The sequence below is a fragment of the Protopterus annectens genome, chromosome 3.part1 (genome assembly GCF_019279795.1).
Source record: "Protopterus annectens isolate FY-2018-M chromosome 3.part1, PAN1.0, whole genome shotgun sequence".
Classification (NCBI taxonomy): Eukaryota; Metazoa; Chordata; order Ceratodontiformes; family Protopteridae; genus Protopterus; species Protopterus annectens.
In genome coordinates, this window is record NC_056732.1 from 1217560298 (window position 1) to 1217632386 (window position 72089).

Below are 72089 nucleotides of genomic sequence, written 5' to 3' on the forward strand. Positions count from 1 at the left end.
CCTGCATGCACGTATGCATCAAAGCACCACCCGGTGAGCAGGGTAGGGCCTACATTAACCGCAGGGGCACACCCTCCAACAGCTAGGTCATATGTGATGGCCAGGGCATTATACTGAATGTGTGTGCTGGCTGCCCTGGAAGCTATGACAATTCCAATATATGGCATCTGACGCAGCTGTACCACACCTTTGCCAATATGGACATCCCCTACAGTCACCTAGTGGGGGATGCTGGATAACCACTGGAGTCGTGGCTGATGACACCCATCAGCAATGCACACACACCTGAACAACTAAACCATAATGAGGCACATGCACAGGCAAGACATATAATTGAGTGTGTGTTTGGGATGCTCAGGTCACGGTTCTGTTGTCTGGACACATCCGGTGGAGCCTTGCAGTATTCACCAGCTACATGCACCCAAATTGTTATGTTATGTGCTATGCTACACAATATGATCCTGCAGAAACAATTGCAGCGGGAACAGCATGGGGCAGGGCCATACAGCCCCCCCCCACCAATGCCAAGGCCTGTACAGGCACACTGTGACTTGAAGGAGGAACTACCTGAGCTGGACCCAGTAGGCGAAAGGAGGCATGCACAGTATGACCTGCTCTTGGCAAAGAGGCAACGCATGGCATATGCACCGACACAGTAGGTACCCAGGGAATTTTACCCTCTCTGACTCGCACAGACAGTACAAGGGATGCCAAACATGACACTACCTGTGCTCAGCCATGTATAGGAAGTGCACTGTGTGCATCCGACATAAGCAGCCCTCCAGCACCATCCTCAGGTCTGACACACCCCCAAGGTAAATCAATCAACCTACCAATTGGCAGTTGTATTAGAATGTGTTTTTACCTGTAGCTATGGTATGGATGTGAGCATACAAGGGAATTTGGTGGCCGACTGTTAGGGCAGCAGACAGTACACGTCCATAGTGGCACCATGACATCTGTAGCACATACCGGGGTCACAATAGTAGCCAGTAGTACACAGGGTGTCCTAACCCACTGCAGGTTATGGGCTGAACATTATGTGCATCCATACAGCCCACACAAGTCTCATACAGCTGGACAGGTGTAAACCAATACAGACAAATGCTATACAATGGCCTCTGGATATGCCCAATGGATGACCCCAACCCCCACAGACACACACACAGACTACAGCAGACCAGGCAGTTGGATGTAGGTTGTGAAGGCTAGGATGTCTGAAACCACTATACTGGTAATTAAAACTAGGATCTGAAGTACACTGGTATGCCTTTAGCCAGCAAATTAGGTAGGTCCACACACTGAAATGGAGTACCTGGCATACCAGTACAGTTGTAGCAAAAGTGTACAACTGTCAGCTGTGCCCCCCTTCCAACGTACACATGTGAAAGTCATGTGCGCCACCCCTGGTGCTGTGTAGGAATGTGGATACAGTTGGATGTCCCCTCACGCTGTGCAGACATGTAGCAACAGTCAATGCCACATGACCGTTGGCTACCCTGCAGACACAGCATGCCACCTGTCAGTGTACAACGCAGGGGTCGGCACCACAGTACTGACTACCTGGACATGTGACACATGCAATCCAGTTGACCATACTGGGCATGCTCAAACACATGAAGTTATGACAATAATGTCAGTCGACAACATGTATAACGGTCATACTGGGCATGCTCACACACTTAAACACAAGATGGCCAGGTCTGCAAACACCAGTGGTCCGGACATATCTGCCAGTACATTGCTATACTGTTGGATGACTGTGCTGTATGGTATGTGTATGGTACTGTCTATTGTCTGTATATATGCCATGGTGTATTGGTAATTCAAATCAGCTGGGTGCGCAGGATGTTGCTACCAACACTTGCAAAGGACGGTTCTTTGTTTGCTGCCAGAACAAGGCCTTTGGATACGGAGTGGGTAAGGCACATTCCAGCAGGTAGGAGTGGTTGTGCATGGGTTTGCACGGTGTTAAGCACTGCTGACCTCTGGTTACAGCTCCTTATACTTTTTTAGACTCCACATTTCTTTAACAGTGCAATACTCGTATACTGGTAGACAAACATGCTTACACCCGCTCTCTCCCTCACTTGCACGTGCACCGACATTGGTGCTTGCATTTGTCACTCACGCTGGGTGGGCGCAATCCCTTGTGATGCCTATTACATCGGACTACATGATTACAGTATCGGGTATTGCTGACCATTATGCGACGGCAGGCATTCGACTGTACGGAATCGGTGGCCTGTCCAGTGACATAATCATATTATATGCGTGTTCCTCATACAATCTGCTCCTATCTGGCTGATACATGGGAACCGATACTCTGCAATGCAGACATGAAAATGTGTTTTGGGAAATGCATCTTTCTGCAGGGTCATGCTACCGCATACCTATCGTAGGTTTTCCACCTTTGAAATTGGCCGAAGTGAGACTTTAGGAGTAACACCTTTCCCATTTTTCATAGGACAGTCATTCATTAGGCATATGTGTCATGCGAGAATAATTTAGCCATAGCAAATGTCCTGATTAGAGGACAATATTATATTCTACGTTTCTCTAATAGTTGCATGTAATGGTTATTGTATAAATGACACTTCAATATGTTATGTGAAGTAGCATAAGCAACTTGACTGCTGCTAGACTAAGCTTTGATTTGTGCTAATATGTATATTCTGTACTATGCATGGCTGTAGGTATGTTCTGACCTGGTACATCTGACATTTCTACAGAGCAGGTCCCACTTTGACCATTTGGAAAGGTGGCAGCCCTATAGGACCTATATGTAGAGATGTCAGATTTGGCAAGGCAACACATACCCACAGCCATTAGAAAATTGACTACTTCACCGGTTTGCATAAGTTAAGGTTATTCTTGTAGCATTATAGTTGCTAATACTGTTTCCTATAACATCTAAGTGTTTCAGATACAACAAAATCATTTTATGCAACCACTAGAAACAATATATGCACTCTTTTCCTGAAATCACAGGCCATGTGCCATAACATTCATTTTTCAGGACACAACTGCCCAGAGTGGAGTGTCCCTCACAAAGGCGAACAGGTGGTAACCCCAAACTATTATGCTATCATCTACCTAAGGTGGTCGGCGGAATATGCGCTTTCTGTCACTAGCAGACCTCACATACGAATGGGGGAGATTGAACACTGTATCAGGGACACTGCATAACACCCTGAGGGACACATTTAGATGATTGGATCTATTAACCTGACACATTGACAGTCACGTGGCATATGTATTCATTTACATTTGTCGAGGTACATGCTGTTTATGACTCATACATGTCATTAGTCATTACGTGTATTCCGCCACCTGTCCACCTAATATCGCTAGATCTGGAAGTGTTTAGTTAGGACTGTGTTTCATTCTGATTCGTAATCATGGATGTCCATGATAATCGGGTACAAGGCACTGGTATAATCCCTATGTGTTCCCCCAATGGTTTATGGACTATCCAGTAGATGTGCTCTTCAGGTTTGGGAGGTATAGGCATCTGCTATGCCCAGATAGGAATATTAATTACTTCCACAGGGCTGGCCTAATACATCTCTGCCAACCAACACCTGCACACTTAGGCCCATTATTGCATACCCATGTTTCCCCTAACTGACACTCCTTTACAGCACTCATGACTCATACTTACTGTGAGTGCAGCTGGGGTATGAACACATCCCTACACACTGCCCACTCTCCCCATCTCGGGACACATCGTAGGTTTTGTCAACCCATGTGTTATTACACTTGCACAACCTACTGTTCCATGTACAGCTACATCCTGCTCGTGTCACTCACTATAGGGTTGTCTGTATAGTGAATTTTTGGTGTCCCGCAACATACCCCGTTATCCATGTTTAAAGTGTAGACCTTGCAGATCTCTCCCACTGGTACTTTCCTGCTGGTGGTTTGGAAACCAGTGTTGTATTTACCTTTATTGCCTGTCTGTATGTCTGACCAGCCTAGCTGGGCAGAGTGGAAGGTAAGCGTTTGTTTATTGGACCTCCCAGTAACATATGCCTGGTCTGAACATATGTTACCCATAATTGCTGTAATGTAACCTAGTTATGTACATGTGTATATCTACAATGACATATATATATATATATATATATATATATATATATATATATATATATTATTTATTTATTTATTTTATGTCAGTGGATATATATCTATACACACATACATATACATACATACATATATATATATATATATATATATATATATATATATATATATATATATATGTGTGTGTGTGTGTGTGTGTGTGTGTGTGTGTGTGTCTCTATGTATATATATATATATATATATATATATATATATATATATCTATATATATCTATATATATATATATATATATATATATATATATGTATATATATATATATATATATATATATATATATATATATATATATATATATATATATATATATATATATAAGTTACATCTGTACATAACAACATACATTTGCTATGCTGGGAGCTGCTTACACCTGCACAGGCGCACTTGCATATCCTTATTGTGAGTTACACATGTTTGCTGCCAATTCTTTGTGCTTATGTGTGCTTTATTCATTATGACAGTACCACTTTGATTGAAGAAATCCGGTTAATGGCCCCATGCAAAACACACATTCACTTTTACATGTTTAAATGTTGGCTTTACAGCACAGAGGCATTCATTACACAAGAAAATGATATGTGCTATAGTTGTACTTGAACCGGGAATGACTTTATGTTAGACAGATGCTCTAACCACTACACTATTGGTCTTCTGCTTCATTTATATGTATACCCATGGTTCATAGCTACCCTAACATATGTCTCACCGCTTCACTTACACAGTAGGCATCCATTCTCCTGCTGGGAAAACTGCAGTACTACACATTCGACATTCCCTATTCCCTACTGCTCTGGACCCGTGCTGCATGTTTACTCACTCCAAGGATATTCAGAACTCCAAAACTAATAGTCCTGGCACATATGTGTGTTTGATTGTCAGGGTGTTCATGTGGTGATCGGGTTTAGGCTTGTCCGACTGGTGATTGGAACTGCCCTGTACCTGTTCAAATGTCAGATGTAGAACATGGACAGAGTTGGTCCCAATTTTAATGTTCTACCTGTGTTTACAGACGCAGGGATTTGGGCACCTCTGATCAGATTATTATCTTGGTACTACATAATACAGGTTGGGGGGTGGTTCCACTACATAAAAGTGGGGGGTGTTTCCACTGGTGTTTCCCCTTCACATTCGTTACGAATGCTTTATTGTAACCATTTCATATATATATATATATATATATATATATATATATATATATATATATATATATATATCTATTTGTACATACACTCAGGGACTAATTTCAACAGTGACAGGGACAAGGCGTACTATTAACTTGAAACGTGTTGACAGATTCAGAGCCATATGTATTAATACTTATTTTCTGCAGTTAAAAATGTCTATTCCTCTTAATTATTGTCATTAGTCATTCAAGTGTCATTCAACACCTTTCCTCCAAAGGTCACTGGTTTTATGAGTGATTAAGAGGCTGGTCAGTTATTGTGCGAATGCTCTGACCATTGGTAGGGTTGCCACATTTTCATATGTCCAGGACTGGATATATTCTGGACACACCAGATTGTTTAGGCCAACACATACCCATGGTAAGTACAGGGTTTAGAACATTCATTATTTTCCTAGATGAGAGCCTATTCCTGTAGCACTTTAGTTGCTTATTCTGTTTCTTGTATGATTTACGTATTTTACATCCAGAAATAACTGTTTTAGGCAACTGTTACATTAAATATGGTACATAGTTATTTCCTGCAATCACAGGACATTTGCCATTGTATCATTCTTGGTCAGGACACACCTACCCAAACAGGGACTGTCCCTCACAAAGTGGGACAGGAGGTACCCTGCTTACATCAGCGCCTTAATCACCCTATTTCCAAGTGCCACTATGCGACTGTGTACAGTATATTCTCTCGATAATTCATGTGGGGAGATGTGCATCATGGGCAGGTGTTTGATCCAGGGTAGTAGGTTCTGCATGACGGCCAGGAGGCTGAGCAGTCTCGTGAACCACTACTGCACATACAACTTGTGTCCAGATGTCTACAGGACTGGACATCGTGTCGTGATACCAAGTCTGATGTTTACTCAGGATAACTATCCCATGAGGGATATCCAAAAATTGAATAAGCAAACGACCGTCGATTTTTTTGGACTTACGAAAATGTGATGGGGTTTTACATGCAAGGGATACACAGTTTGCAATCCTGACACTGCCTAGGGTGACACTGTCTACTACATATGAGTAGTGGTCACTATGTGTAGATATGGCTGCACCAAGCTAGTAGCCCGAGTATGGCTGTATTTGGTGGACGTTCAGGAATGGGGGTGGGTTGTGTGCTGTAGAGGGGATGATGGGTATTCAATTATGCATCCAGGTGCGCTGCAGTTGGTTGGCCTAGTTCTGTCCAGACCATTCTGTGGGTATGTGCCGGTGACGTTTCTGTACATGTGTATCGCACAATTTAATATTCATATGTTTGTGTGATTGTGTTCTACAGTATGGCTTGTCAGGTTGTATTGCGGATGTGTATGTTTGTTCTTTGTGTTTCTTTCTGATTCATCAGCTGCTCCCTCATACACCTCCAGTTCACCTATTGTGCATCCAACACAGTCTCGCCTTTGTGGATTATAACATTACCCATCCCCCCCACACACATATTCCAAATACTCCATCCATCCCTTCTTTGGTTGATGGCCCATGGCATGGTCAAAGGAACACATTGCATACACTACATATGTCAGGTACCTGTATGGTTGTGAGGACAACCCTGGCATTTTTCACCTTCTACATGCTGTACATCACGCACATAGGTACATGCAAATACTTATCTTTCATGACATGGTAAGCACACCCGGGTAATACCCATTCAACTTTGACACATCCTAACAAGAACGGCTTGGACTGCATATGGGCGGATTTTGGCCGAATGCTCTGACCATTGGTAGTGTTGCCACCTTTTCATATGGCCAGGATGGGATATATTCCAGACACAAATCAGATTCTACAGGACAACACATACCCACGGTCAGTACACCGGATAATTCTTTTGTTTTATGCCTACATGCTAGCTTATTGTTGTTGCAGTTTATATGCTCCTTCTGTTTTGTTTACTTGCTTATTCTATTTCTTGTAACATGTGGTATGTTACATACCAAAATAACTATTGTATGTGACTATTACATGCAATTTGGGACATAATTATGTCATACTGTCGCAGGATATTTTACATTTATAATGGTTTTGGTATGGACACAACTGCCCAGCTGTGTACTATCCCTCACAATGTGGGACAAGTGGTAACCCTGACCATTGGGCTAGACTTAGCTATTGGCGGTGTGCTAACATGATGCGTTTCACTTCCACTTGGTATAACTATCAATACTGCATTAGAATACGGGCACATGGTTTTAAATGTAATTTGTTCGAGGGATGGAGACTCGATATTTGCTAACGTGCATTTGTGTTTGCTTCTTAATTTTGTGTTTACAAGAACTGTCTTGCATGTTTTGCATATGTTTCAGTATCCACGGACACTGACAGGTGTGATTACTATTGCAGGCCGACTGTAATATTCAGCATTTTAGGTTGCACGTCAACAGCCGACATTTCCACGCCTCCGTGTGGCACTTCCACATGCCCCATGCACCCACGCTTGTTTCCTATGCACGTGGCTGTGGTGGCAGCACACCTTCATTAATATGCATATGGCGCTACTGCGTCATCTGTACGCCACAAGGTCGGCGCAAGCCTAACGCCGGCCTTGCACTGAGTTTCATGAATCCCGGGGCTTGTTTTTCATCTCGTCTGCTAATTAAGTCTCTGACTCACCCACCCACTGTGAGTGACAGTTTTTCATGCAAAACTACACCACAATGTAAAAAATGTTTCTGAATCCAAGGGTATGTTCACTTGAGAAAAGATAAGTAACATTCAGTAAGAATTCAAACCGTTCAGCCTAAAATTTATTGGGAACATAAATCCACATAAATAGAAATTTCTTCAGTCTAGAAAAGTATAAAAGTTTTACCCCTAGATTTAATAAAATCCATGTAGGCATAGTGTAGAATCTACACAGAATGTTGCCGTGTCCGTGTACACGGTTCTCTCTCAGCAGCGTGCCATGCATATTAATCATGACATATTGCAGAGGAAGAGCAGTGGGACACAGTTATTGAATCAGTGTAGGGAGTGTGGTGCTGTGTCTGCAGATGAGTAACACACCCCCTGCATTGTCCATTTGTATTATAGCAATGTCATTTAATTTAGTTTTTTTTAAAAGCATGTTTGCACAGCGTGGAGCGCAGCAGTGCTACGTGGTGCTGAGACATCTGTCAGACATCTAAAAATAGAAGCTGGATATATTTAATTAGTTCTGTATAGGTCAAGTTTAAGTGTAGTTGAGAGGGTTTGTGTGGCATGGCGCAGTGCTCAACACTGCTTAAAAGTAGCTCAGAGGTATATGTAAAGGTATAGAAAATTCCACATAGCTAAATGGGTAGACTTACAATCTCATGTGCAATAGGTGCAGGGTTTGAATACATGGAGCAGCAAGTTAACATTTTTGTTCTAAATACAAATTATGCAAATTATTTTGAAATACTGGCCTGCTGCACTCAGTTAAGCTCTGCTAAGACCTGCTAAGCACTGCATAAACAAATAATGGTGACTAATGTTTATGTACTGCTTGGCACTGCTTGGCTGGTTTGCACAATGCTAAACACTGCTGCGAATATGGGTTTTAGCACTGCTCAGCTGTGCTGGTTTTTGCACTGCTAAGCAATGTGCCACATTTTTAAATATTTCCCTATGGCATGTAAGGGCAGGAAAACAAGACATATTAAACACAATAGGCAGGAATACAGCATAATCCATTGGAGTTGTGTCTCTGAAGGATACAATAGCAGGCATTGGGGAGGGTTCATGCTTTTGGGTGCAGTGGTGGGGCATTCAGGAGACTGGGGTCATGGTTGGACTCCTTGTCAAAAACCATGAGGGCTGGCTGATGCAGGGAGCTTACTGAGGCTCACAGTGCAATGCGGAGGCCTGGGAACAGCTGGCAAGGGACCTCACCAGTGCAACTGGTATTCCCCACACTGGTGAGCAGTGTTGTCACTACCATGATGACGTGAAAAGACAGAAGGGGGCTCTCTTGGACACCTGGGTCCAAGAATTCTTCTCTGGGAATGTCTTACATGTATCTAAGTACCATTACCTGTGTTTCATCAATATCTAATATTGAATGTCTGCTAAACTGGTATGCAAAATAGTGTGCTTCTCTCCCAACAGCTATAGAGGAGAGGGCTCACAACATTAAGGTGCATGCCAGGCACTTGGCCAGGTTGTACAGTGAGTGTAGTGACTACAGATGTATTTTGCTATCTATAGTCAAATAAGAAAGAAAGAGTAAAGCATTAACTGTGATTAGGTATATACAGTAAAGATTGTATTGCAATGAATGTGGACATATACCTGTACTGCAAGTAGTGTATACTACCAACTGTAGTGCCATAAGCAAGGAAGACTAAAGCATTAACCGTAATAAAGTATATGCAATAAAGTTTGTAGTGCAGTAACTGTGGAACTACAGCTGTATTGCGACACCTGCATAATGACAATGGTTGCGCAATCAAAACATGAAATCATACCAGTAACTGATTGAAGGTAACCCTAATAAAGTCTGTTGTGCAATGACTGTGGAAGTTGGGCCGTTTTACAAGAAATCAATTATTACAACTGTTCTGCAATAACAACACAAAATAATATCAGTAACTGCATGAAGGTATATCTAATAAAGTCTGTTGTGAATAGGGCTGTTTTGCAAGAAATCAGTTATTCCAACTGTTCTGCAACAAAAACACAAAATAATATCAATACCTGCATGAAGGTATATCTAACAAAGTCTGTTGTGCAATAAAGTGTAGGTTGAGAGTTATTTTCTAAGAAATCACTTATGACACCTGGTCTGCAGTGACACCTGGACCAATAGTAATAACACCAAGGTAAATCATGTACATCAGGATTGTATGGTTTTCACCATTGCATGTCAGCTACAAGCATTCAGGCTGTGAGGTATGGTGCTGCAGTCAGGTATAACAGTGTACTAGTTGAAGACTGCTAGTTGTAGACTGCAAATAATAACCCATCATCGCGTATTGGTTGTTGAATTCACAGATATTTCAACACATTAACAATGTATTGTGTACACCTCCATTCTGTGTTATAATGTATACTTTACATAAAATCTCTGTCATGCTTGAATGTCATGCTTGTGTGTTCAACTGTCACTGCAGTAAAGTATAAAACTGTACCACCAAGGAAACCATGATAGTTGTTTACTGTCTGTACTGTACACATACATGTCTCTCAAGTGTCACTCTGTCATGGAATGTAATTAATGTTGCGTAATCCCTCTGTCATAGAGGTATCATCAACATAATTACGTAAATAGCAAAGTAACACTACATCAGCCCACAATACACCTTGGTAGTTATACAGGTACACCTGATATGCAAGTGTTCTGTGTAGCTGTGTACCTGCAGTTGTTACTGCTTGGCCCATACTGTACCATGTGGATAGTTTCAGAGGTATGTATGTGCTGCAGCAGCTATAGGGCACTTTTACACATAAATAAATGAGAGACCTGTAGAGTAGATAGCAATACTGTTGTCAACTATATAGCCTATAATGGTATTAATGGACTGCATTTCTCTCTCTCTCTCTCCCCACTCCTTATCTTCAAATATTTATTATTGTTATGCATTGTTTATGGTTTACTATTAATATATGTTGTTCCATAAACTTTATTTTGGTGCATGTGTTTTATTACTGTTATGGATTACAATGGTTGCATATTAACATATCTTGTTAAATTACCTAATCTGTTGGCCTTGTGCCATAACTGTTACTGGCATGCTGTTAATATACTGCCTGTTTTGTTATTTATTGTTTTGTTTCATATAATATGCATTGAAATGCAATGGGGTTATTTCCAATGTTCTGGCATGCTGTATTACTAACAATAGTTTTGTTCATAACTAACCTATGTGTATTGCTTTACCTTTATAACCACAACACATCAGGGTAGGCCAGTTCCTGTTGAACCACCTACCCTACCTCAGCTGTCCATGGCACTAGGTCCCAGCCAGTCTAGGACTCAAGCCAGTGGCACCCCCACACCCTCCACCACCTTTGGTGGATCCACCTCAGGGGACAGGGCCTGTTCTCCCCTGGGAGCGGTGGCAGAGGCATACCTCTCAACCATACCAAATTCCTCAGTATTTACTGGTTTTGATAGCAAAATAATGGGGTGCCATGAAGTCCTGAGTAGCCCCTTTTAATTCCCGATTTTTTCCCTGATTATTTAGTTTTTTTTTTTTTTTTTTTTTTTTTTTTTTATTATAGCTTGAACTCTATGGCTGATGTCACCACACACAAGCCTATAGGGGGCATTCAAGAATGACATCAGCTTCATTGGACTGTTATTTTTAACTGTTTTGGAGGGAATATAGCAGCAGCAGTGCAACAATTTAAAAGCTTTCAGCACCAAACTACATGCTGCAGGTCAGGATGAGAAATGGGCTCAGCAAGTCAGAAAAAAAAAGAATTGTATGTATGCTAGCTGATTCACTCATTACAGCCCAGCTTAAAATAGAACTGTGTATTCCGCTAACAGCAGAAATTAAGCAGAGAGAGAGAGAGAGACCAGGGAGTCCCAGGGGAGTGTTTTTTACAGAAATTTGTTGTAAGCAGGAATGCTGCCACTGCTCATTTACAGAAGTGTGTGTGTGTGTGTGTGTGTGTGTGTGTGTGTGTGTGTGTGTGTGTGTGTGTGTGTGTGTGTGTGTGTGTATATAGAGCTCTGTTTACAGATTACAGAAGTGTGTGTAGAGCTCCGTTCACAGAATTGTAAGGCTTGCAGATGTTAGAAGTTCTGATGCCATTTGTTGTATTACAGAAACAGAAGTGAGCACTAAGCAGAAGTGTCATATTGCAGACGTAAGTGTGTGTGTGTGTGTGTGTGTGTGTGTGTGTGTGTGTGTGTGTGTGTGTGTGTGTGTGTGTAAAATTTGTGTATAGAAGTGCTGCCAGTCAGAGCTCTGTTTAGGAGGTGCTGCCAGTCAGTCAGAGCTCCTTTCACAGAACTGTAGCACTAATAAGCACAGAAGCATTGTAAAGGGGTGTGTATAGCTCTGTTTAAGAAGTGCTGCCAGTCCAGTCAGGCATCCATTTACAGAAGCACAGAATTGTATGTTAGAAGTTCCATAGTGGTAGCACAGCAGAAGAGAGTGAGTCGGTTCACAGAAGTGTAGCATTAAGCACAGCAGAATTGTAAGGGAGTGCGTAAAGCTCTGTTTAACAGCAAAAGAGACATTCTGCAGTAAAGGGGTGTGTAAAACTCAGTTTAATGTTTAAGAGGTGCTGCCAGTCCAGTGAATTGTAACACTAAGCACAGGAGAATTGGAATGGGATGTGAAAAGCTCTGTTTAACAGCAGAAGAGACATTCCACGGTAAGGGTGTGTGTAAAGCTCCATTTAATGTTTAAGAAGTGCTGCAAGTCCAGTCAATGTGCAAAGCTTAAGAAGTGCTGCCATCGCAGTATCACAAAATTGTATGCTAGAAGTTAGAGAGTGAGTCCGTAATTTTGTGTGTGTGTGTGTGTGTGTGTGTGTGTGTGTGTGTGTGTGTGTGTGTGTGTGTGTGTGTGTGTGTGTGAGTGTGTGAATTACCTACCCATACCACCAATTGTGATTCAATCTCTGGCCACTTGTGATTCAATGTCTGGAATGTTTGTAACTTTTTGTCTGTTTCTCTTAAAATTTGTGGATTTCTTTCTTTTTTTTTTTAAACAATTTTATTTATTTTGATTATAACAAACATATAAGCAAGCACATAGAAGTGTATAAGATAATATAAATTACAAATTTAAGAATTAATAACATACATTTATCACATTTAAATATGAATATAAATTTAACAAAATCATATAAACTAAAGTATATGCAAAGACATCCAGTATTTATACTTTAGAATACACTGCAATCCTCAGTTTGTAGCTTTTTCCACAGATGAAAAGAGGAAAATCAATTATATTTATGAAGGAGGTTCATTCTTTTCCAACAAATTTTGCATGTTAACCCACAAATGATGTTCATATGTCTTTCTAGTTCTAGAAATTGTGTTTTTTATCTGTAGATGACATATATCTTTTAATGTATTAGTAAACTCAGAAAATGTAGGAGGATATTTTGAGATCAAATTTTTCGTTATGGTCTTTCTAGCCACGGCCAATATAGTCCATAGTAATGAATATTTTATTTTCCTAACACATTGTGGAATAAGCGTATTAAAGATAACCAAAGATTTATTCAATATGAAATTATCTGAAAAGAGTACTTGTAAAAATTCATTTATATTATTCCAAAAGGTGTTTAAAGTAGGACAATCAAAAAACATATGAGCTCAGTTAATATCTATACTAGAGTTCATAGGTTAGTACTCGGCTAACTGCCCTTGCAAGCCATTTTAAGCCTAGCCAATTATTCCTTGTGAGATTCAAATCCTGCACCTTGTGTTTGTAAGGCAAATACCTTAACCATTAGGCCACCCTCCCATTCCATCTATTGCAATCTATTAATGGTGGTGTGTAAAAAGATCTGCTCATAAATCTCCAAGTATATATTTTCCATTTCAAAGAAAAATATGTTTTCCCTGCTAATTGTAGTATATTAGCCTTGTCTTGCACACTTGGGAGATTATTGTAAATTGAGCTATAGTACTTCCAGTAGTTATGTGGACAGTAAAATGTTTTTGATCTCAGAATCTGTAAATAAAGGAGAGATTACCTGAATAAGTATGTTTATGTAATAGAATTGACTGAAAAAATTGTAATAAGATCTTAGTGTCATGTTTACTAGTTGATGAAATTCATTCTAATTTATTGTCAAGATATACTATGAGTGTTTGTATATCTAGCCATATAGATTTATCAAGTCCATATTCCTGTATAATATGATCAAATTATTTGGTCTTGTATTCACATGTTAATTGGAACCAACAATTGAGTTAATTATTTTTTAATAAGGTAATCTTATTAAAATCTGAGGTTAAAAAAGTTTTTTGTGTGAATGCTATGGGGAAAATTTTGTGGTTTTCTAACAGATCACTGAGAACTAAATTCACTAATTAATGATAGCCATTTAAGCCTTTGTCTAACTACCTTGTCTCACTGTGGTCCCATGGTAGCAGAAAACATCTTATTCTAGCAACTTTCCAAGATTATACAAGCAATGTTTAAAATGTGTCCCTGTTTTTGGGGCCTTTGCCTACCCCCCAATACATTTTGGCTTTTTCAAGATTTCTTCTGCTGTTTAATTCTTCAGGGGAGAGAATTTTAGTGCTGCTTATACCAAGTATGTTTGTTGTTAGTTGCACAACAGGTAAAATACTTGCATTTGATGCAGAAGGATGTGGATTCTACTCCCACAGTATGTAGATGGAATGCTGATGCTGTACTGTGTTGTACTTTTAAAGGAGATGGATGCTGCTGTCCTGAGAATGTCCTCTTTGGCAGAGATACCTAGTAAATATGAACCTGTTAGCAGTTTCCCATCCTTTCTGTATTGCAATATTACTAGCTTATCATTTTTTAATGTAATATAGGCAATTTATTCCTCAAGGGTAACAGGTACTTTATTTGTAGATGAAACAATGAAATACAAAGTTGCTTGCTAGTAGCAACCTCTTAATTAGTTACAGATCTCTTTAATGTGGAATTATAGATGAATTTTACTTCTGCAGATATTGTGCATATTTACTGATACTGGTGGATTGTAGAAGTTTGAGTAGACTTTTATGATGGAAATCTTCTGAACTGGACAGTTTTGTCATTATTGGTTAATGCATTTTGTTTCATTGCTTACTGGAAAAATGTTCAAAACAATACATTTAAAATGTGCTCTAACAAGTGTGCTGTATTATACAAGGAATATAATTTAATACAATCAGGAAGGTGTATCCAAAAACACATGTATGTTTCATGTTCAAGAGGCCTATGATTTGAAAACAGCCTAAAGGTAATCTTTATCCACCACTGGCTAGATGCATTTTCTTTGAATGTGGGTTTCAATGCTGTTTCAATGAATGTGAGTTTCAAGGGTAAAGAAATTTTAATGCTACGTCTATTTTCATTGTGAGACTGTATTGCTTTGTTTAGCAGATATCTATTAGTGTTTGTGCTATAAAATGTAAAATAAAAGTTTTAAATGAAATCCAATTAGTCATTGTAGAAGTAAAGGAGTATGCACATTAGTGCTTATGGTAAATGGGGCAAACTAGCCAAGTAATGGGACATTGAAATGGATGTGGGGGGGCTGTGTATGGGGGCCCCCATTTAACCATGATTTTGTGAGGGGAAGGGCGGCAAACTTAAAGACAGCACCAGGTGGCACAAACTCAAGCAACGCCAGTAATGCCACTGATCAATAGGCCATGGAGAATGACTTTTGGAGGTCCTAGCACACTATAATATTCTTTTGCTAAGATTAGAATATTGTCTACCATTAAATGCCCTACTTTTACCACAAAATCCACAAACTGCAAGTCACCAAAAACAAAATCCTAAGGTCCATCATCTTCTCCCTTCCCAGTGAACATCATTGCTACAAATTTCAAAAAAATGGTTACCATTTACTACAAGGTCTGGAGACATATTTTGGTTGCCTGTTCTTCAGTTTGCATTTGAAAGTTGGCATCCCACAATTCCATTGGAGTGGATGGGGTTGCATAATTGTGTATGCAAATTTTAAGTTAATCAGCATACAGATTAGGACATATTTTTCATGGGCCTTTGTCCAGATTTTTGATGTTTCTAGTTTGAGAGATACAGGCGGAGAGGCAGTAGTCTCTCAGGATCGACTACCAGCCATGGTGTACAGGATTGTTCACAAGAGCTATGAATATCACCTGTGCTAGAATGAGGGCAACTTTGTGGGGCCAGCTAGCCCTGGTGCCCAGCCTCCAGCACAGCCACCTTTGGGGCAGTGAAGGAGCAGTGTCAACTGCCCATGGGTGGGGCCTCAGTCATGCTGCTGCAATCTGGAGGCACATGCATTTTGGATACCACAACACCCTCCCCATCTAAGGAGTTTACCACCTCATGTGTCACGCACTGCCCCTGTCTGCTGTCTTGTCTGTCTGCAATTGCATCCTGTCCTACCCAACTTCCCTCCCCACATGTACCTATATCCCTTCCCCCAAACTCCACTTTGTCTTTATTACAAAAATGGGCACCTGCCTCAAAAAAAAAAAAAAATCACCCCATACATATCTCTCCATTTCTCACACATGTCCACTGGATACAAATAATCTGGTCCAATTGACTGGATGAGACATTTTTGTTGTCCTCACCCATCTCTATGGGGTTTGAGAGTCCAAATTCCTCCACAAAATCTGTCAAGCTGCACAGCTTTTGCTGTACAAGAAATGGAAAGCTACGGTTCTTACCTACACCCATCTGGCACATCCCTACCTGCCTTTTACTATGTTTTTCCCCCTGCTTGCCTCGCCCCCTTTTTCTTTTCTTTTTAATTGTTTAGCACAGGTTTGCACAGGTCTAAGCAGAGTGCCATGATATGGCACATTTTGCAGCACTGCACAAACCTGCTTAAATGAGCTTTATGTACCTTTATGATCCTATGTGTTTCTCACAGTGTAAGCCACATGTACAAAATAATCACCCCTGCCATGTTTCAAACCCAGGCCCCTGTCAGTTTTAGCCTATTGCACTAACCCAATAGGCCACACAGACCTTAATTAAAGCAGATGTTTCCAGCAATGCATACTGATTGCCACTGATAGACTGAAATCAAACCTAATGTAGCAAATGGGAGTGTACCTGGGACTCTGATGCAAACATACACCAGTAGACAGTCAAATAAATAATAATGGCAGTACATGAGGCCTGGGATAGTAGGTAAATGTTCCCTTTTACCTGCAACATCTTTAAACACACCTGCTAAGACATCAGTGGCACAGTACATATGCTCAAATGGGACTCTGCTGCAGAACTGCCTTTGAAAGCCATGCGCATACTGATGGATCCAGACAATGTGTGTCATAGCCTGTATGTAAGCACATATATCTGGCAAATACATCTACATTCCCACTGCCTCGGTAGCTCAGTCTGTTAAGTGCCTTGCATATAGAATATTTTGCCCCACACAGTCTTGGGTTTGATTCCAGTGTGTTGCACTTCAATTAGATTGTTGTGAACACAGCAAGTAATGACTGAGTCATACGATTTTAATCCCCATAGGTTACTGCTACTGAGTTATCAGCTACCCAGTTTTGCAAGTCTCAGGCCTGCAGGTAGGGGCACACTTCACATATTCATATAGCCTAACTATATGTTGCCTACTACTCTGCTATTGGCACAATTGCATAACAGATGTACCTTAAGGACATGCCTCAATTGGACTGTAAGTGGTACCTTTACCCTGGCTATGCTGTAATGACAGGGCTGCCACAGCTGCCACAGTTACATGTACAGCTTGCTGGCCTCCAAAGTGTTCACACTCCCCATATGTGTCCTAGAAGCATACATGAATGTATGTTAAGGTAGCTGCTACAGACCAACGGTACCTCCCAATCCCCTATAACAAGGGGTCCAGACACAACCATATATAAAGGGGGGGGGCAAAGGCCCAGAGATAGGTATATGTTTCACAGTTTTTCCCTACAAAAATAGTAAGTTTATTGAATAGCAGCTACTGCATTAGCGTGAATATTTTGAAGGGTATAAAGTGTAACTCTCACATGTCTCTCTCCCCTTTCTAACCTGAACCCAGAATGTTTGCCAGTGAACTGCCAGATGACCACACTCTCATGGGACACTGACCAAAGATATGAGGCAGAACTGTGGACATACTCTTACATCTCTACAGTGGACAGTATTTGTACTTACCATTTGCAATGCTGTAGTCTCCATGGTTCCCTATTAGATAAATAAACACTTAAAATGTTGAGTGCGACATGCTTGACAGCTTTTAAGTGAAAGTTCATCTAAGCAAAACCTCAGAATGTTGAAACAAGGAGTTTTAAAAAGTTATAGTTGGCCAGTGGTCAGGAAGCCAACAGCTGACATCAGAACATTCACCTTGTCTAGCCATTCTTACAGTCCTCCACTGTGGTGCGGTTTCGTTGTTCACCCTGTGTAATGTTATGACAGTCCTCTACTGTGATGCAATCTTGCAGTTGGCATATTTAAGTAGGGGGATGTGGGGGGCATAGCCCCCTACGTTGGGGGTGGGGTGGGGGAGCTGAAGCCCCCCACTTTATTTTGTTTGTTGATTTGTTTTTGGGTATTTTTGTTTTTTTTTGGGGGGGGAGGTTTTAATGGTGTGCAGTATATTTTAGCCATTGGCTTCCTGACTCCTGGCCAACTATAACTTTTCAAAACTCCTTGTTTTGACATTATGGGGTTTTGCTTAGATAAACTTTCACTTAAAAGCTGTCGAGCATGTCGTACTTGACATTTTAAGCATTCATTCATCTAATATAGACCCAGTCTCCACATCTCAGTAATATCCTTCTCAAAAACTAAAAAAGGGGCCAAGGCCTACTTAAAGGCCTTATATATTGCACTATGGTGCCATGTCATTGGCTAATGATAGTGAAATTCAGCTGTTTTGGATGCAATTAGCAATTCTGAGCCACATATTGGTGAAGAGGCAATTCTGTTAATGAGCATTACCTACAAAAGGCAAGCAACCACTTATGGGGAACAGGTCTGTATGTGGTTTTACTCACACAGACAGTGTATGTGCAAAGAATTTGAGGGGAATGCTTCAAAAAAAGGAATACATCACTCTACTAGGTATGTACTACATTTACCCATAAAATGGGATGCAGATGGGAGGATAGAGGTATTGGGAATAGGGAGTAAAAGAGTAGGCTTGTAATAGATCTAAGATAATGACAAGTCAGTGATACTCTGCTGTCCAACACCTACATGCATGCCTCTCAGTTGTCCCTGCTTTCAGTCACATCTCTGCTCTGTCCCTGTCCATCCATCCTACAATGGCCAGCTGTAATAGAAGCAGTGGATTACATGTAAAACATAGTGACACTAAGTAAGGGTGTACACTCTAGTAACATCAAACAATGCACTGTAATTCATCTTCTCTCAGTCTGTCAATGTCACACATAAATAGTACTAACATTGTAAAAGTGTCCCTGAATGTCCCTGATGTACTATGGCCAAGTCCCTGTTTCATGAACATTTGTCCCTGTCTAGTTGAGAGCTATGTCTAAACTACCTCTCAACCTCCTACAGTAAGAAATCAGGACAAAGCCATATTTAATGCGGGGAGAAAGACCCAAACTCAGTGACAGAGTATACATATTGGCCATACAAAGTAAGAATGTGAATAGACTAACAGATATTACTGTAGCATAAGTGTTGTCTGAGGGGTTTGACTTGTGAAAGATTCTGTGTCAATTTTCTGACAGCAAGCATCAATCAGTGGACAACCATTTGTCAGACATCCACAAGTTTGTGCAAGAAGGACTACATCTACAAAGCAAACATTGTGAAAATCTGCAAACATCTGCATAGTTGAGAGGTATAATGCCTACAGAGAACATATACTACAGCAGGTTTGCATTGCTGCCTGTTATTGTGGCACACTGGTGTTGCTGGACTGTCCCCATATAGTTGTTGGAATAACACACTGTTATTTGACGGACAGTGGCCATAAGACAATTTAGTGGAGATTTGCCCATAAGGGACACACCACAGTACACTGCAGTGATGACTGTAGAAACATACAGCAGAATCTGTCACAGAGCACTGGGGCATTACCCAGTATTGGTACTATCTTGGTGATAGCCACACATGTAATGTTTTGCCAAACTGTGCGGTATGACGTGTGAGGGAGCAGTGGATAGTGCAGGCCATTATGGGTGTGTAGGGTCTGTACATAGTGGACATCCACTTATCTGGTCATGTAATGTGTTCCCCTCTTGTTGTCTTGCAAGAATGATGTACCGACAGAGACATCCTCCATTTTCATCTGCAGAAACTGATGCTATACTGGATGCCCTCAGACTCAAACATCACATCCTGCTTTCAAGGGTCACCACAATCATGAACAGTGGGCAGCATTGTGGGCTGGCCTTGTGAGGGCTGTTAATTATATTGGCCAACAGGACAGGACCTACAAGCAGGTCCAACACTAGGCCATAGATATGGTCAATGCGCACATAAACGGGTAGCTGCTGTTGCCAGGTATTCTGCTGCCACCAGTGGAAGTCTTGCAACAGAACAACCACTCTCGGCCACAGAGGAGTTCCTGGCAAATCTAGGATAAACCAACAGCTCCCAGCCAACCATCACACCATACATCCTGGACGTGGGTGCCACAGCATCCACATCAGAGGAGTATCCAGGTAAGTTTACTATTTTCACCAGTATAATACATTAGCAAGCATTGTGGCAGGCTCAACAGACCAGTATGTGGGTGTCAGATCTATCTGCACTGGGGGAGTTTAGCTTTTACCCACAGTTGTGCACACATACAGCCAGTATCACATTAGCTACTGTACATGTGGACATATACACATATTACCTTGTAACACTGCAGCATTTCATGTTGCTGACAATACCTCTCCCTCACATTTTCATAGGTCCATCAGGTGTGGCCAGATTTCATGGTCCTGTACCTGGTAAGTGCGATACTGTTGTTTTACAGATCATATATACCCTATGAATGTTAAGGGCTGCCATTTTTCCTTATGCACAACTGTTGTGCTTAGCCAGAGTAAAATAGTTGTATGTTCCATTTTGGAGCAGTTGAATACAGTGCATAGCCTAGGGAATGACAGGTGTGTATTTGTAGAAATATTAACAAGTGTTCACATATAGTTATGAACAACTATGCATCCTGCTATACATGAAGCAGTTACTCCAAGATGCCCATTCAAACACAATAGGGAGAAGGTACATACCTGAGGCAGTGTTACTACAACTGCCATATCATGGTTAAGATAGCTGTACTGGGTTTTATGTGTAGTTTTAGCATATACACTGTCATATTCCATACCTCACAGGTGTATTGTACTGCCAACATTACCCAGATGTAGGTGATGTGCATGTAATACAGGGCCTGGGTTGTCTGTGTATGCTGTTGTGAGTTTTCATGTTGTGCATGGGATCAGAGATTAGAAAATGTGGGACATATAATGCAGTTGTGGATCCTTATCTGTATGAGTCTGTGTGGATTACCATGCATAATAGTGCAGGTGGTAATATACTACCTTTGTCTTGCTTCTCACAGGTGAACTGGAGGGGGGGGTTGGAGTCTGTCTGCCTCACAACCTGATGTCAATGTCTCATCAGACTCTTATGATGATGGTGGCCATAGTGAGTCACAAGTGGGGTTGTCGGTGGCTCAATCTGTCCCAGAGGTTGACATCCCTCTTCTGCCCCCATTGTCCCCACACACAGTCAGTATGCCCAAACATACCCAGTCAACATAGGCAACAGATATTGGACACTCAGATGGTGGTGACATAGTACTGGACAGTGTGAGAACATTGGCGTCAGTGAGTGTAGGCAATAGCTATAGCCAAAGAGCTGGAAAGGTCCCATACAGGCAGATTAATAGGGGTGCTCAAAGGAGGACTGGTGCCCATCCACCTCCTGTTGCATGTGTCACATCGCAGGTCACTCGCCACATTTTTTGGCAGTCATGGAGGCACAGACATGATCTGAACAAAACACCAGACAGATGCTTAGGGTTATGGACACAGCACAGTCTGACATCCATGACTGCCTCCACCGCATTGGTGACACCATGGAACTTTTTACTAATGTAGTGAACAGACGGTGGGCTGAGACAATGTCTGTCTTTGATTGCATATTGTCTGTGTTGGAACATGTGTTTGGAGCTGGGCGTTAGGCACATGGACATAGGCCAGCATTACCATCTGATGGGAGTCCACATGGCCATGCACACTCAAGTTCCTGTAGTGGCAGTACCTCCAGCGCTACAGAGCAAAGTGTGCTGTCCACACCACAACATGGCAGGCCATGGACATGTGGCCCTGGGTGGTCCCGTGTGGGACAGAGGCCCAGCAGACAGCAGTCACAATCAGGTACTAGCACCACATCTGACCTTGGGCATGGTGCTGCCATGCTACTTCTGATGAAGCCAGTTCCCATGTTTGTGGCCAGAGATCGTGAACTGTCCACTCAACCACATACAGCCCACAGCTGTCCACCATACACATGTCTAGGGCTAGCACTGGGCTTGACTGTATACACACACACACCCTCCAACACCACTGTCACATGCAGCTCACCTACAGACACACATGGCACCTCTCCATGGCCCATGTAACCAGCACCCCTTCCTGACTCACACACATGTTGTCAACTGTTTGGCACAGCCTAGGCCTTTGGCACCCCACCACCACACCCTGTTAATGTGATGATACCTGTGCCACATCCTTGCCATCCATGACATCGATGAGGGGACCTGCATATATGTGTCTGATGAACAGGGTGACTATTTAACTTTACATGTGTTTGTGTAGTACAGTAGTGTTATGCTTTGGCAGTTGCTGTGGGCCACAAGAGGTACTGTATGTTGGCATGTGTGAGGACTACACAACAAACGTTGTGTATCTTTGTTGCCTGATGGTACACTAGTGGTAGTGTTACATAATGAAAGGAGTGTTATAGACCTGTTTATGTTTTTGTCTCAGAAATCTGAGTGGTTCAACTATGGACTCATGGCAGCAATACAGTGGTACAGGATGGAAAGGCAGCACAGCAGAGATATGAAGTCAGCAAGGTATGCCAGTATACATGCATGGTGTGCTAGGAGCATATGTGTATAACTATGTGCCAGAGAAAATGGGGACAGTCAGCGCCATCATGCTTTCATACCCTGTGAAACACTCTACTACCCTTGATGCATGTCACCTAGGTATTTTGCATGTACAACTCTAGATGGTGGTGGACATCTATTATGCTTATGTAGAGGAGGGCAGTTTAGGGCCAGTGGCTAGTGACAGGGGCATAAAATGCATAACCAATGCACAGGGGTAGGCCACATGGTCATGTCTCTAGTGCTATAATGGGACATATTTACACACACAGAAACATACACAAGTTGGATGCTGTGAAATTAGAACTCCTCTCTATCTATTATTACTACAGTATAGCTCTCCATACTTATCATGTGTGCCACATTATTTATCTGATATCAGACTGTCAGCCAGTGCTCTTAAGGTGGATGACATCAGCAGGCCTTGTAACAGAGAACAATGTTGAGGCCAGCAGCTAGTCAGTGGGCACAACATGCATAATCATTGCATAGAGATAGCCCACAAGGGCTTGTCTGACATGCTGGATGCAGATATATTCACACACACACACACACACACACACACACACACACACACACACACACACACACACACACACACACGCACATACACAAGTTAGATGCTGGTAATATCCCTGCTATATGTGTATACTTACCAGTCTGGCCATATGTGGCAGTTTGTAGTTTGTTAGGCAGACATGTGGCCAGGGAAAATGTGGCCTGTCCAAAGAATGCATTGCAACCATTGCACATTACACCACCTTTGTACCTATGCCTGTCTGCAGGTTGACAGCCTGCAGGCTCAGGGGTCTGTGGGTGAGTGGATTATGTACTGTTGCAGCCTTGGTCTGGTGCCATCAGACAGCTGTTGTGATGTCTATGTGCAGATAACCCCAGCATTCAGAGGTATGTGAGAACATTCGTACATCCCCACCCATATCTATATCAGTGTGTATAACAGGGTTGTCTCCTTAAATGTAGTTGTGTGTGTAAGTAATGTAAATGTATTATGTAGAAGTGTGTGGGGAGTCTATGTATCATTGTACTTTATATAGCTATATATGCATCTTGTTATTTTATATATATATATATACATATATATATATATATATGTATATATATATATATATATATATATATATATATATATATATATATATATATATATATATATATATATATATATATATATATATACATATATATATATATATATATATATATACATATATATATATATATATACATATATATATATATATATATATATATATATATATGCCACATACTGATAGAGAGACTAATCAAGCATGAGGGGGATAGGGAGAGACAGATATGTATAGGCAGCTGTATGTATGTACAGACATTTTTCCACATAGCAGGTCTTTGGGCATAGAGGCAAAATACTTGGGCTGTAGTTAGCTAAGTTAGCTAAGTGTAGAAGCATGCCCAGTGTGATTGTCAGTACTTACAAGGTGACTTCAGGCCAGAGCTACCTGTATTCCATCTGGGATTATGTGTGCTGCAAGCCATTGGCTGCTGCACCTGTTACCACAGTACTGCAGTTCCCTGATATTGTCCAAGGCATTCCCCGGCTGTTTGCTGACCTTAATATGTGATGCATACCTGACAACTGTGCAGAGCTTCACAGACTGTCCAGAAGTTTGCCTCATATTTTTGGTCCATTTCACATAACATTGTGGTTTTCTTGCACATTAGTGGCAAAACAGTGAAGACTGAAGTCAATAAATAATGTAAATAATGACAGACATTTGAGTATACACACACACACACACATATATATATATATATATATATATATATATATATATATATATATATATATATATATATATATATTATCATATTATATATATATACCGTACATACCTATACACCGACACCATATACACCGAAGACTATATACCCGACGACCACAACGAAAGAATACAAAGACACAACATTCCAAAATAATGAATACAGTACACAACATACAAACACACAACACACACAACACACACAAACCACAACACCCCATATTTGCCAGGGATATATAACCCCCTGTGCCCTCAGACCCTGCACCCTCCCCTACCCCCTACCCCCTACTTCTTCTAAACCCCCTCTAACTCTGAGATATTACAACTCACACACACACCAAACTCACACCCACACATTACAGTCCCTCACACACACACAACAACACACCAACACACAAACACACCCCTCCACACACACCTTACACACCATACTGAACAGAAACGACAACCTTAACTCAAAATTTCCAAACATCTGGATTATGAAATTGCGCTTCTGGATCTTTCTGAATCATTCTAGTCTTCTGTTCTCTGGGTGGATTCGGCGGCCGGTAATATGGGCATTCGGTCTTACATAGTGAACCCATATATATATATATATATACACACACACACACACACATATATGTATATATATATATATATATATATATATTTATATATATATTCCTCATACATTTACATTTTTGTTTGTGGTACTATTTGTCAACAGTGGTCCACTGACTTGTTCTAATTACTGCCCACATTCTTAACTCTGTCTGATGTATGCAGTCCACAGCCAATATATGGTGAGGTAGAACCATAACTTCAACAGCCCAATGCAGTGTGTGTGTGTGTGTGTGTGTGGATATTCAAACAACTACACCTACTTTAATACATTTACCAACACCCTCGCTCTCTTACAAATCCACTCCCACAAAAACTTCTCCCCAATACAATTCTCAGAAGCCCTAAAATCCTGTGACTGGGCTCCTATAAAAACCCTTCCCCTGGATATTGCAGTAGAATACTTTAATGCCAAATTCCTAGGGATTTTAAACCAACTAGCCCCACTGAAAACAATAAGATTGCGAAGTAACCCTGCTCCCTGGTTAAACAAAGCCACTAAAATCTTACTCAAGACTAGAGACAAAGCTTGGTTAACTTGGCAAAAATACAAAACTCCTGAAACTAGACAAAGCTTTGCTGAGCTCAGAAATAAAACAAAAAACAGGTCAAGTTGGATGAGTTAAACCACTATATTTCCCTACAAAGGAAACATAACAACAACCCACAGAAATTCTGGGCTGCAGTGAACAACATCCTCCAGCCTGGAAAAGTCACCACACCACCCCCAGATATCAAAGGTATTGATTCACATATAGCATCTAGTTTCAATAACTACCTTACCTCTTCAGTACTGAACCTGGTAAGTGCAATATCACTCACAACCCAACCTCAACCCTTAAACTACCAGACTAATTCCACCCCTTCACACTCACCCCAGTACCAACATCTACCATTCAAAATCTCTTAGCTAAACTCAAACCTACCACCCTAGCTGCAGACAGTCTTCCAGCTAAATATCTACAAATTGCATCCAAGGCCATTGCCTACCCTGTCTCCCTACTTATTAACAGATCTATCGCCCTGCATACTATTCCTTCATTATGGAAAACCTCATATATCATCCCCCTCCACAAGGGAGGTCCATCTACTGACCTCTCCAACTACTGTGCCATTGCAATCCTATCACCTCTCTCACAAATTCTAGAAAAATGTATCCACCACGAACTTCTTACTCACCTGCTAACCAACAACCTTCTAATTAAAACCCAACATGGATTCAGACCTTTCCATAGCACCAACACTGCCCTAATTAACTTTTCCAATATCATAAACTCACACAGGAACTAAGGAAAGCTGATCTCTGCAACCTTCTTAGACCTTTCCAAGGCATTTGATACAATTTCCCATAACAAACTCTCACCTGTCTAGCAGAACTCAACCTTGATGACCCCACTCTACAATGGTTTAACAGTTACCTAAACAACCGGTCACAATCTGTCAAATGGGGCAACTCCCTATCCCCCCCACTCCCTGTCACATGTGGTGTCCCACAAGGTTCAGTCCTTGGCCCCCTTCTCTTCAACATATTTACAAATAATCGCCACCTAGCTACCACTAAAGCCAACATTGTCCAGTATGCGGATGACACTACCCTAATCTGCTCAGCAACAAACATTACTTCAAAGTAAAGCCCAAGAATCCTTCACTGAGGTAGAGAACTGGCTAAACAACTACCAACTAATACTAAACCCCCAAAAAACACAGCTAATACTATTCCACCCAACCAAACACTGCAACGCCACCTTTACCATAATGTCTCCCAATGGCACCCTCATCACTCCAGTAACTGAGACTACTCTCTTAGCCATCACTATTGATCACCAACTTAAATACAACAAGCCCATATTCCAAACTATCTCTAAAGTCCATAAAAAACTAGGTTGCCTATATCGTTGCAAACTATTCCTAACCCCTGAGACCAGAACAACAATAGCCAGAACTCATCTCTTATCAACACTACTTTACACCTCTCCAGTTCTCACCAATATTAACAAATCCAACCTGAACAAACTCTCTAAATGCTACAATAAAATAGCTAGGTTTGTTGCCAATAATAGATCACATTCCCACCATTGCCTATCCCTAACTAAACTGCACTGGTTAGAATTTCCAAACCTCTTACGCTACCACTATCAAATTCTCTTCCATCTGGGGAAGTGCTCTGCCCTTGCCAACATGCTAAACTTTCACAACCTTAAAAGGGAGCTACGTTCATGTATCAAAAACCTGATTGAAGTTAATCCATGCAATAACAGTTCTGGGGAGGCCTTATTCTCCCATGATGTTGTCAAAGCATGGAACACCCTCCCACATGAACTCAGGCTACAAAGTCACACAGGCACCTTTAAAGGCCTTCTTAAGTTACACCTCAATACTAACCCTCTCTGCAACTGCAAAGACCCCCCCCCCTTGAAGACCCACTTTTCCATATGTAAGTGACCCGTTGAAGCCTTTAATGCATACACTATACTCTCACCTGAAATGTACTTTTTGTATATATTGTAAATAATGCTACTACTCCTGAGTATCTTATTGTTCTACATAATTGTTTTTTGTACTTCATTGTTTCTCTTATCTTGTATGCCAGTTTTATTGTTATCTAAAGCATGTATGTACACTGTTATTTCTTTGGAGATTTTCTCCCCAAGACTCCACTGAAAAAGGACACATGATGTCCAGTTGGACTTATCCTGGTAAAATAAATGTTAAATAAATAAATAAAATAAACCATGGGTCCAGGGCATAGCCAGCATCCTCAAGTAAATTGCCATGTGGGATATTTAAAACCATTACTAAAGTGGGTGAGGGCTCGACTGAAAGATACTATGGAATTCTTACAGGTCATCTCTGAAATGCAAATAGAAGATGAATGGATATTCTGTACCTTAGATGTCAAAGCCCTTTATACTAATATTCCACATTGGGCTGGCATCGGAGCACTACAATACTGGTTATATAGGTCAGAAATGTATCCACCAGGCTTTAACAATCTTCTTCTTGGTCTGACTGAGCATGTACTAACTAAAAATGTATTTTTCTATCATAACACATGCTATCTACAAATCAAAGGCACAGCTATGGGTACATCTTTTGCTCCTATATATGCAGATATATTTATGGCATATATAAAAGAACAAATTATATATGATAGTTCTCATAATCTGTACTTAGACTAGATAGACATTTGGAAAATATATTTAGATGATTGCTGGATGGTATGGAGATCGGATGAGGGACATCTGGCAGAGTTTGTTGAATAGTTGAATGAAAACAAATGGGGGGTTGAATTTACAGTAAATCATCACAAATGTAGTATTACCTTTTTGGATGTGATGATAACTAGAGCTTCAGATACAACAGAAGTATATTGTAAATTCCCCAAATATAATTCCCTTCTCTATGCCTCTAGCTATCATCCCCCTCTTATATGTAAAAATTTCCTTAAATCTCAATACATGAGGGTGAAACGTATATGCTCAGAGGATGACTTTTATTTGCACTTCAGAGATGACTTGACTAAAAGATTTAAAGAAAGCGGCTATAAAACAGGTCATATCATACAAGCCAGAAACATGGTTAATGCTATGGACAGGGACACACTCCTACAATATCAAAACAAGCAGGGCAGACCAAAGGCCAACTTAGGCTAGTGACAACTTATGGTAGAAATATTGGGGCATTAATTGATAGTGTGCAATGTAACTGGAACATCCTTAGGGCGGATAACAGACTTTCTGAAATATTGGGAGATGAATGTCAATTTTCTTTTAGGAATGGAAAAAACTTGGTGTCCTTCTTCAACCATTATAAGCAAGGTAAATATAAACCAAAAGATAGGTTACGAGGTACTGTTGAGGGACAAGTTGCCAAAGGATGTTTTCCATGTGGTCATTGCACACAATGCTGTAGGGTACTGCAAATGAAAAGTTTTAGCAGTGAAAACACTAGTGCAGTATTTGATATTCCTTTTTTTGTAAACTGCAGCTCAGATTGTGTTATTTACTTTGCCACCTGCAAGTGCTCTGGTTTCTATGTAGGTCAAACATCAAGAGCGGTAAAACATGGAATATCAGAACACTTTAGTGAAATTAAAAATAAAAGAAACACAAATGCTCTGTATAAACATACTGAAACCCACAAAACAGCATTCTTTCATTTTGTTATTATTGACAGAATTTTGGAAACTAAATATAATAAATCTAGATGGCATGAACTACTTAATTCTAAAAAGAAAAAAATGGATTATTAAACTGGGAGGGCTTTTTGCCCCAGGATTAAATGAACACCTGCAATTTGTCCTCAGGCTATTGATACAGTATGTAAATGGCAGATTTTTATTGTATCTTTACACTGATGAAGGCTTATAGAAGTATAAGCCAAAACCGGTCTGTTTATATTATATACTGATGCTTTGACTGTTGGAAATATATAATTCTACAGCTACCACTATCTGCTGGTCATTTTTTTGGAATGTGTGCGTATTTTGAGACCTTGCAGATGCCTTACTTGCAGGAATCCATTTTGGACTCATGTGGGATGTCCCCCCTAGCAATCATTTGGAACAGCTATGATGCATGCCAGATATGGGAGTCGTGATAACTGCCAGGGCTACCAGCACACACATTCATGATAATGCCCTGGGCATTGCACATGACCTGGCAGTTGATGGAGTGGTACCCTTTGCAGTTGATGTAGATTCTACCCTCTTCACCTGGTGGTGCCTTGATGTGTACAAGTACAATCTATGGCACCCAGTACCTCAGGGTAGTGTGCTACATGATAAAAGAGTTGCATACTGCTGGCCCTATCCTCAGGGGTGTGGGGAAAATAAATGTGCTCATTGGCATGTGGTAGCATGTCTTCAGGAACTGGTGGAGTTCCCCGGAAGCAGATGCCTGTGAGACCCCCATCATATCCCCAGTTGGTCTTGGAAGGTACCTGTAGCTGGTATCCTAAGGGTTACACATACCTTTGTTTCCACTGGGATGAGTTCCCCTCTGTTGGCTCTGGGTCTGAGTTGAGGTAGGCAGAGCTCAGTCAGTTGTTGTATACCCTGTAGCAGTCTACAGTCTCCAGCTCATGTAGTTTCTGGTAGGTTACCCTGGGCCTGAACACTCTTCTCCTTCTCAGTCTAGGCCTGTGCTCAACATCAGCAGCAGCTGCATTGACCTCAACATCTAGCACATGCATATGTAGCACAACTGCAGCAGTGCCTAGCATTCTCTCAGTTAAAATTCCCAAGTTTGTACTCCAATGATGCAGAGTATGGGAGAAAAATTAGATTGAAAGGTGTATGCAACATTTATAATGCTCAGCTGTAGGTGTAGCCTGTGTGGTTGGCTACCTATGATGTATTCCACCTGCCAAGTACATCATTAAGGGGTTTAATGACCCTAGCTTAAGTGAAACAGGGTTCATCAGTAATTAATATATCTTTGACTTTCTGAGACAATTTTTTTTTTGTGACAGCCTTCCTTGCTAAGCACTGCAGTGTGCCATGTAAACCAGCACTGCAAAGATAACAAAGCTTAGCAGTCACTAGACACACTCCCATGGAAGGTCATGCATAGCATGGTGGTGCACCATGCAAACATGATAAAACACATGCCTCAGATGCAAACACAGCTTAGCAGTCAGTGTACATGCCCTCCTGCTCAGCTCAGTGGCACGGCATGCAAACAGGCACCGCTCAGCTTCAATGAGCTTAAAAGTTTGCAGACACACTCCATTTTGATGCCAGCTGCCTCTTCTGTGAACACCAACATGGTTCTGTGTCTTTACAGATGGGATCTGTGGACACAGATACACATTTTTGCTGTTCAGTAACTCCAGGTCATTTGCATACAGATACGTGTACAGTAACTGGAAACTACACAGTTTCAGGCCCTGCCTCATTAGCAACCACAGCAGTCTAACATTGTACATACTCCACACAGGGTCATGTAATGCATTACTGTTGCATACTCACAAATTCTGGTTTTTACAATATATTTATATATTTTTTCCATAACAGCATGTTTGTGCGCTGTAGCGTGATGAGCAAACATACCCAGGGTATTAAAAAATATATTTTACATTTTTTCATATGGATTTGGACACAGGGAGATTCATTTTGCACATATATGTGTTCCCTATGCTATTTCTGCCACTGCCAGTACACTTTTACAGTGCCTGGTGCCATTTTTGCATCCTGTACACAGAATTTTTCTACGTACATTACGGACACCAACACGGGGTCTGCACGACTGCCTATCTGCTTACTGGATCACTCTACCAGCCTCATTTGCATGCATTTCACCTGCTTATGAGGTGATTTACATGCCATGAACATTTCCGTGTTCGCATACTTGTGCACGCCCCACATCTCCATTTACTGAGTCACACATCTGCTTACTTCCCTGTAAGCACTGTGCCACTATGCCTACACAACAAATAAGTCTGTGTAGGCTTTATAAAATTCCCCCCTCTATTTAGAGACATTTCACATTCATAAACTGAGGGAAAAAAAAACACAAAGTATCATTTTCAGCCTCTTTAGTACTGTCCAATAAGTCTTTTATTATCATTTTATTCTAGTCATTACCATTAACTTATCATTCTTTCATCGTTCATTTACATGAAAATACCATAGCTACAATTATGTAACAAATCAAACATTTCAGTTTGCAAGTAATGTTTAACAGCTCTCATAATGATACCTCTATGAACAATTAGGATTTTGTAAGTACTGTAATTCATAAAAAACGCATGAGCACACAACAAACTGGAAAATGGAACTCAAACCAAAAGCTGTAGATGGAATGAAGGAGCGAACACAATTCTTTAGTACTTTTGTTCAAGTTTATTCTTCATGAACTTCTTCAGAAAAAAGTTAAGGTCTCAGAACACTCCTCTTATAAAGTTACATCACACATCACATGACTTTCATAATACTTTAAATTAAAGATATAAAATGATACCATAAAAATAAAAAACTGTCTTGTTTTCCAAACAACTTCCAATCTCAAAACATCATAAAAATGTCTAAATATAAAAACATCGTCATATTATTATGAACAAGACAGTTTTTTTTTATATTTAAAGTATTATGAAAGTCATGTGATGTATGATGTAACTCTATAAGAGGTGTGTTTTGAGAGGTTAACTTTTTTCTGAAGAAGTTCATGAAGAATAAACTTGAACGAAAGTACTAAAGAATTGTGTTCGCTCCTTCATTCCATCTACAGCTTTTGGTTTGCTTTCCATTTTCCAGTTTGTTGTGTGATCGTACATTTTTGTGTTTTGACTTTACCAGAATGAGATGGCTTTAGAAGAGAGTACACAGGCCACCTTGTTAAACCTCTTAGTACATTCGGTGCCTGTACAGTTTACAGCATTCACTGAACAACTTGCCAGGACAGTTACTGGATCTATTCAAGATGTTTTTTCGGGATTGTGTAGGTCCCAACAGCAGTATCCAGTTGGTTTGGTTTCATTTTCACAGTCTTGACCGCCATTGGGAATTATAAACAACAATGAGCAAAGGCATGAAGGTAATGATGCCATTAACACACCTGCTAGCAGCAGCATTGGTCTGAGTGGGAATAGAACTGTACACTTAGATGGCAGCATTTTGGATTATGTGTTTAAGGAAGTCAACAATCCTTTTTTGGACATCATTTTAAAACCAAATGGTGAAAATGTAAGTACTGTTGTTAATAATAATGTTACAAGTCAAGAAAATGTTGGCAGTTGCAGGAAAGACATTTTTGAGCTTGAGAAGCTCACAGTTCACTTTATATCTATGGAACTAGAGATTTTATATCTCAATGAATGTATTAAGCATAAATGTGTTCCACAGGGACTAAGACTATCAACATTTTCAAACTGCGTGAAATTTGGTTACCCATTTTACATTGACGTAGTCGACTTATTCAATGAAACAGGGGTCAACATGATGTGTATGCTTGTAACACATTATTTAAAAGAGATTGACACAGTCAAAGAAAATATGGCAAATGTGGACAATAAAATCAAGGGAAATTGTTGTTTTAATGTACTTTCTGACTTATATAGCAGCATTGGGACTAAAGCTGATAGGCACAGAGCCTCTGTAGTCACAGGAAGCAGTCCAAACTGCGAAGGTACCTTTTGGCCTATGCTAAAAAAGAGGCCTACCCTTTGCAATGTCGGCAGGCTTTTCAGGAGAACACTATCAATATCAATGCAACTAATGACAACATTACACAGGATGAGGTGAATGATAATAGAAGTGGAAACAACAATATTATGACCACTGATAATAACAATGTCCCTATTAACAATAACAATAATAATAACAGTAACATAGTTCAGCAAGTTTCAACGGGGTCTGACAATAATAATCCAACATTTGCTAAAGTGGTTTCATCTACAAATAACCCCCGTGGATCAGGTCCTTTTTTGGTGGACCAAGGGGGCAACAAACAGACTCCCAGGTGGTCAAACCAGGTTCAGAACAAGACAAAAAAAAGGGGAAGAAACAACAGAAAGAAAAACTAAATGTTTCAGACTTTGAAATTAACATTTTGAATTTGTCAAGCAGTTTTTTATCTAATGATGTGATTACAGTCTTGAAAAAAGGTTTTCCCTACATACCAAGTAGTTCTGTTAATATTATCAGACTGTTGGTTGATTTCAAACTTTTTTTGAGAAAATTTAACCTTCGTTACCTACTGCCTGATTTAAATGTAGATAAACAAGTGGTTTGTAACAAATTTAAAAAGAACAGCACATACAACCCCCCCTTGTGCAACACCTTGCAAGTGTTTGGTGATATGTGTGAACTTGACATGAGGAACGTTGTTAAGGACACCCACATGCATAACCTTACCATGGAAGAACACCAGACATTGTGTATTTTAAGTAAAAATAAAGACATTAGAGTAATGAGAGCTGATAAGGGTGGTATGATGGTGATTATGTGTACTGAAGATTATGTTAAAAATGTTGAAGACATTGATAAATGACACAGCTTATTTTGTTGTAGATAAGAGCATAATTAACAACAGTTTTTCGAGAATAAACACCGATCTTTTTGACATGTTTTTTCAGGGTAGTTTAGATCATGACACATATGAATATTTGTTAGGGGAACATCCCAGCATGGGAAGTTTCTTTGGGATACCCAAAGTACACAAATCAAAAACAAATCTACACTTTAGGCCCATTATTTCAGCCTAGAGAACCAAGACAGAAAATATTTCTTTATGGCTGGATTATATACTTAATCCTATAGTGCAAAAAGTGAAGTCGGACCTTAGGGACTCCTGGCACCTTTTGGAAATTTTGAGGGACATTAACCTCACCCATGGAAATTTTGATTTTGCATCTTTAGACGTTAAAATTTGTATATAGGTATCAATCAAGATGCTGGTATAGAATATCTGAGAGATTACCTCAGTGGGTACACTGACTTTGCACACGGTAAAATAGAGATGGTTTGCAGGCTTATAGGTATAGTTCTTGATAATAATTTTTTTGAGTTCAATCAAAGATATTATAAGCAGACTTCAGGGTTGGCTATGGGGGCAAGGGTGGCCCCATCTTTTGTCAACCTGATAATGGCCATGTGGGAGGAGAGATATGTGTATGTACACCCACAAAGATCCCACGTTATTCTATATCAAAGATTTATTGATGACTTGATATTTCTGTGGACTGGTGATAAGAATGAATTTGAGTCCTTTGTTACGGACCACAGATTTTTTGGAATTTTCTGTGGGAAGTTTGGGTAGGACCATTAATTTCTTGGACATACATTTGGCTTTTGATACATTCAGTAACACTTTTGTGAGTAAGATTTATAGGAAAGGTATTTTTGTCAAACAATATTTGCATAGAGATAGCTTACATCCTAGGCATAAAAAGAAAGGGGTGATTAAGGGGCAATATATTCACCTCAGTAGACTTACATCTGACAATGACACTTTTTTTCAAGAGGTCATCATGTTGACACATTTGTTTGAAAAAAGAGGGTATGACCAGGCTTGGTTAACCAATATACATAAGGAAGTGTTCATTCTGAGACAAAATGCTGCCAAACCCATCATCATAAGGGGGGTTGGTGATGTAAGTAACAACAGGAAAAAGAAGGACAACACAGTGTTCACCATTTCTTTCCCCATCCCCATTGTCAATGAGATGGGTGTCATTAAACACATAGTTAAGGACAATTGGATGGTTTTGAAGGGGAACAGGGAAGTCATACAGGTAGTCTGTGTAGAACCCAAGTTCACCTATAAGAAAATTAAGAACATCAAAAATATTTTGGAAAATGGTGGAGGCGGGGCACACTTTAGCATCGACTGATGTGAATAGTGTTTGAGGTACTTTCTCCTGTAGAAGTGTAAACAATGTAGGTATATAAGCAATACATCTAGTACATTTCTTATACATCTTAAAAGGACTATTTGGGTCCACAAATGGTTTACCTGTGAGAGTACAAACATAGTTTATGTGGCAGTATGTGACTCTTGTCCTAGTTACTACATAGGAAAAACCATTAGATGTTTAAAGCATAGAATATATGAGCACACATTTGCTATTAAGAAAAAAGACTTCACCAATGCTTTAGCTAGGCATACTATTCACTGTGTGAACTTTAAAACGTTCACCTTTTCAGTCATAGATTATGTTCAACAAGTAGATTATATAGGGAACACCAATTTGATTTTAGAATGCAAGGAGTCATTGTGGCAGATCAGTTTAGTAGCAGACAGAGCCCCTGGTCTGAATGAATGTATTAATATTAAGTGTTTTTTAGCACTAAAATAACATTCAAATCATAATAATATGATGATGTTTTTATATTACAACATTTTTTATGATGTTTTGACATTCAAAGCTGTTTGGAAAAGAAGACAGTTTTTTTATTTTTTATTTTTATGGTATGATTTTATACCTTTAATTCAAAATATTATGAACTGCGGTAGTGGTGCTGCAGTAGCGTTGTCGCCTCACAGTAAGACATTGTCCTGTTCGATTCTCAGCTCATGCGTCTTCTGTGTGGAGACATGCGTAAATGGGCGTACCTTTGTTGAAGGTTGTGCATCAGAGCTGGCAACTCGGCACGTAAAAAACACTTACTGCCTATCATTAGCGGACCGGAGTTCCGCTGTGGCGACCCCTAATCGGGAAAAGCCGAAAGACACAACAACAACAACAATTCAAAATATTATGAAAGTCATGAGATGTGTGATGTAACTTTATAAGAGGTGTGTTTTGAGAGGTTGACTTTTTTTCTGAAGAAGTTCATGAAGAATAAATTTAAATGAAAATACTAACGAATTGTGTTTGCTCCTTCATTCCATCTATAACTTTTGGTTTGAGTACTGTAATCCATATCTCTATTTCTTCTTTATTTCTGTGGCAGTCATTTGCATATTTTCCTCATGGCCAGGAACTTCAATCTACAGTTTTTTTGTCTTTCACAATAAACAACAAGGCATCACACATCTACTGTTGAACCCCCTGACTAACACATTCTACTTTCCTTTTCAGCCTGCAAAAGGCATGTAAAGTAACAAATGCAAGGTAACTCTGCTGTATGTCTTTATTATTAATTGATAACTGAGCTTGCATTCCCAGTTAAATTGCTTATTAGCAAGGCTTGCATATTCTTCTTGCAGTGATGGCTGGTGACTTCAAACCAAAGGGGGGCTGCAGGAGACAGCTGAATGGGTGGGGTCAATGGGAAGGGGTGTGGCCAACTAGAAAGGGGAGGAGCTATGTTCAAAACCACAAAAACTGTAACTTTAATTAAATACACTGCCATGGGTGCCAAACTGTCATTATGGGAGTCCAATCAAGACAAAATGAAGAGTAGAAGAAAAAAATATTTCAATGCATTGGCTACATGACAGCTTACTTAATATCTAGATGGAAACAAATAGGTTGTGAGGCATGAAAAATTAAATTACTTTTTAAATACATTACTGGAATGCCAGTCAAAACCAAGTATAAGAAAAACAAGCAGCACTCAACTCAAACCACTTCTCCTTGCACTGCAGTTCTAATTATAATTTATATTCAGCTTTATTAAAGTACCAAGTAACATGCTGAAAGTAACAATCTCTGTGATACCCCCACTTGTAAAAATGTTTGTTATCTAAAAGACCTGCTGCCTGACAACAACTGTCTACTTGTTTCATGGGGAAAACATGATCAAAGTAAAAAATGAAAAGCAAACAAGAAACAAGCTCAAGATACATTGCTTAAAGGATTACTGCACAGGTTATGGACTACACACAATAGATTGACATTCTGTTTAGTTTACAGGTAAATCCGGCAAAGATGACTGCAAGCCTCCAACAAATGTAATGAGCTGCTTAAAATAATGTAATCCTGTCCTTTATGACAAATACTGTCATATGCATTTCAATACCTAAGGCTTATACGTTATCTAGTTATGCAAGTATTCTCTGCATGGCAACAACAGAAAGGCTTTCACTGTTGGCAGTTCTTTAACAGTATGCTTATTAAAGCTTACTTGAATCTTACAATCTCAGACAAGCTTACCTGATGGTCATTAAAGCATTGCTACTTAAACACAGAGCAACAGGCATTTTTTTGAATAATAATAAGCATAAATCAACAGTATAAAATATGACAGAAACCAGAACATTCTGCAAAATCAAGGACAGATGAAAAGCCACTGTAGTACTTGTGTCTACCTTGGATGGGGGGATACTTTGCACATTTACAATGCATAACTGCTCCTTGCTTTGCTTGGAGACATCCAGAGTCACTACATGGGGGAGTGGGGTGCAACAAGTATGTCACAATTTGAAATGTCTCTGGCTGACTGTGATGGCCCTGACACATTTATCATACCTCTCAACCTCAGTGCAAGAAATCTGGACAAAGCCATACATAGAAGTGGGACAAAGGCCCAAAAAGAAGGACAATTTTTAAATATTTCTCTTATAAACTTAGACAGATAATAGAATAGTAGGTCTTGCATTAGTATAACTTGTCTGAAGGGTATGAAATCTGAAACTCAAATGTCTGTCATTATTTTCTAACTTCGGTCTTTAATGATTTGCCACTAATCTTCCAAAAAACCCAATTTTATAAAAAATGGACTAAAAATGTGATGCAAAAATATAAAATAGCCACACAATACAGCTGGAAACCTGTCAAAGAAGGGACACTTTTTTAATATTAGTACTGCTAACTTGAGCAGCTGACAAAATAACAGAATCTACATGCATTTCTGAAATAAAAGTAATCTATAACTGATTATTACAGTTATTTCTTAATTGTAAACCCTCCATGTTTTCTTCCAAAATTGCCATTTTTGTGGAGAGATTATTAGGGGAAGAGAAACATTTTGAGCCAAAATTGGGGACAGTTGAGAGGTGTGGATATGCCTAATTCTATAAAGCAATTTATTTGCACGCACCTCTCAACCTGTTAATGCAGGAAATCTGGACAAGGCCAAATATATTGGGGGAACATATAAACAGTACTAAAAATTGCTCTTGTATAAACTGAGACAGTTGCTCGAATAACAGGTCTTGCTTTAGCATGCATTTTTCTGAAGGTTATGAAGTCTGAAACTCAGTGTCTGTCATTATTTAGTGACTTAATTCCTAAATGATTTGCCAGTAAACAACAAATTGTATGAGGAACAAACCAAAAATCAGAAGCAAAAAAATCCATTCATTCTGCTAAAATCTGGACAATTGAGAGGTATAGTTCAGCCGGGACTGTCCTTGAGTTTGCCGCCCTTTCCCCCCTCACAAAATCATGGTTGAATGGAGCATCTCCCCTGCAGCCATTCCAATGAACCATTACTTGGCTATTTCACCCCATTTATCATAAACACTAATGTGCATACTGCTTTACTTCTGCGGTGATTTGGACTTCATTTGAAAGTTTTATTTTGCATTTTACAGCACAAACACTAATGGATATCTGCTAAACAAAGCAATGCAGTCTCACAATGAAAACAGACTTAGCATTAAAGCATCTCTGCCCTTGAAACTCACATTCATTGAAACAGCATTGAAACCCACATTCAAAGAAAATACATTTTGCCAGTGGCAGATAAAGATTAACGTTGGGTTATTTTCAAATCACAAGTCCCTTGCACACGAATCATACACATGCTCTTTGATACACCTTCCTGATTGTATTAAATGATATTCCTTATATAATACAGTACAGCTTTAGAGGGTATTTTTAATTTATTGTTTTGAACATTTTTCCAGTAAACAATGACACAAAATGCATGCACCAATGACAAACCTGCCCAGTTCAGAATATTTCCATCATTAAAGTCTACTCAAACTTCTACAGTCCACCAGTATCATAAATATGCACAATCTCTGAAGAAGTAAAAGTCATCTAAATAATTCCACATTAAAGAGATCTGTAACTAATGAAGAGGTTGCTGCTAGCAAACAACTTTATATTTCATTGTTTCATCTACAAATAAAGTGCCTGTTGCCCTTGAGGAATAAATTGCTTATGTTACACTAAAAAAATGATAAGCTAGTAATATTGCAATAGGGAATGGTTGGCAAACTGATAACAGGTTTATAGTTACTAGGTATCTTCACCAAAAAGGACTGCAGCATCCACCCCCTTTGCAACAGAGTACAATATCAGTAAAATATCGACCTACTGTGGTAGTAGAACCCATAGCCTTCTGCATCAAAATCAAGTACACAACCTGCGGTGCTATTAACAATGCATGCAGACGCAGCATAAGCAGCACTAAACTTTTGCTCCCCTGCAGCTCTCAGCTCCTTGTAAAATCTACCCAACACTCAGCTGTATCTCTGAACTCTGCAGCACAAGAAATATGAAAAAAGCCAAAATTTATTGGTGGGAGGAAAAAACCCAAAAACCAGGGACACATTTTAAGCATTGTTTGTAAAATGTTGGAAAGTTGCTAGAATAAAATGCTGTGTTACCACCATAAATTTCACTCCCAAGTTTTGAAGATAGGACTCTGTGCAAAACAGTCAGAAGAACATACCACTATGACAAATCAGCTGCTTTGTGCAAAAGAGGAAGACTGAAACTTAAATGGCTACCATTTAGTGAATTCAGCTCTCACTATAGCTGTCAACCTCTTAGCACAAAACACCTGACCAAAGCCAATAATGGGGGAATACAGCTGCCAAACATATTCAGTGAATTCAGTTCTCAACATAGCTCTCAACCTCTTAGAAAAAAACAACTGGACAAAGCCAGTAATGGGGGAATACAGCCCCAAAACATATTCAGTGAATTCAGTTTTTACCATAGCTCTCAACCTTAGCACAAAAAACCTGGAAGAAGCCAATAATGGGGGAATACTATCCCAAAATAGGGACATATTTCAAATATCCATCTTATAAACTTAGAAAATTGCTAGAATAAAAGGCATTGTGTTACCATGTATTTTCTGAAGAATATGAAGTCTGAAATTCAAATGCTTGTCATTTTTATTCATTTAACATTTGTTAACCAGGAAAGTCTGATTTGTCAATTTTCAGCAGAGGCCCAGGGAGAAACACTCCAGACACATATTTTTGTAAGATGGGAGGACACCAGAGTAAACCCATACAAACACATGGAGGAAATACAGATTCCACACAGATGCCACCCCACCCAAGAAGCAAACCAGAGAACCTTTAGCTGTCAGGCAACAATGCTACCACTGCACTACTGACAGTGTACAGACACAAAAATACAGAAACCACAGATTTTATGAGGAACAGAACAGAACAAATATGAGGCAAAAATCTGCAAATTATTTACAAATGATGGTGGGTAGGGAATTCAGGCTCTTGCCACCTGGGCCCACTATGTAGCAACTGGGGCATTTTACACACACACACACACACACACACACACACACACACACACACACACCAGCAGTAAAGTACAACGACAGCAAGTCTGATAATAAAACAGGCAGCCAGCAAGCAGTGGCAAGAGCAGGTCCTGGTCCTTACCAAATGCCTATGATGGGAGCTAGTTCTTCCCGTAAGAGCAGAGCTTGTGGATGTTGAAGTCCAATCCCCCTTCCAGTCTATGCATTTGCAGTCCGATCCCCCTTCCAGTCTATGCAGTTACAACTGCATAGACGTCTGGGATAGTGCTGCTGAATGCTCTATTGCTAATCTGGACTGCTGGTGAGACAGTCTGGATTCTGTGCGCATGCTCCATCCAGAATGTTTCACCAGCAGTCCGGAAATTCTGCGAGTACTCATTTGTGATGTTCCACGACTCGCGTTTTGTTTTTTCATTAGTTTTTTTTATTTTATTTTCTTATTAGTTTTTATTTTATTTTATTTTTTGTTTTACATCTGAGGGGGCTGCAGTCCTGCAGTCCAATAGCATGAGCCACCCCTGCTTCTCAGTAAATTATCTGTAAAAGCAACTGCATCAGTTCAGGCTATGGAAATGTCTATGACTGCCTTCCCTTACACTTTAATAGTTTATCTATTGATAGCCAGTTTAATTTGGGCTAGGAATGAGTTTGCATGTCCCTAACTAATAACTAAGCAATTTTAGTCTGTAATTAGTAATGTACATGATTCTAAATGAGTTTCTTCAAGATTATTTGTGCTAAAGTTGCCTGCATAGAGTGATTGTCTCCTGCTACTGTGATTGTTTATCTTTGCCTGCTTCCCTCCCTTCCAACCCTCAATTCCCCAGTCACTTCCAAGATTCTTAAATTTATTCCCTCTTAACTCCTCCCACAATTAGTACATATTACCCAGCCCCTTAAAGATACATATACTAAAAGCCCTCTTCCAATTTCTACCCTCTGTCAGTTCCTGCTGCAGCCCATTCCACAGATTTAAAACTTTCTTTACAGACATGCTCAACCCACTTTTGTCCATATACTCTACTACTTACCAACACTGTTAACCATCCATTCACACACATGCATGTGCAAATTATTATTATCTATCTATATATATATATATATATATATATATATATATATATATATATATATATATATATATATATATATATATATATATATATATTCACTTTATAATCTCGAAATACTGAAATATCGAATTTCAGTATTTCGAGACTATAAAGCCAAACTTCCGAAATAGCGAATCCCCATAACCACGAATCTGGAAATGTCAAATCTGCAGTTGAGGTGGTGTGCTACATGATGTGGTATGTACTGTGTGCCTGATTTACAGTTTAGTGTGTGGATATGGTTGGAGATGCAGGTAAGTGAATATTTTTTAAGGGTTTTGGGTAGGGATTTGATTGTGAGTGTGTTCGGAAGTTTTAGGTATGGGTTAGGGTAGGTTGGTAAGAGTATGAGTGTTGAAAGTGGTGGTGTTTATACATTTGTGATGTGTGTGTGTGCGAGGGGACTGTAGAGTGTGTAGTGGTGAGTTTTCTGTTTGGTGCAACCTCGGAGTTAGTATATATAAGTAGCAGGGTTGTGGGCTTTCCCCCCTTCTTAGAAGTAGGGTAAGTTTATTTATTTGTATTGTTGATTTTTTGTATGTTTTGTTTGTTTGTTTTAATGTGGGGAGGTCAGTGTATGTCTTGGGTAGTGTATGGTGTGTTTACATTCGCTGTTTTGACTTTTGCAGTTTTGGGGTGTCAGTGTTTTGATATTTCGGATGTATAGTCTTGAGATACTGAAATTCAGTATTTCAGTATTTGCAGAATATAATGTGAATCCATATATATATATATATATATATATATATGGATCTAGGACTATTGCTCGAAATCACGTTTACTCGAAACGTAAACAGCTGAGCACACTTTCGCGAAAGTGCATTTCTACCAAAAATGCACTTTTGCGAAAAAGAAACAAAACAAACAAAAAAAACATAAAAACCAAAAAAATAAAATAACAGTCAGCACATTTATGCAGAGGGACAAGCCCCCCTGCATCCCGCACACCCCCCCTACATTTATATTCTCAATCCGAGATCGCACTGCAGTGGGGAAACGGGAATACTCCCTTATCCCCACTGTACCTCGATCTAAGCAACAGCCCCCATTGCTCAGTTGCTGCTTTTTTTTAAGGTTTTTTTTTTCTTTTTAACTTCTCGAAAGTGTGCTCGGCCATTTACCTTTAGAGTAAACGTGATTTCCAGCAACAGTATGGATTATATATATATATATATATATATATATATATATATATACATATTTCTCCACACACATATATCCACACACACACACATACACACACACACACACACACACACACACACACACACACACACACACACACACACATGCACACGCACACGCACACACACACACACACACACACACACACACACACACACACACACACACACATATAAATACATACCAGTGCCACAAAAGCACCTTTTTAGATACTCATAATGACCAATAGCTATTACTTAATTACTTATGACTACTTTTCTTCTCATCAGTATACATTTTTGTCTCTTCCCTTATCTATACAGTACTCACTTCTTCACCCCCCTGTCAACAAACTCATACCATACAGCTTTCTGCATGCAGCCTAACTACTATCCACTACCTTAACTATCTATATACCACCTTGCAAACATCTCCTTGTGCTTTATCAGACCTCTTTCTCTCTATTTCAAATAACAGTTTTTCTTTCATAATACTACATAGCCATCATCTTGCCAAACCTGAACCTTCTACTTCCCACCACCCAAACTCTCACCATTTCCACTCACAATGACAGTAAGTCAGTTACCACTGTTTTGTACACCCAGTGGCTCTACTTGATAGAGACACAGGGAACTAATGTCAGGTGGCATGATGTCAGGGCACTTCTATGGGCTAGGCTTTTAAAGGATCCAGGACGATTAGCCTAGTACACACCTCTGAACCTATGAGCACTAGCTCACTTCACTAATTGCCATAATATTCCCACATCATATCCCAGCTCCATCACAAACACACATACATTACATCAAATTGCATTTCTTCAGCAGTACTGAAAGTCAGATAAATATACAAAGGGCTTCATACCTCTACTCACCCCTCCTCCATTTTGAAACATAGTGGAGTTATTTGCCCTCATCCCAGACCCACACATAAAATATCCACTAGAGCCAACCCATTAGTTTCCAATGCTCCCAACACAATGTTCCCAAATGGTAATGAAACTAATCTCATACTTTTCAACATTAACCTCAGAAGTATCTGCTTACTCCTGAGACATTCTAATCACCACTGAAACCTGGCTAAAACAAGAAATAACTGACAATGACATTCCCACCCAGGTTTTATCAAACTCAGAATAGACAGAAAACTTAAAAGAGCAGTTGGCGTTGCTATTATTTATAAAATACAACTCAGAAATAACCCCAGACCATCTAAATATCCCAAATCGTAATAATGCTGAACTTCTGATTGTATACCTTAAAATCAACCAAAAGAAATTTATATGTATCCCAACAGTATACATCCCACCAGGCAACAACATTTCCACAACCAAAAATATCCTACACTAGATATCTGACAACATCCCAAAATAAACATTTACCTTAGCTGACCTAAATATAGACTGACAGTCTATAAACAGCAGCAACCTCAACGACTCTATTTGCCTATTTGGTTTCACCCAGCTAATAAGCTCAACCACCAATATAAACAAAAACACTAACAGGCAGTCCAAACTGGACTGGATATTGACAAACAGACCCCATAATATAAAATTCTGTGGTTACTTACTAGATACTATAAGTGACCACCTCCCAACCTATGTAATAAGACAAAAACATGTTTCATCAAAAAAATAATCTATTAACAAGTATAAAATTTAACACACTTTTACAAAGATATGTTTATTACAGCCCTGTCCTACTATAAATGGAATGTATCAAGAGTAATGTGCCTAGATGCAGTTACTCACTTCAATTACACCTTCCTAAAAATATGAAATTATTTAGCACCAGTTAGGACAAGATGTATAAAAACTGACACGGCACCATGGCTGCGAAAAAAGGCCAAACAGCTCATGCTGCAAACAGATAAAGCATGGAAAGGATGCTTATAAGAATAAAACACAGCATGGTTACCAACATTTTAGATATCTCAGAAACTGTACCAAGATCCTTGTTAAATCTGACGAGAATCATACTACAGTAATCTCCAACAAAAGCACCAAAAGAATCCCAAGTCTTTTTTTGGTCCTCTCTAAATAAACTATGACACCCCGGCCATACCACTGCACCCTGTCCTTCTACATCAAACAACAAAGAATCTATTGCCACTCAGTTTAACACTCATTTATCCAGTCATGTCTATCACTAATCAATAACCACTGCACTTTATCCCTCCAACGTTTAGTTTTCAATCTCTTCCCAATACCAGTCATAAAAACTATCAAAACCATCAACCAAAAAACCCACACTATCAAAAGCATTAATAAAAAACTTGGCTCCTTTTATGAGATTAAACCTGTTCTTACTCCACTTGCAAGAACTGCTATTGCCCATTCCCATCTACTCTCTGCCCTTCTCTATGCCTCCCCTTTATTCACCAATCTGAACAAATCCGACCTTAGCAAGCTCTCAGCTCATGCTCTTAGCTGGCATAATCACATTGCTAGATTTGCCACAGGCACGGCATTTAGGACACATCACTGTCATAACCTAAATCTTCTTGGGTGGCTTGAATTACCTAGCCTAGTTCAATACAACCAGCTAATAGTGGCATATAAAATACTCAACCAACCTGAAAATATGCCTGCAGTTAAAAACATCATTAGCCCCTACAGTAACCTCAGGCCACTTTGCTCATCTAACAGACTGCTGGTTCAAACATTCAAAACCAATAACTCAGCTGGGGACTCCCTGTTTGCCAGCTCTGTCGGCAAAACTTGGAACTCCCTTCCTGCTAACCTTACTCTAGTATCCTCACTATCTCAATTCCAAAAAATGTCTCAGACAAAATTTTAAGACACACTGGTTATGTGCTTGTTTTAATCTTGACTAGCTCCTTTCTATAATTGTGCGCCAAACAGTACTTTATGCTACATACAAGCTGTGACATAATTGTTAGTTTAGATACTTACATAAGTTTAATAATGATCGAATGTATAACTTGCTTGACTGAGCAGTCTGTAAACTGTTTGCAACATGTATTAATATTATGATTTTTCCTGTATTATGTTTTCTGTATATTGTGTTTGGAGTTTTTCTCCCCGGGCCTCTGATGAAAATGGGCATGTATCTAGCCGGACTATCGTGGTCAACAAATGTAAAATAAAATAAAAATAAAATAAATAAAATAAAAAATTACTAACCAAATTAAAAGCAACAACCTCATCTGAAAATAACCTTCCCAATGAGTTCCTCAAAATAGGTTCAGAAGTTCTAGCCTTCTCTGTCTCCATTATGATCAACAGGCCGAGAACTAAAAACTATGTCCCATCTGTCTGGAAAAAAAATCCATTATTATACCACTTCACAAAGGAGGTAGTTCAACAGAGCTAACAAAGTACAGCCCTACTGTTATCCTGTCACCCCTGTCTAAAATCCTTGAGAAATGTATTCACTGTCAGCTTATAAAACATATAACCAAACCCAACCTCCTCTCCAAAACCCAGCACGGTTTCAGGCCCAGTCATAGTTCTACTACTGCCCTACTCAATTTCACCAATGTAGTAAACCAATACAGAAATTAGAGTAATCTTGTTTTTTCACTTTTCCTTGACATTTCCAAAGCATTTGACACAGTGTCCCACCAAAACCTTCTTTATGAAGATGCAAATCTAGGTCTTCAATTTCACATTTATGCAGTTGTCAGCAGGTAAGTAAATGGCAACAAAATCTTTCAGCATTTCAGGCAATTGTACTGGTGGTCTCCAAGGGTCAATGATCAAGCCCCTTCTATTTAATATTTTCATAAATAAACTTCATACCACTACACCACTTGCCACGTTCATGCAATGCAATGATGATTCAACCCTTATCTGCTCTGCCCCATTCATAACAAGATTACAAGAAGTCCCTTAAAAATCTTTCACTGACATTGAAATATGTCTAAAAAAGTCTAACTTGCTGTTTAATACCAAAAAGAAAGTTTATGCTATTTACTTCAAAACAGCACCTTAACTAGAAACACACATTTCATATTACTTAAAGTAATAACACAAGAACAGAAACTGAAAGCCAAAGTAAACTACTTGGAGTCGTAATAGATAACATCTTCAAATTTGATTGCCACATACTTCATTCCATCAAGAAAACTAACCAAAATAATGGATCCCTCTATAGGGCAAACATTTCCTGACAGATGAAACAAAAATTACCTTAGCAGCAACATACCTCCTTCCTTCTGTATTATATGCTTCCCCTATTCTTACAAATATCAGCACTCTGTATAAAACTAAACTAGCCTCTTGTCATTACAAAATAGCTAAGTTTGCCACCAGCCTTATAAAATACACCACTGCTTTGCACTAAACATTTAAACTGGCTTGAACTCCCAGACCAGTTGACATACTGACAGCTAATCATTGCCCACAACCTGTTGTACTCTCCAGACAAATGCCCAACATTACAAAATACTCTACTGTACTATTCACACACTACAGACTTTCACTCTAGCACTAAATTCTGGCAATGTATCAATAAGAAATTACTGAGCGAGATGATCTCAAATCCCATTATGTGTCAAAACTCTTGAATGAAATCCCCACACAATTAAAATAGATAGAAAACATAAATAGTTTCAAAACTTTGCCTAAACAGCACCTATGCCAAAGATGTCTCTGTTCTTCCTACTCACCTGGCCAACTTTACTCAAATTATTTTTCTTCAACTCTTACAGCCACTTTGCTTCCCAGTCTATTATACCTTATTGCTCCTCCTCATACTGCACTAATTATCTAACCTCTCAGAGAGGAATTTAATAAAGCCTACACGGTCTTTTTTACCATGTAGGCATTATGCTGTGCTGCTTACATGAAAGTAAGCAGGTTTTAGATTCAGTAAACACTGCTGGGCAGCGTGGATGCACGTGCTAACACAGGCAGTTCTGTGGCATGCAAATCACCTCGTAAGCAGGTGAATCTCATGCAAATGAGGCAGGTACAGGGATCCAGCAAGCTCTCAGGCATCTCTGCAGACCCTGTGTCAGTGGCTGCAGTGTACATGGAATAATTTTGTGTACAGGAATGTAGACAAAAAAACGGGCTGTAAAAATGTAGATAGATGGAAAGAAATTGCCTACCACGTACAGATATGAGTGAAACTATCCTCAGTTTGCCTGGAAAATTAAAGGAAATAAGTTAAATTACATTTATTTATTTTTTTTAATTATCTGGGCATGTTTGCGTGGTGTGCCACAATGTGCAAACATGCTTTATAAAAAAAATAAATAAATTGGAAAAAACAAAATCAATATTATGTGACAGAAATGTATCACAGGACCCTGTGTGGAGTATCTGCAGAAGTGCACTGGTGCTATTACTAACGTGGTAGGGCTTTGAAGTGTGTAGTTTCCAGGCTGTGAGCACAGATCCCTATGCAAATGAGGTGGAGTTACTGAACAGCATAAAGGAGTCATTGTGTCGACATATCCCCTCCATGTAGGCAGAGAACTCTGTCGGTGTTTATAGAAATGTAGCTGACATCAGGGGAGGGTGAGTCCAATAACTTCTAAGCTTATTTCAGTTTAGATGTGCCTGTTTGCACAGTGTGCCACTGTGCTGAGTGTGTCCTTTCACAAGGGGGGTATGCACTAACTTCTAAGCTTTGTTTAGTTAAGGAGCACTTGTTTCATCGTGTTTACAAGGCGTGGTGCCATGCTGATTGTGTCCTTCCTGGGGGGTGCATACACAGACTGCTAAGGTTTGTTTATCTACGAGGTGCATGTTTGCGGGGTACGCCACAGTGCTGAGTGTATCTAAAAGCCAATGACATATTAATTAGTTTTTATCCTTATTTAACTTAAACTAGGGACATTAAATGACGCTAATGATGTACTAGGCAGGTGCAATGCATAATAGATAACAAATCACAGGGTCAGCACCTACAGTAGATCACTATAAAGTATGCATACACCCTACAATCTGGTTTTTACCCATACTCTGCACCATTGGAGTACAGACTTGAGAAATTTAACTGAAAGAATACTAGAGGGCTGCTGCAGGTCTGCTACATCTGTATGTAATAAATGCTGAAGTCAATGCTGCTGTTGCTATTGACAACAGGCCTAGACAGAGAAGGAGAAGAGTGTGGATAGGGACACACTACAGGAACTCACTGAGCTCTGCTGCCCTCAACTCAGACCTAGACCAACAGAGGGGAACCCTTCCCTGTGGAAACAAAGGTATATGTAGCCCTTAGGATACTAGCAACAGGTACCTTCCAAAGACCAACTGCGGATATGAAGGGGTCTCACAGGCTTCAGCATACAGGGTACTCAACCATTTCCTAGATGCCATGCTAGCACATGCCAGTGAGCACATTTCTTTTCCCCTCACCCCTGAGGCAAGGGTCAGCAATATGCAAAACTTCTACCATACAGCACACTAACCTGAGGTACTGGGTACCATAGATTGCAGTCATGTACATCTCAAGTCACCACCCAGTGAGGAGGATAGAATCTACATCAACCGCAAGGGGTAGCACTCCATCAACTGCCACATTGTGTGAAATGCACAGGGCATTATCATGTATGTGTGTGTTGGCAGCCCTGGCAGTTATCATGACTCCTATATCTGGCCCACATCACAGCTGTACCAGATGTTTGCTAGGGGGGCATCCCACATGGCAATTTACTGGGGGATGATGGCTATGCACTGGAACCGGTGATGATGATACCCATCAGAAATGCACACCCACCCTGGGAAGAATGCCATAATAAGGGACACACACAAAGTAGGAACATCATATAGCATGTGTTTGGGCTTCTGAAGTCAAGTTTCTGTTTCCTCGATATATATGGTGGAGCCACGCAGTACACTCCAGCCACATGTGCACAGATATTCACAGTATGCACCATGCTACAAAATATGATCCTGTGGAAACAGCTGCAGCAAGATCAGCAAAGAGAAAGGATACACAGCCCCCCACCACTGCCTAGGTCACCACAGCCACACTCACATGAGGACTCAGAGGAGGAACCCCAGTGTCCCTGTAGACAGATGTAGGCATGACCAGTATGCCCTGGCTTTGGCTAAGAGACAATGCATAGCACATTCACTGACAACCAAAGGCCCTAGGGTTGATACCTTACTCCTACTCGCATACATGTAGTAAAATTGTTGATGTCAGGCAACCCACACAACATGTACCTATCCATGTATTGGCTGTGTACTTTTTGCATCTCACAGAGTCAGCCCTGAACTACAGTTCTGTCAACTGCTGCAGTCGCAAGGTAAGTTTCTACCATACACACTACTTGTCAGTATTGATATAATTTGGTATCATATGTATGGATCTGCTACATTTATGCAAGGAAATATAGTGGGCTATTTGGACAGCTGTAATATCCACATGGGACTACAGATACCCAATCCAATAGTATGTGTCCCCTAATAATCAGTAGGCCTCATGGTTGGAATATTCACTACATCAGTCAAGGGAGAAGTTAAACAGTGGGGTCACATGATATTTGGACTACTGTCTATCCCAGCAGATCATGCACTGTTGTCCCCCCACCCCAACACAGCAGTGTTCCTATATAACTGCATTAACGGTAAATCAGCAATGGTATATCAGCAGACCAGACAATCCCAGGGCTGTAACATAATACTCTAACACACACTGTATGCCCCACGTAAAGCAGAAATAACAACATACATATTTATGCTATTGAATGTGTGACAAATGACTCCTCTCTATCTGGCAGCCTGTGTGGCTCAGTGGATTAGTGAAGTTAGCATGGGTGAATGTGTTGATGGTTCTAATCTGGAAGCATTTGCATCTTTTGCATGTGAGGTATTATTATGTTGGTGTTTTCACAGACTGTCATTCTGTGTGTGGTGTAACATTATGGACCTCAGTCACATATTGAGTACAGCAGACAGATGGGGAATGCCATGGACATTTTGAATGAAGTAAAGTACTGCAGAAACAGGGACAGATGTCAATGTCTGTAAAATACCTCACAACCTTGTAGTGAAGACAAAGCCCAACACACAAGTAGGAGCATATTTTAAATACTGCTCTCATAAATTTAAAAAGTTTCTAGAATAACAGAGTTTGTTTCAACAGATGTTATTCCGAAGGATTTGAAGTCAGAAGCTCAAATGTATGTCATTATTTAGTGACTTCAGTCCTTAGTTCATCCAAGTGATTTGCAAGAAAGCCACAAATTTTATGAGAAACAGACCAAAATTATCAAACAAAACTCTGAACATTCTGCAAAACTCTAGACAATTAAGAGATATGGCCTGTAACACACAAAATCCCAGACTGGAGTACAGGTAGTTGTGGCTTGGAGTCACTTTATAAGTACCGACAGTCACACCGGGCATGCCCAAACATTTAAATTAGCTCAATTCTGTCACCCCATCATCAGAATGACTTATGTATAGATATGTGTATACATACAGACATGTACATATACATATCCGTCTGTCACTATCTCTCTCTCACATACATAGTATAACTATCGCTTTGTACTGTCAAATACATATATACCAATATACAAAACTATATATATATATATATATATATATATATATATATCACAATGTTTCATAGACTCTCCCTATATATCTATACACATATATATATCATGGAAGCCGAGGTGGTACAGCGGTAGCATTGTTGCCTCACAGCAAGAGGTACTCCTGTTCAATTCATGGCTGGAGTGCCTTCTGTGTGGAGTCTGCATGTCCTCCCCACAGTCGAGTGGCCTCCGAAAGACATGTGTGACTGGGCGTGCCTTCGCTGAAGGTCAGGTGTTGGGCTGGCAACTCAAAAAAAAATCTACTGCCAATCATTAGCGGACCGGAGTGCAGCTGTGGTGACCCCTAACCGGGAAAAGCCCGAAAAAACAAACATACACACACAGAGCCATGTTTATATATACATCCCTGTTAATTACATAAATATGTGTGTAGATGTCTGTATTTTCCTACATTCCTTAATAATAGTGAGTAAATCTGCACTATCATACATCCATACTGTTATTCAAAGGATCCAAACTAAGGACACAACAGTACATAATCCCCTTATCTACAGACCCCTATGCCTGCTGGATGTCACCATGTAGAGGGACGCATGTGAACAGGTGGTGTAATATATAATGTTGTCATGCATGCATGGACAGGACATATTGTTCCAGCCCACAGGTTTGCCTATCTTACTGCAAGCAGCCACATATGGTCATACTGGTAACTGTACACACATAGCTAGGATAATAACAGTTATCTCACTGCTAGGATGCTAGGTACGAAGCAATATCACTCTGCTGACCACAGATGCTGTTCAACACTAACCTAGCTTGTGTAATGCACAAGTACTCTGCCTGCAATCACATATACAACAAACTCAACCTGTGGTGTGTGCAATAAGTACTGTGATTTATAGTGAATAAGACTAGATACTCCAGGCTACTTAGAATGCATCTGTGTGTATATGTGTGTGAGTGAGTGTGTGTGTGTGTGTGTGTGTGTGTGTGTGTGTGTGTGTGTGTGTGTGTGTGTGTGTGTGTCTGTGTGTGTGTGTGTATCCCTCTGCAGAACAACTGACATGTCCTCATGCCCTCATGTGCTATTCATCTGCAATAGTTATGAAATTTTTGGCCCTGTAACTTATTGCTGGCCTCCTATCTGCCCACTTCTACAAGGCCTGATGATGTCATCCACAATTATACTACCAGCTGACAGTGTAGTATCAGACATAAGCCATGGCACATGCGATAAATACTGTGATCTATAGTGTGTAAGACTAGATAAACAGGAGTTCTAATCTGACTGCAGGCTACTTGGTGCATGTCTATGTGTATGTGTGTGTGTGTGTGTGTGTGTGTGTGTGTGTGTGTGTGTGTGTGTGTGTGTGTGTGTGTGTGTGTGTGTGTGTGTGTGTGTGTATCCCCCTGCAGAACAACTGACTGTTTGGCCCTGTAGCTTGCCGTTGGCCTCCAAACTGCTCTCTTCTACAAGATCTGATGATGCCATCTACCTTTAGACTACCAGCTGACAGTGTAGCATCAGACTTAAGCCATGGTGTGTGGAATAAATACTGTGATCTACAGTGTGTAAGATTAGATAGGTAGGAGTTCTAATTTCACTCCAGGTTACTTGGTGTGTGTGTGTGTGTGTGTGTGTGTGTGTGTGTGTGTGTGTGTGTGTGTGTGTGTGTGTGTGTGTGTGTGTGTGTGTGTGTGTGTTTGTATGTCCAGGTGGCATAAATATGATCACCTTGGTAACTTAGAAATAGATAGGTTTTTGCAGTATTTTATTTGTAGCATGTGATCTGGCCCCTAAATGACTGACCACAACAAGGCCTGCTGATGTCCTCAAACATAATATGTCCTGAACTGAAAGTACTAGCAGAAATAAGGTGTGTTGTGGGAATAATGTACTGTGATCTGTAGTGTGTACCATTACATAGGTAAGTGTTCTCATATACATACAGCCAACTTGAACTTTGTGCATGCCTTGGCATGTCCTGTACACAGTGATTGGAAGTGGTGCTAGCCTCAATGTGAGCCTGTTAGAGCATTTGACATCATAAGACATTTGAACTTCACTAGCATAATGGCCATGCAACCCTCATAATCATAGACATCTTTATACCCGTAGTTACAGGATCAGCATATATTGCCCTGGTCCAAAAGGGACATAGGCAGATGCCCTGTGTTGAGATGACAGTTGCCCAGCCAATCATACAGATGGCATGAGGTGAGGTGCACTGAGGTGCTCTGTGTGGAATTAGGCAGGGTTCTGTTTCAAGGGTGTGTGCAAGTCTGCTAGACAAATCTCTCCCACAAGCATGTAGCACTAACATCACATACAAGGTTACTGTCCTTACAGTGAGTAATTCATCCACTCTGCCACCTACAATCAAACAGGGTCACACCTTGCTCTATATGCAAGACACAGATCACTTCTGAGTAGTCTATATGCCACTGGTGACAATGACACTCATTGCAGACGATCACCATTGAACACATACTGAATACAAGAAGTGTACTTCTGAGGGACCATACTGTTGTGTGCAATTTCCAGTACTGCTTGGAAAGGTACATCACCAAACGGCCATTGCCCCAGATATTGGCATGCTGAGGGAAGAGTACTTAGAGGTTATGAAGTGAGTTACAGGTGATGTGGCCTCAGCTATGCTACATGATTCCTGCCATACCACTGTAGAGACATGGTGATGTGAGGCACATTAGGTGTAAACCTGTGTGGCCAGGTCTGTATGCTCAGTTCATTCACCCCGAGTATGTACATCACATGTTGTGACTGCTGTGCTACTTACCAGGTATATAGGTCTAACTGATGAAAATTATGCTACATGTATATTTGCATGGAGTTTATGGCCACCATTAGTATATCAGCAGGCATGTGTTTGCAATACTCTCTTGAAGGGCAGTGACATACCACAGAGACTCTATGAGCGCTCACAATTTGCATGCATCAACCAAGATTGTTAGCCACACTCAGTCAGTAGTCATAAGTATTGTGGTTGAATGGATTCCATCAGTAGAGGACCCAGGACTGCACCCTGTTGAACATTGCTGCTTACAGATCAGCTATTGGAGGTGGATGTCCCTATGTTGCTTACATGTGCCAGGAATGGGCCACTTAGTGACCCCCACAATGATAGTATTGTGGCTGCCTAAGTGGGTGCTTTGTAAATGTTGCCTGAGCTGGGGATATATCATATGGCTTAGCTCAGTCAAGGAGGTTGTATGCCCTGATGTACCCTCACCCAGGTCCATAATGAGTTCCTCAGAAATGTCCACCACATGTAACAGTCATGCTCCCTCTGTCACACATCCAAACTGTGTACAGTCAACTGTGTGTAAAACACATATATGTGTGCTGATCAGCTCCATGATGATTGCCCCTACAGGCATACAGATATGGATATTCAGACAAAGAGGTGTATAGTTTTGTTGGTCAGTGGGGGCACTGCCTCTATGCAAGGGTATAACAGCTGCCCTTGTCCACTCAGCTGATGTGCAGCCAGTAGTGTCACTATGGTTGCAAGGGTTTCCCAATGGTGTTAGTCATTGTTGTTAGATCACATGTGGGATGCAGCGTGAAATGTTAGCATGTGCAATAGATGCTGTGCATCTTGCAATGAGAGGCCAGTTACAAACTGCTCTGTAAATATGGAAGTTATGGGACAAGTTGTAGGAATGTCATGTGTCACATGTGGTGGGGACAAGGGAGTGTAGTTGATACAGACAGTGTGGGTGTGCAGGTTAGGTATGAGTACAGACCCATCATATGTGGCATCATGACGTGTGAGGTCACTGACAATCTGGGCCTATCCTTTGAGGTCACACATGTAACTGCAGTGTGCATTGTTGTTCTGCTTTGTGTGGTTTGCTACATTTGTCACTTCCTGTGTCTACACAACATCACAATAACACTATGTGCTTCTTTTAGCTGAGGAGGTAGTGCCTCCATGTTGGGGGGGACACCCTCACCCCAACTGTCACACAGCACTGTCCACCTTTTATTGTACATCCTGCTAATGGCAGTTGTCCACCAGTCAAGTTCGCTGAGCCATTATGAGCCTGTGTCTCTCCTGTCACAGCCAAGTTTGTGCAGTTGTAATGCTGCTGAAATAATGCATGGGTGTAAAGCTCTGCATACTTTCCTGTCCCATCTGAAGGGGGAGGTGCACCCAAGATATGGCAACTATCCCACAGGAGGTAATAATGGCTGTCTTGACATACATGTCTGAATTGTCTGCAAGGGAGGGTACGGGCCAGTAGTTCTAAAGAGACTGATCTGTGGCCAGATCCCACTATGGAGGACCTCACATTGGGGGGCTGTACTGGTCAACCATGTTGGTAAACACATGATGCACAATGTTGGTTCCCCATGTAGGGATGTCATGGCACTTTTGTAGGTAAGGACCTGAACCATACTTTAGGTAAGTGAGCCACAGCATGATTAAGTAACACAGTGTGTACATATTACACTTCCCTAATGTGTTTGTCTGTACTCTGTACAGAAACCTTGCATGACTCTCTTCCTGCAACATGCTGGATGTAACTGCAATGCTTACTTGCACAGAGGATGACTAGCATGCTGTGTCAAGTGGTGTCCCGGATCTCTGAGTCATGCCACCTGAAATGCCATGATAGGAGTTAGCATGGATACGAGCACTGACACTGCAATACACCTACTGACACTGGACCAAACTGGACACTGTTACTTTTGCTCAAGGTCAGATCATGCCTACTGACTGTAACCAGTGGAGACCATTGACTGTTACACTATGCAATGGATGTCGGACATATGTCTCACTCCACCAACTATGGCCTGACAAGACATATAACAAGATTTGGCCAGCAGGCCTTGATGGAAACTGTGTGTATCATGTATGGAGTGTTAGGTCAGCTGGTGGATAGGCAAGTGTCTGACAGTCATACGCTGGGAAGATAACACTGGAAGACCTATGCTGCAATGACACCAGTCACCAGTGGCATACGCCATCTACCTATTCCCACAATCCAGTCATAGCCACTGTCAGTGACCTGTGACTGAGTACCTTAGCAGGTGATTGCATATTAGGAGCTGTCACAAAATCCCATGCAGAACCAACAGTTATGCAGGGTGGCTTAAGACAGTCAGTTGTACTCTGAGCCAATGACAAAGAGTAGCTGACAGTGACTGAACAATACTATCCTGTTGGAAATAATCCACCCCTGCAAAATTTTATTGTGTCTGCACACCATACACATTTGACCCATTACACATGCAGTTATGGAAACATATAGTAATGTAGCCTTTGACTCTCACTGGTTGATAAGATGTTGGGATACATTCAGTGTTGTACAACTTATACTGACAGGTTTGGGATATAAATCCCAGACTGTCACTGCTATACTGAATGTGGCAGTCATCACACCTGTCGTTGTGTGCAATGGCACCCTTGCTACATCACTACACAGGCATATCATACAACTGTAGGAGCCACACAGGTTCCATGGTACACCAATACATAGTGTAGATAACATGTCCTATAGAGTCTCTGTCATGACTGTACATGTGTAGTCTGTCTCCTAAATGCCTTGGAGGGATGTGTATAGCTCCATACAAGGAGGTGTCAGATCCCACTGTGTACCTCCCGCATATCCATGACAGGACTAACACATCTCACCTGTTCTATATGCCTACAACATCAATGTGGTGTACATAGTACATGCTGGAGGGACAGGTATGTACCACAGACTGTATGCCCTACATGAAACAGGCCCTCCATGCATATGAATCCCACATCTGCTGTAACACAGAATGTGCAGGTTACAAAATGGGATGCAGAACATGACAATCATAACTGGTGTCAGGCAAAAAATGGGATGCAGAACACAACAATCATAACTGGTGTTGAGCAACTGTCCATACTAGACACAGGATATTTGTAGATAGGTCATCTCTGTCACCACAGATGCTTGAGTTCACAAAACTCTGGTGACACTTATCAAGTTTAGCAGACCTGTTCACAGATTAGGGATGCACGAGTATGTTAAATGCTGCCATTGTCCTTGTTAGCCTGTTATACACATATGAACCTATGGAGCCATGCACTTATAGTGCTGTACCTTGCTGAATACATATTTCTGCTCTGCTGACATGCCATCCTGTGATGCTTTATTACTGCTGTGTATCCATAGGTCAGTTCAACAGATTCCTGAAACAGAAACATCATAAACAGATCCATGACACACTTATCATTGTGCAACTATACAGCCATTACAACATTATACAACATAACGTACACAAAAGTATGTGGTGTACTTGTGACAAAAGCTGGCATACCATATCTGTCATTAACCACTGCAAGTGCCATGGCAAAATAACACTGCATTACACAAGTATATGTTAACTAATATAATCACCCTGTGCATCAGACACATAGCTTCATTTCCCTGCATTGATGCAAGGATGACAGGGATGTGGCATAGGTATCATCACTTGCACAGGGTGTTGTGTGGGGGTGCATGATGCCTAGGCTGACCCAAATGGTTGACAACATGTGTGTGAGTCAGGAAGGGAAGAAGATAAGATGGACCATGGAAAGGTGTCATGTGTGTCTGCAGGTGACCTCATTTGACAATTGTGTGTGAGTGTGTGCATGTACACAGTCAAGCTCAGTGCTAGCCCCACGTGTGTGTGTTGGACAGCTTTGGACCATACATGGTAGAGTTGACAGTTCACAGTCTCTGTCCCCAAACATGGGATCTAGCTCTGCCGGGTGTTGCACTGGAACCTCCATGCCCAAGGTCAGAAACAGTGCTAGTACCTGACAGTGGCTGCTGTCTACTTGCCTGTTGGGACTGTTCCCCCTACGGGAACATCCAAGACCATGAGCCCATGGTCTGCCATGTCATGGTGTGGACAGCACACTCCCCTCTTTAGCGCTGGATGTACTGCCACTACGGGAGTGTGATTGTGCACAGCCATGTGGACTATCAGCAGATGGGGTTGCTGACCTACATCCATGAGTCTGATGCTCAGCTCCAACTACACATTTCAGCACAGACAATGTGCGGTCCAAAACAGACAGTGTCTCAGCCCACCTCCTGTCCAGTGCATCAGTCAACTGATCCATGGTGTCCCCAATGCAGTGGAGGCAGTCACAGATATCAGACAGTGCTGCATCCATAACCCTAAACATACATCTGGCATTCTGTTCAGAACATCCCTGTGCTTACATGATGGCCTGAAACATACACTGAGTGACCCATGATGTGACACCTGCAACAGGTGATGGATAGAAAGCAGGCCTCCTACAAGCACCCCTGTCAATCTGCCTGTGTGGGGACTCGCCAGCTATCTGGGTATTGCTAGTGTCTACACTCACTGGAGCAATAGTTACCGCACTTTCCTGTTCAATGCCCCCACACATGGACTGTCCAGTATCTGTGGCCTGTGGGGACTGGGAATGTGTGGGCATACTGACTGGTGTATGGTGACAATAGAGGCTGAAGATGAATGTCTACCTCTGGGACAGATTCAGCCCCTGACCCCATCATTTCTGCCTCACTGTGGCCGCCATCACCATCAGAGTCTGAAGAGACACTGACATCAGGTTGTGTAGGAGACAGACACCAACCTCTCCCCCCTGGTCACCTGTGATAAGAAACAAAACAGCAGTACATGAATACCTGCACTATTGTGCATGTAAAATCTACCAGTACTCATAAAAACAAATACCCACAACTAGTGGTCAAACATTTTTCGTCTCCACTTTTGTCCAAAACAGACTTCCTCAGAACAAAATACAGATTAAACCCAAGACTTTTATAACAACCACCTCAAGTAAATCAATTAAAACTTGCCCATTAAAATTGTCCTTTTAATTAATCAATATGAAACTAGACTTGATAAAACAACACATAAAAACCCAGTACACCTATCTTAATAAATATATTGAAATACAAGTTTCACTGCCTAATTTATTTCCCTTTCAACCTTTTGTTTTTTAAAAGGCATTTTAGACTAATTGCTTCCTTTAAACCAGGAGGCTTATCTACTCTTAACTGTCCCTGCCAATGTGTTTCTTTTTGTTCGTCTACACTCCTGTGATTAAGCCCTCTAAGATCCTTAGGTACCTGTTCTAGAATGGAAAATAAATACATTCTACTCTGTTTACACATGAAATTATGTTCAAACAGGGCATTATTCTGGTCCTTAAGTTTAACAGAATATAAATGTTCCTTAACAAAACAGTGTCATACTTACCAGGAGCAGGACCACAGCCCTGGCCAGTACCTGATGGACCTGTGAAACGTTGAGTGTGAGGTGATGTCAGTACCATTGCATGTTGCAGCACAAGGTTACATCTCATATTTATAGTAGCTACTGTGTTACTTGTATTAGTCATATTCTGAGTATGAGAGTACAACTGAGGTTCACCCACCCAAAGAACAAAGACCTGACACCCACATAAAAGTATGTACAGCCTGACACACTGACTGATACAGTATTACAATGCTGATCACAGTAAGTCTATCTGCACACTCTTCTACTGCAGAAACTGTGGCACCCACCTCCATGATGTATCATGTGATGGATGCCTTGAAGCTGTCCTGTGTGCCTAGGTTTGCCAAGAATTCCTCAGTGGCCGAGGGTGGTTGTTCCATGGCAGGCCCTCCACCAGTGATAGCATGATCCCTGGCTACATATGCTGCCCTTCATTGTGCAGCATTGATTATGTCCATTGCATGGTGTTGAACCTGCTCATATGTCCTGTCCTGATGGCCTGCACCTTTCACATTATGGTCAAGGTCTGCCCAAAATGCAACTTGTTGTTGCCTGTTTTGCCGCCCCCTAGACAGTAGGATGTAATGATTGCCTTAGTCCTTACAGTATAATTTAATTTTCCGCATCAGAGAGGGGTGCATGGTGTCTAGGGTACATGATTCCTGAAAGACAACAATAGGGGAACATATTACAGGATCACATACATGGAAGTACACTATGTAGAGATACAGCAAGGACAAAATGGCTGGCACTATGCACCGCTTGGTCACACATGTTATACTCCGCAATGTGCAAACATACTATGTGCATGGATGCAGCTGAGATAGTAGCAATAGTCAGGTATTCCTGTTGTGTGTCATGACAGATATTGCTGTATGACCAGACACCCAACACTCAAGTTTACTGTGGCATGTCCCCTACGGGCAGCCCCCCAATAATATGTCATAAGAACAGTGCCAAACAAATAGCAGTGCGCTATTACAACCACTACAAAGAGACAGTCCAATGAGACCAGTGTGCCACAATGACAAAAGATAATGCACCCTTGGTGTATTGTATGTCATGTGTAGATGTAAGACAGCAGGAGGTCAATGACATGTCATTATCACAGATCTAAGACAGGCTTAATGCTGTAATCCCCATTCCCTGTAAGTCCATTCACCCATCTGCATCCTGTTGTACACAAAATCCGTTACATATGTAATGGAGTACAGTACTCCTCTGTTGATATGTGGTGATAGTAAAGTCTTCACAAAGGCATGCTCTGTTTGAGGAAAGTCTCATACAGAATGGTTCCCCATAGCCAGCTGCTTGCCTTTTAAGCATGCTTCACATCAGCAGGTGATTGTCTCTAAACCAATCTATAGTTCTGAAATGCTAATTGCTACCAATACAACTGATTTGCACTATCATCAGCCAATGACATGCCACCATTGTACAATATATAAGACCTTCGTGTAGATTAGGGCCCTTTTTCTGATATGTTGTGCTGGACATTTCTGGGGTGAGAAGCTGTTGCTGCAGGTAATAGACATAGGCAGAGAGTGTGAACACAATGGAGGACTATAAGCTGTAGGAGTAACTGTGGGAGCTGTATCAGCCTTGTTGTAGAGGCAGATCCAGAATGAGTCTACCCTTTCTAATTCAATTAAGGCATGTGTTTAAGGTAAGTATGTTAGGCAATGGTATCACTAACAAAGTACTAGGCAACATGTTTGGTGTGTCCATGAGTAAGATGAGGTATAAATACAGGACAATGTCCACCATTTGGGCAACTGCCAGGCCATGTTTTACAGTCTGGTAGTAATTTGCAGCATGTATGAAGGCAGGCCTTGTTACAAGTAGGGACTTATGTGTATGTTAGCTTAGCAGTTGTGATAATTTGCACAGTGACTTTGGAAAGATTGTGTGGTGCATTCTGATATTAGTCACACTTTATGCACATATAATTTTGCTATAGGGAAATGTGAAGTGTGTTCCTACCTGCAGGTATGTGACTAAAATCAGTGAAAAGTAGACATGACATTTGAAATGCATTGTGTGGATAAAGAGTGCATGACTCAATCATTGATTGCTGCCTTCGCATTCACTTTTACATACCACTGGATTTGAACCTAAGACTGTGTGTGGCAGAATGCACTGTTTGCCAGGTGGTTAACAGACTGAGCTACTGAGTCACTGATACAGCAGGTGTATTTGCAAGATATATGTGCACATATACAGGGTGTGATATATATTTTCTACATCCATCATTATGGACATGGCTTTATATGGATTTATGTGTGCACCAGGGTCCTAGTTGAACATCTGTTTTGCCATTAATGCCTTAGCAGATGTCTTCCTACATATTGCTGCTGAAGGTCACATTTACCTTCTATCATAGGCCTCACTTACATCCATTATTATGTATTTGGCTTTCTAGTGGTGCACCATTGCGCGAGAGGCCAAGTTACACTCTCATTTTTTCCATTACTTTTTAATCAAGTTTGCACTTTGCACCTCATCGTCCAGCTCCTCTGAAACACACTTAATTTTATTTTATTTATTTTTATATTTTATTTTACATTTGTTTACCAGGAAAGTCTGACTGGTCACAGGTCCATTTTCAGTGGAGATCTGGGGAGAAAAGTTCCAAGTACATACATTCACAACATCTCAAAAGATTTAGAATTAACTTTCATTTCAGGCAGATTAACATAATTAAATGACAGCAAATTGCGCACACTCAAAGTAAATATGAACAGCACAAGGTAGGACATTACATAATACATTCCAAATAGGACAAGCTATACATTGAATCCATACATTGGTCATTAGACTTGTTGGAAATGTAGTTGGTACTGCTATCTTAATAAGAGAGTAAAGCATTTAATTTCATATAGTCATGATTGGACTATAGATAGGATGAGAAAAAAAGCAATTGTTATTGTGTTGTATGGGAGTTAGCTGCAATCTCAGTTTTTATCCAGGGGTAAGACAGAAGCATAGCCCGTAGTTCATGAAGTGAACGTGAAGGAGTTTCTTAAACTGAGTGGTAGAGTTGTTGGATTTCAGGTGGGCAGGAAGGGAGTTCCAGAGTTTAGAGATAGAGTGGCTGTAGACAGGTTTTCCTGCCTCATTCTTAAATTTGATGACCTCTAGGTGATTTAGGGTGCTAGATCTCAAGGTTCTTGTTGTGGTGTGAGAATGTATAGGTTCATAGGTTCATAGGTTTATACTAGGCTATCTGCCCTAAGGCATTTATAAGCCTAGCCCAAATTTTTGTGGCTTACGCCACCCCTTATATGAAAAAATACTGTGCCCATTAGTTTGTTGTGTCTCTGTCCAGCAGTGACACAGAGATGATTCCCGGGGTAAACCTATGATCTCCCATCCACAGGTCTAAATTTCTCTTGAACAGAGTCAGCGAGGTGCTCTGCCTCACATGGACCGGGATTTTATTCCACAGCATAGGGAGTCTCTGAGTGATAAATCTATCCCTCCAGCACGTCCTATTTATATCCGTGCTAAGGTTTAAGTCGCTTGCTCTAGTGGTTTTGGTGGATTTGGATTTTTTGAGGTGGAGCATGTCCATTAATTCCGGGTTGGACATGGCCTTGTATGTCAGGCACATGTCACCTCTGAGCAGACGGTATGCGACTGAATAGAGCTGGAGTTTCTTCAATCTGGCAGCATATGACAGATTTTGGAGTCCCTTTATCCTTTTGAGATACATCCCGAATGGGGCATTGTACTCGATCATTGGTCTGATAAGTGAAGAGTACAGGGGAACAATGACCTCACTAGATCTGGATGTGAATCCCTTCATGATCAGGTGGGCAATGTAGAAGGTCTTTCTAACCACTTTAGCAACGTGAGTGTCAAAAGAAAGGCCACTGTCAACCTGGGTCCCCAGGTCCCTGATAACCTCTTCTGTGCTTAGTGGATTGCCACCTATATGGTAGCTTGGGGTTACCTTGTTTTTCCCGAAGGGTATGACTATACCTTTTTTGGCGTTTAACTTCAAGCCATGGCTCTGGCACCAGCTATCTGTTTCCGTGAGTCCCTTCTGAAGGATATCCGTGTCCGATGCACTTTCCACTATGGCGCCCAGTTTGCAGTCGTCTGCAAACTTTGTCAGCCAAAGTCCTCCCATGTTGGCCTGTACTTCTGAGAAGTAGATGCCAAACAATAGGGGGCCAAGGACCGAGCCCTGTGGGATACCACTTGTGACCGGCTTGGAGTCTGACATAGCGCCAGCAACTCTAACCCTGTGGGTTCTGTCCTTAAGCCAGTTTGCAACCCATCTTGTGACATATGGGTTTACATTTAAGCTGGTAAGTTTTTCTACAATACCGAGTGGGGTATTGTGTCGAAAGCCTTTGCAAGGTCAAGTTAGGCTGTATGGACTGCCTTTCCTCATCAATGGCCTTGGTGACTGTTTCGAAGAAGTCGACCAAGTTCAAAAGGCATGATCTTCCCTTGACAAAGCCAAACTGGGTCGGGTCCAATGTCTGCAAGTCCCCTATATCTTTGTTTATGAGCTCCATTATGATCCTCTCCATAGCTTTGCAGACTAGACGTGTTAAGCTTATGGGGCGGTAATTACCAGGGTCCGTAGAGGCGCCGCCTTTGTGGAGTGGGACCACAGTTGCCGTACGCCATTCCTTGGGCACGTATCCTGTGGTAAGGCTGAGATTAAACAGCTGCCTTATGTGCGGGTTTAATTCCTCATTTAGATCGTGTAGCACACAGCCGGGGACACCATCCGGTCCCATTGATGCTGTGTTTTTAGCTTTAGAGAGAGCAGCTTTCACCTGCGCATTTGAGATGTCCGGGAGGCTACACTCGGCTGGGATAGTTATCTCTCCTTTAGGGGGGGGGGGGTGAAGTTTGCACTGAACCTGTCTGCCAGTACGTTGGCAATGTCTGTGGGTTCAGTGATTTTTGTATCATTTTGGACTAATTCTGAGCATATCTGGGAGTTTCCACCCAGGTTCCTAACATAGCTGAAAAAGGCCTTATGATTGTTCTTTGAATCCATGGCAATTTTTCTCTCAAAATTGGCCTTAGTTGATTTTATGAGTGCTCGTATTTTTTTACTAATAATGATCAGGGGTGACTTCCCTTTTATGGATTTTGTTCTATCATGTAATAGCTTTCTCCTCTTATTGTAAAGTCTGTTAATGGCTGGGGTCCTCCAGACTGGACGTTTGCCCTTTGTGGAAAGAGTCTTGGTTTTATTTGGGATTGCCTGATCCATGTAGTCCTGGAGGTGTTCATAGAAGGCATTTGTAAGGGCTTCTGCAGCTTGGGTTGTGGTTTCCACTGGCTCAGGGGCCTTGAAGGATACCACACCAGTCTTGAGTAGTGTGAAGTTTGCTTTAGAGAAGTTCTTCACTATGGTCTTTTTTGTTTGGGGTGGGGGCGGGATGTGGATTTCCAGTGAGATTAGTTTATGATCAGATCTCACCAATGAGGGATATACTTCCGGTGTGGAGCATTTTGTCCCCATGTTTGTGACAATGAGATCTAGTATATTTTCTCCTCTCGTGGGAACAGTGACAAGTTGTTCCATGGCATTTGAATTTATGAACTCCATAGGTTCATAGGTTCATAGGTTCATACTAGGCTATCTGCCCGAGGCATTTATAAGCCTAGCCCATTGTTTTGTGGCTTACGCCACCCCTTTAGTATGGGGAACTATACCCATTATTTTGCTGTGCCTCTGTCGAGCAGTGACACTGAGGTAATTCCTGGGGTATATCTGCGATCTCCCATCCATTGGTCAAGATTTCTCTTGAACAAGGCCAGTGAGGTGCTCTGCCTCACATGTACCGGGATTTTGTTCCACAGCATAGGGAGTCTTTGGGTGATGAATCTATCCCTCCAGCACGTCCTATTAATAGCCGTGTCGAGGTTTAAGTCTCCGCCCTTGTGGCTCTGATGGATCTAGATTTTTGAGGTGAAGCATATTCATCAAATCTGGGTTTGACATGGCCTTGTATGTTAGGCAAAGGTCACCTCTGAGCAAGCGTGGCGACTGAATAGAGCTGGAGTTCTTTCAGTCGGGCAGCATAGGACAGATTTTGAGACCCTTTATCCTTTTGGTGAGGAACTTTTGTGGCCTCTCCAGCTGCTGCAAGTGTCGGGTCAGATACATTCCGAATGGGGCATTGTACTCAATCATTGGTCTGATGAGTGATGAGTAAAGGGAGACTATGACCTCCCTTGATCTAGATGAGAATCCCTTCATGATAAGGTGGGCAATGTAGAAGGACTTCCTAACTACTTTAGCTACATGGGTGTCGAATGACAGACTACTATCAACCTGGGTCCCCAGGTCCCTGATAACTTCTTCTGTGCTCAGTGGATTGCCACCTATTTGGTAGCTAGGGGTAACCTTGTTTTTCCCGAAGGGTATGACTATGCATTTTTGGCATTTAACTTTAGGCCGTGGCTCTGGCACCAGTTATCCGTTTCTGTGAGACCCTTCTGAAGGATATCTGTGTCAGATGTGTTTTCTACTATGGCCCAGTTGGCAGTCATCTGCAAACTTGGCAGGCCATAACCCTCCTGTGTTTGCTTGTACTTGAAAAGTAGATGCCAAACAAGAGTGGGCCCAGGACTGAGCCCTGTGGGACACCACTTGTGACAGGCTTTGAGTCTGACATGGCGCCAGCAACTCTGACCCTGTGGGTTCTGTCACTCAGCCAGTTTGCAACCCATCTTGTGATGTATGGGTTAACATTTAAGCTGATGAGTTTTTCAATGATACCCGAGTGGGGTATTGTATCGAAGGCCTTAGCCAGATCGAGGTAGGCTGTATGGACTGCCTTTCCCTCATCAATGGCTTTGGTGACTGTTTCGAAAAAGTCAACCAAGTTTAAAAGGCATGATCTGCTTTTGACAAAGCCAAACTGGGTTGGATCCAAAGTCTGCAAATTCCCTATGTCTTTATTTATGAGGTCCATTATGATCCTCTCCATGGCTTTGCAGATAAGGCTTGTCAAGCTAATGGGCCGGTAATTTCCAGGGTCTGTGGAGGCACCGTCTTTGTGAAGTGGGACCACAGTTGCAGTGCGCCACTCCCTGGGTACGTATCCAGAGGTAAGACTTTGATTAAACAGCTGTCCTAGCTGTGGGTTTAATTCCTCATTGAGTTCGTGGAGCACACAGCCGGGGACACCATCGGGTCCCATGGATGCTGTGTTTTTGCTTTGGAGAGCAGTTCTCACTTGGGCTGGAGATGTTTGGGGGCTGCACTCATTTGGTATAGATATCTCTCCTTTTGGGGAGGGGAGAAGTTTGCACTGAACCTGTCAGCCAGTATGTTGGCAATGTCTGTAGGATCAGTAATCTTCACATCATTTTGAACTAGTTCTGAGCATATCTGGGAGTTTCCTCCTAGGTTTCTAACATAGCTAAAGAAGGCCTTATGATTGTCTTTTGAGTCTTTAGCTATTTTTCTCTCGAAATTTGCTTTGGATGATTTTATGAGAGCTCTTAGTTTTTACTTATAGTGATCAAGGGTGTCTTACCTTTTAAGGATTTTGCTCTATCTTGTAGTAGCTTCCTCCTTTTGTTGTAGAGTTTGTTTATGGCTGGGGTCCACCAGACTGGACGCTTGCCTTTGGTACAAAGAGTCTTTGTTTTGCTTGGGATTGCCTTATCCATGCAGTCCTGCAGGTGCTGGTAGAAGGCATTTGTAAGTGATTCAGCGGCTTGAGTATTGTTTTCCATGGCTCGGGGCCTGAAAGGAGACCACACTAGTCTTTAGAAGTGTGAAGTCGGCTTTTGAGAAGTTCTTTACTGTGGTCTTTTTATTTCAGGTGGGGTGGGATGAGGACCTCCAGCGAGATTAGTTTGTGATCTGATCTCACCAGTGAGGGGTATACTTCCGGTGTTGAACATTGTGCTCCCATGTTCGTGATGATGAGATCAAGTATGTTATCTCCTCTTGTGGGGATGGTGACTAGTTGTTCCATGGCATTTGAGTTTATGAATTCCAGGAACTTTTGGGCTAGGGTGTTTGGGCTTGAGTAGTGTTCCCAGTCTATATTAGGGTAATTGAAGTCACCTAGTATGATGGTGTTTGGTGATACATTTATCCCTCTAGTGTTTTCAGGAAGGCCATGTGAGTTTCCTGAGTTTGTGAGGGTGGCCTGTAACATGCTACAATTTGCAGAGCAGTCTTGCCTATGGTTAATTGCACCTGGATGGTCTCCGATGCATCGTGCGTTGCCACCAGTCTTGAGGTGTGGGTGTCCTTGATGAATATGGATACCCCCCCTCCTTTCTTGGTATTGTCCGGATTTTGGGGCGGAGCATGATATGAGGTAAAACCTGATAGCACTGGGGTGCTCTCAGGAGCCTTGAACCAGGTTTCTGTCACAGCACAAACATCGATGTTCTCCATACTGAGAAGGGCCTCGAGTGCGTGCATTTTGAGATTTAGACTTCTGGCATTGAGCAGCATTACCCTTAGTTTTTTCCTTTTTGTGTTCTAGGGTGGTAGGTTTAGAATTTGAGCCTTGCCTAAAAAGGCACTATGGGGTGGCAAGAGCCTTTGCCAATATCCGGAATCCCAGGGTGACAGGTGCAAGCTGTCCCTTATGAAGCAGCGTGGCTTGTCCAGCATGTCATCCCAGGCAGACAGATACTGGATCCCCTTTGAATGACACCAGTGTTTAAGCCAATTGTTAAAGCTGATCATCTTATCTCTGTATTGTGGCATCATTCTTGGTGAAGGTAGGATACTGCTCAAGGTCAGGGTCATACCTGCCTGGGCTACATAATCAGAGAGCTCCTCAATGTCTCTTTTCATGTAGTCCAAGGAGGTACGTCTCAGGTCGTTTACACCAGCGTGGACAATGACTGAGTCATATTTGTACCTGCTGTTGAGAGACCTGAGTGCTTGCGTTATGTGGCGGATTCTAGCCCGACAGGCAGCTTACTGTGACCTTCTCCTTACTCAGTCTGGTGAGCGGGACATCAGTGTGTCTGACTATGGAGTCACCAATGACTAGTGTGTCTGGCATTGTGTTTGGCCTTAAGGGCTCTGACTGTTTGACACTCTGACTGTGAGGTCTATGTGTTGCGGGTGTTGTGTTCTGAGGTGGTGGTTGTTTGGGTGTCTGCTTTGGTGGCCTCTGCTGTTTTGGTAGATTTTTGATCAGAGCCTCCGAGTATGTCTTTGTGTGTTTATGTGTATGATTTGAGGTTGTAATGGTACTATGTGAGACTGGGTCTATAGTGTGTGTGGTAACCTTCTCCTCCTGACTGGTCTTGCCAGTCCTATGTTGAGAGAGCTCAGCCTCCAGTTTGGCCGTATAGTTGCATCTCTCGCATGTATTTGTGTTTTGTGGGAGGAGGAAAGGGTTGTCTGTGTACATGAGGCAATTGAAACATTGCCTCAATATTCCCAGGTTCACCAGCTGAGCAGGAGAGGACACTAGCAACTGATCCCTCGACATGCTAGAAGGGTAGACAAAAACTTTAAAAAGATTCGGGGACGTGGGTGACCGAGAAATGGGGGTTGCCTTTTGAGGTACTATCTATGACAAGAGTGCCGTATCAAGGTAATAAGTACTGTAGGAGCAAGTGCTAGGTTTAATAGATAGAGAATAGTCTACTTGGAGTCAAGTAGAGTTGATCTTTTAGTTATAGGATACGCTGATTTGATCAGTAGTATAGTTCGAGGAAGGTAGTTTTAAGGGAAAATTTGAAGAGTGGACTTTAGGTAGCCGGATAGTTTAAACCTGCTTAACCGGCACTGCCCTAGTGTGCAACAGTGGCAGCTCGCTAAATCGCTCTAAATCAGCTAGCAGCGTGTTTAGCGTTTTATACCAGGGGCTGGAAAAAGCTAGAAACTGGCCCAAAACGACCAATACACTACTAGTTACTGGCTGAAACCTCACAAAACTGGACAAAAGGCAGCTCAATGCTTCCCACTCCCACTGGTAAGCAAGGTAACTTCCCTTCCCCAAATAAGGCAAGGAAACAGTACACAGGAACTACAACCAAAGCCCAGGAATCAGCAACTCTGAAACTGGACTAAACTAGTAAAGAAGGAAAGCAAGGTAGCTTCCCTTCCCCCAAATAAGGCAAAGAAACAGTACACAGGAACTACAACCAAAGCCCAGGAATCAGCAACTCTGAAACTGGACTAAACTAGTAAAGCAGGAAAAACAAGAGATATTTTTTCTTTTTTCTTTTTTTCACAAAATAGGCAGAAACAGGTACAGCAAACACTTATAAATGCTATGAATCAGCTACTACAGCTTACACAGAAGAATTTGCTACAAATACAGTCAAATAGTAACAAACAAGGATTCCAAGTGCAATATTAAGTTAAATGCAGTAAAACAGCTTCAATGTAACAGAAAGGCAGGCGAAATACAGTTGCTAGGTATTCAGATGTGGAAAGCAACAAAAAATATACTTAGTATCAAGAAAAGTCGCTTATTCAGCTCTCTGCAGCCTGGATTACTCTGCTGGCCCACGTGGAGTCTGTGCTGAGTAGGTACAAGCTGAAAGTTTTATACCAGGGGAAAAAGCTAGAAACTGGCACAAAACGACCAATAAACTACTAGTTACTGGCTGAAACCTCACAAAACTGGACAAAAGGCAGCTCAATGCTTCCCACTCCCACTGGTAAGCAAGGTAGCTTCCCTTCCCCCAAATAAGGCAAGGAAACAGTACACAGGAACTACAACCAAAGCCCAGGAATCAGCAACTCTGAAACTGGACTAAACTAGTAAAGCAGGAAAGCAAGGTAGCTTCCCTTCCCCCAAATAAGGCAAGGAAACAGTACACAGGAACTACAACCAAAGCCCAGGAATCAGCAACTCTGAAACTGGACTAAACTAGTAAAGCAGGAAAAACAAGAGATATTTTTTCTTTTTTTCTTTTTTCTAAAACAGGCAGAAACAGGTACAGCAAACACTTATAAATGCTATGAATCAGCTACTACAGCTTACACAGAAGAATTTGCTACAAATACAGTCAAATAGTAACAAACAAGGATTCCAAGTGCAATATTAAGTTAAATGCAGTAAAACAGCTTCAATGTAACAGAAAGGCAGGCGAAATACAGTTGCTAGGTATTCAGATGTGGAAAGCAACAAAAATATACTTAGTATCAAGAAAAGTCGCTTATTCAGCTCTCTGCAGCCTGGATTACTCTGCTGGCCCACGTGGAGTCTGTGCTGAGTAGGTACAAGCTGAAAGTTTTATACCAGGGGCTGGAAAAAGCTAGAAACTGGCCCAAAACGACCAATAAACTACTAGTTACTGGCTGAAACCTCACAAAACTGGACAAAAGGCAGCTCAATGCTTCCCACTCCCACTGGTAAGCAAGGTAGCTTCCCTTCCCCAAATAAGGCAAGGAAACAGTACACAGGAACTACAACCAAAGCCCAGGAATCAGCAACTCTGAAACTGGACTAAACTAGTAAAGCAGGAAAGCAAGGTAGCTTCCCTTCCCCAAATAAGGCAAGGAAACAGTACACAGGAACTACAACCAAAGCCCAGGAATCAGCAACTCTGAAACTGGACTAAACTAGTAAAGCAGGAAAAACAAGAGATATTTTTTTTTTTTCTTTTTTTCACAAAACAGGCAGAAACAGGTACAGCAAACACTTATAAATGCTATGAATCAGCTACTACAGCTTACACAGAAGAATTTGCTACAAATACAGTCAAATAGTAACAAACACGGATTCCAAGTGCAATATTAAGTTAAATGCAGTAAAAACAGCTTCAATGTAACAGAAAGGCAGGCGAAATACAGTTGCTAGGTATTC